This window comes from Quercus suber, unplaced genomic scaffold (genome assembly GCF_002906115.3).
Source record: "Quercus suber isolate HL8 unplaced genomic scaffold, Cork oak 2.0 scaffold_225, whole genome shotgun sequence".
In the NCBI taxonomy this organism is placed as follows: Eukaryota; Viridiplantae; Streptophyta; class Magnoliopsida; order Fagales; family Fagaceae; genus Quercus; species Quercus suber.
The window spans coordinates 58,846-119,793 of NW_027069683.1; the positions used below are offsets into that span (position 1 = coordinate 58,846).

At 37.6% G+C, this 60,948-nt stretch overlaps 4 protein-coding genes across 7 annotated transcripts; 2 read left to right on the top strand and 2 right to left on the bottom strand.

Moving 5' to 3' along the window:
• Nucleotides 1–12,990: 12,990 nt before the first annotated feature.
• On the bottom strand, nt 12,991–18,152 carry LOC112028800 (exocyst complex component SEC15B). 4 transcript variants are annotated; one of them, XM_024061491.2, is made up of 2 exons: nt 15,596–18,152; nt 12,991–13,419 (listed from the first exon to the last, which is right to left on the bottom strand). In XM_024061491.2, the coding sequence occupies exon 1, from the start codon at nt 18,063–18,065 to the stop codon at nt 15,609–15,611; it is 2,457 nt and encodes an 818-aa protein (XP_023917259.1). In that variant the 5' UTR covers nt 18,066–18,152; the 3' UTR covers nt 12,991–13,419; nt 15,596–15,608. The 4 variants fall into 4 exon arrangements, with proteins under 4 accessions (XP_023917259.1, XP_023917258.1, XP_065636176.1 ...); XM_024061490.2 differs by having other exon boundaries at nt 12,991–13,481; XM_065780104.1 differs by lacking the exon at nt 12,991–13,419 and adding an exon at nt 13,499–13,748.
• Nucleotides 18,153–32,594: 14,442 nt separating this feature from the next.
• LOC112028786 (large ribosomal subunit protein eL18y) lies at nt 32,595–36,170 on the top strand. Its single transcript, XM_024061477.2, has 5 exons — nt 32,595–32,710; nt 32,787–32,876; nt 32,993–33,121; nt 33,328–33,510; nt 35,825–36,170. The coding sequence occupies exons 1-5, from the start codon at nt 32,708–32,710 to the stop codon at nt 35,978–35,980; spliced, it is 561 nt and encodes a 186-aa protein (XP_023917245.1). The 5' UTR covers nt 32,595–32,707; the 3' UTR covers nt 35,981–36,170.
• A 5,433-nt stretch (nt 36,171–41,603) lies between these two features.
• LOC112028812 (uncharacterized) lies at nt 41,604–44,265 on the bottom strand. Its single transcript, XM_024061505.2, has 3 exons — nt 43,734–44,265; nt 42,346–42,587; nt 41,604–42,122 (listed from the first exon to the last, which is right to left on the bottom strand). The coding sequence occupies exons 1-3, from the start codon at nt 44,196–44,198 to the stop codon at nt 41,876–41,878; spliced, it is 954 nt and encodes a 317-aa protein (XP_023917273.1). The 5' UTR covers nt 44,199–44,265; the 3' UTR covers nt 41,604–41,875.
• Nucleotides 44,266–55,724: 11,459 nt separating this feature from the next.
• Nucleotides 55,725–60,632, top strand: LOC136070318 (uncharacterized). The gene has a single exon (XM_065780123.1). It carries the CDS (start codon nt 55,725–55,727, stop codon nt 60,630–60,632), a length of 4,908 nt encoding a protein of 1,635 aa, XP_065636195.1.
• The last annotated feature ends 316 nt before the right edge of the window (nt 60,633–60,948 follow it).

The window sequence follows — 60,948 nt, forward strand, 5'->3', positions numbered from 1 at the left end:
CTAGTGGATTGAGTTTGACTTGAAGGGTTGTAGAGAGGTTTTTCATCGAATTTTTCAGTTTTCTCTACGATAACACGTCTCGGTATTATCTTGTGTTTGCATCTCTCTTACTTACTCTTTAAGCTTTCCTTTTATTGTTGATAATGGATGAATATAGCTTAGAGTAGTGAGATCAGTTATTTGCGCTCATTTACTCTTGTTTTACACATAATATAAGTTAGAGTAAAAATTATCTAGCCGTAATTTTTATTTGGGAGTCTGAACAAACTCTTTTGTTTTTATACAAATCTGAGCTTTCAGTTAAGACTTAAGAGTTTCAATTTTCAAAACCTTTGATTAGAAAGCAGTTAATTTTCGAGCAGCCCATTTGCCCCTACTTGCAACCTTATTTTCGAAATATATAGTGGGTTCCAGTTAGCTCAGCTGGTAAAGTCTCTGATGGTTGTATAAGAAATCTGGGGTTCAATCCCTGCCTACACCAAAAACCGATTGGTGTCTTGGTCTAATAATAAAAAGCTATTATCAGGAGCGAATACCATAGATTGAAACTCTCTAAAAAAAAATATTTTTTCAAAATATATAAAATTTGCTTTTACAATCACGTCTCTAGAATAAATAATTAAATATTCTTTAAAGAGAATAAGGTGGAAATAGAAAGGGATAAGTCAATGTTTTGTTGGCACTTAACTGTTGGATTAGTTAGTTAGTTAGTGTTTTTTTTTTTTTTTTAAATTGTCGGATTAGTTACGAAAATTGATTGAATGACCATTCTAAAAACATTATCAAATTTTATGGACTATTCAGCTTATTTTTGTTACTATTCATAATCTTATTGCACTTTTTGGCACTATTTATGGGTCTCATTGTATTATTTCAGCTAACTGTTACCTTTATCTACAGTACTCTCAGCAAAAAAATTTCAATTTCAGTAAAATAAGCAGACTCCAAACAGAGCCTAAAATTTTTGAATGGTAAAAAGTCTTCAATTTAAAGAACTAAAATAAAGAAGAAGTGTTATGTCCATAACATTTTTTACAATATTTTTATAACAAATTTTAAGTGGCAAATTGTTACTAGTTTAAATATGAATCCACTATTAAAATTACTTCCTTTCTTACATGTAATAGCAAGTAACAATGAAATAAAGTGCTATTTAAAATTTGTTATGAAAATATTATGGATATTTCTCAAAATAAAAACAATTTCAAACTTACAATTTCAAACTTAGGAATTGTTTGGAATCCGCTTATTTTGTTGAAATTAAAAACTTTTTGTTGAAATTGAAAACTTTTTGTTGAAAGTATTGTGGATAAAAGCAAAAGTTAGCTGAAATAATACAGTGGGGCCTATAAATAGTACCAAAAAATGCTGTGAAACTCATAATTAGTAACAAAATTAAACTAAATATTAAAATAAAATGGCTTTTTATTTTGGAGGCAAACACATACTTACAAGGTCAATTTTAATTTGCTAAAAAAGAATGTACCATTTGCGCTTTGCGGTTTATAATCAGCAAGTCAAAGGGCTTTACTTACACCAACAATTCAGCCAACTTAGTTAGCTGAGCAGACGTTGGTTGCATGTCACAAACTCATTAATTTAGATGCAACAATTCTAACTTGCGAAGAAAACCGTCATTTCAGATATCAAAGATAATTATATCATAATAATACATAATGTGTACATTAACACAAAACCACATTTGGATTATTGCCCAAATGGTTACTGGTAGTGAAGGTGATTACCGATTCATGCTTTATCTAATTCTCCATTAACCACATGTTACTGCAATATTTATTTATTTTGAAGCTAAAACTAATCAAGCTCACTTGATTAACTAAGAGGAGGACACAAGATTATTGAGCTTAATCTTCCTTCCATTCCCAGCAGTGACACAATCAAAACCACATCCACAAGTTGGGCTCTCAGTGAAATTACTGACTGGAAAATCCGCTGATGCAATCCCCACAGAGAATGCTAGCTCATCATCTTGACGAGTCACTTTCACAATGCTGAGCCAGAAGAATAGCACCTTGACTGTGATACCACTTAAGCTTGAGAGCTTGTCTTTGGCTATTATACCCGTTATGGTGGACTTGTATTTCAACTCATAAGAGTCAATGGTGAAAGTGCAAGTACCATTCAAATACGCTGAGAATTTACCTGTGGAACTGTCGAGTTCATAGCCTAATACGCCTTTGGGAAGAAGACCAACTGGGAAGTCATATTCTTCAAGAACTTCGTATGCAGTCAATGAGTCTTTGAGGGTGGCAGATGGGGTTGACAAAGAGATGAGAAAGAAGAGGATTAGGCAGAGAATAGCCATTGGAGACATTGGGTTTGGTTGGAAGATGGAAAACGTTTTTTTTTTCTTGTGTTGAAACTCAAGGTGTTGGATGGGGTTTTGACTGTTTGGTATGTCTCCAGGCTGGTTGTAGGAGTAGGAGGTTTAGGTTAGGGAGATATATATATAGTTCATGCAAGGGCTAAAGATGGAAAATAAATTTGGATAAATGGAAGGATATTCCTTTTATATACTGTTAAGTGCATTTAATATTTTTTATAACCTATGTTCACTTCATGGTAATTACAATTGGATCAAAACAGTACCAACTGATGATATATAAAAGTGGAATTCAGAACTAAATTCATTATTCAACTTTTAATTTTTTGTAATTTAATTATTATGATTGGAGAGGAGGAGATTTGAATTCTAGATGTTTTTCTTGGATGCCTAAGAGGTATTAATTGAGTTACAAGATGGTAGTTAAATTATAAGACTCTTAACATTATTCAATTATTATCAATTGAATAGTTGCTCTTCTGTATTAATCATTTGAAAGATTGATTATTAGTGAAGGGGTTAGCTGAGCCCTGCTTTATGTGTGAGTCCAAACAGAAAGATGAGCCAGTGACAATAGAAAATTTTTCTTTTTTCAAGCTAAAATATATATAATATATATTTATATGTATTAATTTATAATGTTCTTATGACCTCTTTATTTTATTTAAATAATACTAATAATAATCTTATTCAAAGGTTAATTTTTTTTGGTTTGAAGAATTGAAATATGCTAATAAGCGTATATATATATTTAAGAATTCAATAATTACCATTTCAAGGGTAAATATATTGTCGGAAATGATTTTCATGGAAACAAACAATCATAAAGAAGAATTAAAAAAGGCTTGGAAATTCACCAGTCCAAAATAACATCCATTCCCCATAGATTTGAGTCCGAGGATCATGCAATACTTGGTTCTGTCTAGTACCCAGGTATAATGGCGTGATATGTTTTACCATAGGCTTGGGTCCGAGGACCATGCAATGCCTTAGTTCTGTCTACCACTTCTATTTTTCTGTAAGTATCTAGTTTCCCCATAGGTTTGAGTCCGAGGACCATGCAATACCTTGGTTCTGTCTAGTACCCATGTATAATGGTGTGAATAATTTTACCATAGGCTTAGGTCCGAGGACCATGCAATGCCTTAGTTCTGTCTACCACTTCTATTTTTCTGTAAGTATCTAGTTTCCCCATAGGTTTGAGTCGAGAGACCATGCAATACCTTGGTTCTGTCTAGTATCCAGGTATAATGGTGTGAATATGTATCATAGGCTTGGGTCCGAGGACCATGCAATGCCTTGGTTCTGTCTACCACTTCTATTTTTCTGTAAGTATCTAGTTTCCCATAGGTTTGAGTCTGAGGACCATGCAATACTTGGTTCTGTCTAGTACCCAGGTATAATGGTGTGAATAGTTTTACTATAGGCTTTAGTCCGAGGACCATGCAATGGCTTGGTTCTGTCTACCACTATCTTTTCTGTAAGTAAGGGTTTGTCCTCGGACTGCTTTACTGGAGACGATTCCTCCTTGGGTCGGATTATGATCTTTACACGTGGCGTTGATCACGCCTCCAGCTCGAGCCCCATCTTTTTCATTTATGAAGCGTCCTTTGGCGGTTCGTGTTCCGCGCTTGACGCTTCGGTGCGCGAGACGCACCTTCATTAATGTCCTCGTGAATTAACACGAGTCCAACGGTCTATGGCCCCCTTGGAATTTGGTAGCTTCATTATTAGCCCTGCTGATAACTCTCTTTTCGAATTCTACGTGAATTAATTCTCACCAACCCTCATCCTCTATATAAGACTTTCCGGAGGGATGGTTTCTCCATACTCCATGAACCTCCCAACACAAATAGAAGGAACACACTTTCAGCTCCCCAAGCCCTTTAATAACCCGCCGGAATTGTGACGGGAGTTGGCAGATATGGGGCGGCTTTGGGCGGGTGTGAGGACATCCGTGCCAAGAGCCGTTATGGCCGCAGCCCCACTGGGCTTCCGGTGCGACAGAATCTAAGCGTAACCCGATGGCGCTATATAAGGTGGCCCGAAGGGATGTCGTTGAAGTACCTAATGTCTCTCCTCGGAGCGCACCCCGACGAAGGAGACGTGCGAATTCATGTCATGGGCGGTGCTCGAGTGTTGCCGTCTCCAACGGCCAACGCTCGCGAAGATTGGAGAGAATCAAGGGAACATCACAAGGGAGGGCGTCCCGGAGCCCCTGCATGTGCTCCTCGCTTTGTTCAAGCTCCACCGCTCCGAGAAAGGAGTTGTTGGTGGCTTTGAAGCGAGCCTGTCTCGCCCCCTTCCGCCCTCTTACTGTCAAGTTCTCCCATTCTCTTGGTGCCAATAAGGGAACGGGTTGACACTTCCCTCTAGCTAGTTCTAGGACGGGTCCACCTGGGCCTCTGATTGTAGGATTAGCTTGTAAATTTGTTTGTAAAGCACGCCTGCCTGAGCCTCTGATTGTATTTTGTACTTTTTCTATTTATGAAATAATATCAAAATTTCTCTTTTCACTGTCAAATCTTCCATTTTCTTGCGATTTTTTTTTTTACGTCGCTAACCTACTATAAAACGACCACTTAGAACAATCGCCTAGTGCGCCGGCCAGCGCACTAATCCTTCCCACAGACGGCGCCAATTGTGGGGACTCAATTTGAATTGGATCCAGAGTATGAATGGGTTTTCAGCCCAACAAGCCCAAACAATAAATTTTTAGAGAGTGGATTGAAGGTTTAGGCGCTGGCCGGCGTTCCGGGAGCATGAACTCTCTTCTTTTATTAGAAAATACTTAGAACTATTTACAACTGGGGGATGCTCCTCGGCCATGGGCCGAGGAGCCCTTTTTCTTCTTTCTCTTTCCTCCCCCCCCCCCTCCTTACTTTATTCGCTCTTCTTTATATAGTCTTCATTGTCCTATCTCGTTCTTCCATCTGTTGATCATCTATTTGCCTTTCTTCTGACCGTCTGTCATATCAGAGGCCTTATCAACACTTAAGTGGTTCACACTGATCAACGTCGCCCTGCTAAGGGGTTGTATCCCCATTAATGCGACCAGAGGGGTTAGGTGAATGCACTAAGTGTGGAGGTGACAGCTTGCTCTAGGCTTGTCCCTTCCCAAAATTATCCTTAGTATGCCGAGGACGAAGAGGTCCTCGGCGTGGATCCAAAAAAAAAAAAGAGTCTCTCCCTAATTTAGCCTTGGATGGTCATCCTTCCTCGGCGCGGGCCTTGGGCCTACTACACGATGGGCTGAGGCTATCAGGCCTACGGGCTCCACAACAATTAATCACCTATGATTTGTTATAAAAATATTGTAGACGTAACACCTCTCTATAAAAAATATTGTAGAATTTATTATGTTATCTTGGTATCTCATAAGCCCACTCTATGGGAGCCAACATGGAAAAAAAAAAACTATTAGAGGTCCACTCCATAACTACTTTTATTATTACTATGGTGTTTTTTTTTTTGTTTTTTTTTTTTGAGAAACATTATTACTATGGTGTAATCATGAAGGGTTTCTTTCCAAACTTGTCCTTATTTGGATGAGTTGTTACCTCCCTAAATACTAAGCGTTTGGAGAAACAAGAAGAGAGTATGAGTTCGAGTCATGAGAACAACATATTTTGTATGTAAGTATTTCTAATCATTTTAAAAAATAAATATGTGCTTCTTGTATCCTTTATTTAGTATGTGGACAGAGCAACATTTAAGATGAAGCTAATCAATGTGCAGAAACACTTGTCAAACTAAGAACTTCTCTGCCGTGTGTACTTATATTACTTTTGATAACTCACCAACTATGGTGGATAATTTATTGGCCCTTGATAAGGCTAGAAACTCTTATAACAGATTCATTTCTTCTTAATTTTATTTTTAAGCACTATCCTCTTTCTTAAAAATAAATATATTATGTCCATTATATATAGGTTATTATATATTGGAGAGTTGGAACATTAATATGACATCGCAATAATATTAACAACTGTAATTAGGTATTGCCAAAAGCCTTGTGATTTACTTTGATTTACTGATTTAGTGACAACCCAATTCTCTTGGACCGAAGACTTGAGTTCCAAATTTCCAATCCCTTCTTCTTGTAAGAGGGAAAAAAAAAACCACGGAATTAAAGTGTTTTTTTGTTTTTTGTTTTAGGTTAAAAGGAAAGGAATTTAGTGTTGACGGGAAAGAAAAGTCCTTTGATTTGCGACTACTCTATGCACCTTTTTGGTATCAGTGTCTATCTACACACGAAAAAAAAAAAATTTCATAAGCGTTAAGATAATATATGATGTTTTGCACAACAAAAATAATGTTAATAATAATTTCACGTGAAAATGATATTTTAAAATTCATGATAAAATTTTTCAATATTATAAAAAATATTATAAAATTTATTATGTTATCTTGGTATTTCATAGGCCCACTCTATGGAAGCCGACATGGGAAAAAACTATTAGAGGTCCACTCCGTANAAGCATTGGAATGAGCCATTCATCGGCGGATGCAACGGGGCTGAGTTGCAAGATTCGGAAAGTTAGAGAAGACAAGATTCCAAAAAGTCAGTTGGTAGCAGGAGCTTAGAGGGCTCAAGTACATGGGGTGGACTAAACTTGGAGGGTCTTTTGTTATTCGTGTATTCCAACTTTATTCTCTAGTGGATTGAGTTTGACTTGAAGGGTTGTAGAGAGGTTTTTCATCGAATTTTTCGGTTTTCTCTACGATAACACGTCTCGGTATTATCTTGTGTTTGCATCTCTCTTACTTACTCTTTAAGCTTTCCTTTTATTGTTGATAATGGATGAATATAGCTTAGAGTAGTGAGATCAGTTATTTGCGCTCATTTACTCTTGTTCTACACATAATATAAGTTAGAGTAAAAACTATCTAGCCGTAATTTTTATTTGGGAGTCTGAACAAACTCTTTTGTTTTTATACAAATCTGAGCTTTCAGTTAAGACTTAAGAGTTTCAATTTTCAAAACCTTTGATTAGAAAGCAGTTAATTTTCGAGCAGCCCATTTGCCCCTACTTGCAACCTTATTTTCGAAATATATAGTGGGTTCCAGTTAGCTCAGCTGGTAAAGTCTCTGATGGTTGTATAAGAAATCTGGGGTTCAATCCCTGCCTACACCAAAAACCGATTGGTGTCTTGGTCTAATAATAAAAAGCTATTATCAGGAGCGAATACCATAGATTGAAACTCTCTAAAAAAAAATATTTTTTCAAAATATATAAAATTTGCTTTTACAATCACGTCTCTAGAATAAATAATTAAATATTCTTTAAAGAGAATAAGGTGGAAATAGAAAGGGATAAGTCAATGTTTTGTTGGCACTTAACTGTTGGATTAGTTAGTTAGTTAGTGTTTTTTTTTTTTTTTTAAATTGTCGGATTAGTTACGAAAATTGATTGAATGACCATTCTAAAAACATTATCAAATTTTATGGACTATTCAGCTTATTTTTGTTACTATTTATAACCTTATTGCACTTTTTGGCACTATTTATGGGTCTCATTGTATTATTTCAGCTAACTTTTACCTTTATCTACAGTATTCTCAGCAAAAAAATTTTAATTTCAGTAAAATAAACAGACTCCAAACAGACCCTAAAATTTTTGAATGGTAAAAAGTCTTCAATTTAAAGAACTAAAATAAAGAAGAAGTGTTATGTCCATAACATTTTTTACAATATTTTTATAACAAATTTTAAGTGGCAAATTGTTACTAGTTTAAATATGAATCCACTATTAAAATTACTTCCTTACTTACATGTAATAGCAAGTAACAATGAAATAAAGTGCTATTTAAAATTTGTTATGAAAATATTATGGATATTTCTCAAAATAAAAACAATTTCAAACTTAGGAATTGTTTGGAATCCGCTTATTTTGTTGAAATTAAAAACTTTTTGTTGAAATTGAAAACTTTTTGTTAAAAGTACTGTAGATAAAAGCAAAAGTTAGCTGAAATAATACAGTGGGGCCTATAAATAGTACCAAAAAATGCTGTGAAACACATAATTAGTAACAAAAATAAACTAAATATTAAAATAAAATGGCTTTTTATTTTGGAGGCAAACACATACTTACAAGGTCAATTTTAATTTGCTAAAAAAGAATGTACCATTTGCGCTTTGCGGTTTATAATCAGCAAGTCAAAGGGCTTTACTTACACCAACAATTCAGCCAACTTAGTTAGCTGAGCAGACGTTGGTTGCATGTCACAAACTCATTAATTTAGATGCAACAATTCTAACTTGCGAAGAAAACCGTCATTTCAGATATCAAAGATAATTATATCATAATAATACATAATGTGTACATTAACACAAAACCACATTTGGATTATTGCCCAAATGGTTACTGGTAGTGAAGGTGATTACCGATTCATGCTTTATCTAATTCTCCATTAACCACATGTTACTGCAATATTTATTTATTTTGAAGCTAAAACTAATCAAGCTCACTTAATTAACCAAGAGGAGGACACAAGATTATTGAGCTTAATCTTCCTTCCATTCCCAGCAGTGACACAATCAAAACCACATCCACAAGTTGGGCTCTCAGTGAAATTACTGACTGGAAAATCCGCTGATGCAATCCCCACAGAGAATGCTAGCTCATCATCTTGACGAGTCACTTTCACAATGCTGAGCCAGAAGAATAGCACCTTGACTGTGATACCACTTAAGCTTGAGAGCTTGTCTTTGGCTATTATACCCGTTATGGTGGACTTGTATTTCAACTCATAAGAGTCAATGGTGAAAGTGCAAGTACCATTCAAATACGCTGAGAATTTACCTGTGGAACTGTCGAGTTCATAGCCTAATACGCCTTTGGGAAGAAGACCAACTGGGAAGTCATATTCTTCAAGAACTTCGTATGCAGTCAATGAGTCTTTGAGGGTGGCAGATGGGGTTGACAAAGAGATGAGAAAGAAGAGGATTAGGCAGAGAATAGCCATTGGAGACATTGGGTTTGGTTGGAAGATGGAAAACATTTTTTTTTCTTGTGTTGAAACTCAAGGTGTTAGATGGAGTTTTGACTGTTTGGTATGTCTCCAGGCTGGTTGTAGGAGCAGGAGGTTTAGGTTAGGGAGATATATATATAGTTCATGCAAGGGCTAAAGATGGAAAATAAATTTGGATAAATGGAAAGATATTCCTTTTATATACTGTTAAGTGCATTTAATATTTTTTATAACCTATGTTCACTTCATGGTAATTACAATTGGATCAAAACAGTACCAACTGATGATATATAAAAGTGGAATTCAGAACTAAATTCATTATTCAACTTTTAATTTTTTGTAATTTAATTATTATGATTGGAGAGGAGGAGATTTGAATTCTAGATATTTTTCTTGGATGCCTAAGACGTATTAATTGAGTTACAAGATGGTAGTTAAATTATAAGACTCTTAACATTATTCAACTATTATCAATTGAATAGTTGCTCTTCTGTATTAATCATTTGAAAGATTGATTATTAGTGAAGGGGTTAGCTGAGCCCTACTTTATGTGTGAGTCCAAACAGAAAGATGAGCCAGTGACAATAGAAAAATTTTCTTTTTTCAAGCTAAAATATATATATATATATTTATTGGATTAATTTATAATGTTCTTATGACCTCTTTATTTTATTTAAATAATACTAATAATAATCTTATTCAAAGGTTAATTTTTTTTGGTTTGAAGAATTGAAATATGCTAATAAGCGTATATATATATTTAAGAATTCAATAATTACCATTTCAAGGGTAAATATATTGTCGGAAATGATTTTCATGGAAACAAACAATCATAAAGAAGAATTAAAAAAGGCTTGGAAATTCACCAGTCCAAAATAACATCCACCGAGGAGTATCCTACACTGTAATTTTACCTATTAAACCATGACTATTACATGAGGGAAGATAAAAACAGGTAACATTTTTCTTACAGCCCTGGATAATTATTAATTAGTCTACACAATCACTAATTTACTACCACCAACCTTGAAAACACGTGACACAGGTGTCTTCGTTCAAGCCAAGTCAGGCACCTAAGAGTCAAGCCAATCCCTCAAAAAAAAAAAAAAAAAAAAAAAAAAAAGGAAAAAAAGAAGCTCTAATGACTCATGAGCTCTAAGCCTCTCCTCCTCTTCTTTTTTTTTTTTTTTTAATAGAAGAGTAGGTGCAAATATTTATATGTTGTCCCTTTAATTTGGGCAAATCTTTATAGTTTTGTTAAATATTAACATTGATACAGTAGGTTAAATACGCTAATATAGATATGAAAGTAGAAGCATAAAGTATACAGACAAGAACATTCGACACTAACCATATATTAATTATAGTTAATAAATTTCTAATACAAGTAGGAGCCTTCATTTTTACACATATAAAAATTGTGTTTAAACCTTATACATTGAGATGTATCTTTAACAAGTTTTCACATTTACATAATATTTATTTTTGTTTGCTCTCTCTAATGCTCTCTTATTAACTAAACATATATATAACAAAAAAAACCAGGCCAAAGATTTGTAATTGAGCTTGTACAATCCAATTATTTAAAAATATTATAAAAAAAAAAAAAACATGGGCCGAGGAGCCCTTTTTCTTCTTTCTCTTTCCTCCCCCCCCCCCTCCTTACTTTATTCGCTCTTCTTTATATAGTCTTCATTGTCCTATCTCGTTCTTCCATCTGTTGATCATCTATTTGCCTTTCTTCTGACCGTCTGTCATATCAGAGGCCTTATCAACACTTAAGTGGTTCACACTGATCAACGTCGCCCTGCTAAGGGGTTGTATCCCCATTAATGCGACCAGAGGGGTTAGGTGAATGCACTAAGTGTGGAGGTGACAGCTTGCTCTAGGCTTGTCCCTTCCCAAAATTATCCTTAGTATGCCGAGGACGAAGAGGTCCTCGGCGTGGATCCAAAAAAAAAAAAGAGTCTCTCCCTAATTTAGCCTTGGATGGTCATCCTTCCTCGGCGCGGGCCTTGGGCCTACTACACGATGGGCTGAGGCTATCAGGCCTACGGGCTCCACAACAATTAATCACCTATGATTTGTTATAAAAATATTGTAGACGTAACACCTCTCTATAAAAAATATTGTAGAATTTATTATGTTATCTTGGTATCTCATAAGCCCACTCTATGGGAGCCAACATGGAAAAAAAAAAACTATTAGAGGTCCACTCCATAACTACTTTTATTATTACTATGGTGTTTTTTTTTTTGTTTTTTTTTTTTGAGAAACATTATTACTATGGTGTAATCATGAAGGGTTTCTTTCCAAACTTGTCCTTATTTGGATGAGTTGTTACCTCCCTAAATACTAAGCGTTTGGAGAAACAAGAAGAGAGTATGAGTTCGAGTCATGAGAACAACATATTTTGTATGTAAGTATTTCTAATCATTTTAAAAAATAAATATGTGCTTCTTGTATCCTTTATTTAGTATGTGGACAGAGCAACATTTAAGATGAAGCTAATCAATGTGCAGAAACACTTGTCAAACTAAGAACTTCTCTGCCGTGTGTACTTATATTACTTTTGATAACTCACCAACTATGGTGGATAATTTATTGGCCCTTGATAAGGCTAGAAACTCTTATAACAGATTCATTTCTTCTTAATTTTATTTTTAAGCACTATCCTCTTTCTTAAAAATAAATATATTATGTCCATTATATATAGGTTATTATATATTGGAGAGTTGGAACATTAATATGACATCGCAATAATATTAACAACTGTAATTAGGTATTGCCAAAAGCCTTGTGATTTACTTTGATTTACTGATTTAGTGACAACCCAATTCTCTTGGACCGAAGACTTGAGTTCCAAATTTCCAATCCCTTCTTCTTGTAAGAGGGAAAAAAAAAACCACGGAATTAAAGTGTTTTTTTGTTTTTTGTTTTAGGTTAAAAGGAAAGGAATTTAGTGTTGACGGGAAAGAAAAGTCCTTTGATTTGCGACTACTCTATGCACCTTTTTGGTATCAGTGTCTATCTACACACGAAAAAAAAAAAATTTCATAAGCGTTAAGATAATATATGATGTTTTGCACAACAAAAATAATGTTAATAATAATTTCACGTGAAAATGATATTTTAAAATTCATGATAAAATTTTTCAATATTATAAAAAATATTATAAAATTTATTATGTTATCTTGGTATTTCATAGGCCCACTCTATGGAAGCCGACATGGGAAAAAACTATTAGAGGTCCACTCCGTAACTACTTTTATTATTATTATGGTGTAATCATGAATGATTCAAAACTCTGATCTTTTTTATAGATAGTGCAAAGTATTCGATGGTTTATATAGGTGTCATTTTTGCAATAATTGCGTGCACATGATTTCAACAAACAAAATGTGTACATGTGTAGAGGCGGCCACCCACCCCGCCTTGACATCCCAGTCATTGTGCCCATTCGTATACATACACATTCTCGCTCTACATTTTCTGACTTAATGCGGGCCTTGACCCATTTACAAAGAAGTTGGCAAGTTGCATTGACTTTCCTGATTGTTTCTTTTGTTTCATGATTTTTTTTTTTTACCTAGTTTTAAAAGAAGTAATTGTATTCTCATTTAAACACACGTATTATTCCATAATGGTTGTGTCCAAAGAAAACCCACGAATTAAAATTGAAAATACCTCTCTATAACAAATACAGTTTGTTAAAGAGAAATCACGTGAGACACAAAGTATTAATCCTACATACCACCCTAATCAACTGAATCAACCAGCCACGATTATAGTTCAGTTAGCTACAAAAACAAACCATATGCCCATTTATTAGCAGCTTTTACTCCCTGCTAAATAAGAGGAAAAAGATCTACAAAAGATCTACAATATTGATTTTTATTTTTATATGCAAAAACTAATTATATAACAGCAAGATCTACAAAAGAAATTGTGCACCAAACATACCCAAACTGAGTCCAATCATAGGATGGAAATCTGCAAAGTTTAAGGCTGGCACTGCTGCACAATATCCTGAAGATCCATCCTCCTCTGCCACGGAATTTGATCCATTTTCGGTTTTCCCAAGCGACCAAGCGATTACACTGACATGCAGTAGTATGGGTCACTACTCAGAATTACTCCTCTTTTCAAAGAAAATGCATAGCTGAGAAAAGTGCGAAAAATTTAATGGTTAAACATCCAAGACACTCCTCACCTACTTGCAGCAAGAAGATACAAGGCAAACATTTGAACATTCTTACTACAAGAAATCGAATATTTAACTAAGGCTTCTTAAGGTTCTTGTGCATGAGATGGGGTAATTATAGTGAGCGAGTTCTTTCTTCTTTTACTCAGTCATAAGCTCAGCATGTTTGGCGCGAATAACCCCAATCATTTGAACTTCCATTTGGACCTCCTTTATCCACACGATCTTCCCTTTCCGCACAAGAAATGGAATGAGTAAGAATAGCAGAAAATTTATATATAAATCTACCGAACCCAAGTTTTTAGATGACATGTTAGTTAAATACTCAATGCTGCTTCATCTCAGCTTTTCTGTATGGCACTTTAAATTAAGCTGTCTGTTTCAAGCCTTTCAAAAGCATTTTAAGCTCAAGTTAGACATGATGTCTCTAACTGGCTAACTTCCATGCATTGAGTTGAGGATAGAGATGAAGGAATGAAGAAAGAGGTTCAGACCAGGTGATGATGCCGGAATGCTCAAATGCTTACAAATACAGCATACAAGTATAAATATCATCCTTGTACTTGGGTGTGTGAGAAAGAGAGAGGGAGGGAGGGAGAAGAGTTCAACGATTTCTGGTTATTCTGTGCAGCATGAAAAGAGTAAGTGAAAGCATTGATATATTGAGTTTACCCAATCAAAAATAGGTCACCCTATTCAACTGGTTTACCTAATCAAAGTCATACACAAAATCTTCACGTCTTTTTGAGATCTCCGTCTAAAATAGATCACCCTATTTAACTAGTGCCAAAACACAAAATGGTCTAAATTTCTTTACATAAAGAACACCATCATTTTCTTTGCCATTTTAACATCTCTACATAAAAAATGGTTCACCGTTTTCCATCTAGAGTCTAAATCATCATTCATGAAAAGAAAAGATCCATCTACAGCGTATAAAATTTCACATCATCCAAATTACACTCATCAAACCTAATGAATTCACAACACCATGAATAACAACTCCCCTGATCCTAGACCCGAGTCAAGTCTCCTCTGCCTTGCTCACAAGGAAAGCATACAAGACCAAGTTTGCATGCCCTAAGCTGATTTTCTTTCTTCCTTTTTTAAAAATAAAATAAAATAAAACTCAAGAACTCCCTTAGAAGATTCAAACAGCATTTAATTGATACTCTTACATTTTCTCTCCAAAGTCCAAACTAACATAATGATAAATAAATAAATAAATATATATATATATATATCTGAGACTCAACAGTTTAAATGACATATGGATTGGTTAATATAAACTACATAGATCGCAAGTAAACCTCATTGAACACTTTCATCCTAATGTGCACGTAATTTCGGTGTGAATTAGGAGGAAAAATGGGCTTTTACCCTTATTTTTAAAAATATCTAGCACAATGTCCCTATTTTGAAATTATTATGCACTGTGTCCCTGTTTTGAAACTCGATTTTTAGAAAATCGAGTTTTAAGTAAGTTTCAATCATCTGACGAGTGCTCCTTTCAGCGTGGCAAAAACTTACCTAGAACTCAATAATCATAAAATTGAGTTCTATGGGAAACTCAATTTCTTAAAATTGAGTTCTATAAGAAACTTGATTTTTTTTTAAATTGAGTTTCAAAACAAGAACACGATGCTTAATAATTTCAAAACAAGGACAATTTACTAAATATTTTAAAAAATAGGGGCAAAAGCCCATTTTCCCCTGAATTTTCCCCTGAATTAGGTCACTCTTACACAGCTGACATTGTGATGCTTAGAGAGTCTTGCATTTAAGGATAGAGTTGCATTTGCATTGATAGATCAAAGATATGCCCAAGGAGGTCAATGTAAAATATATAAGCAAATCAAAATATCATGGCCCGAATAAATTCATTACAAAAACCAATATGTAACTATGAAAATGATACATACAGAATAAAATGTGCTAATTTTCCAATAAAATAGAGGAGAGCAAAAGTGGAACTTATCCTTAAGCAAATGAAGTTAGCAATGAACCACTATGAATGAATCCAAATCACAATCAGCACAGGTAAAGGAAAAAGATGGAAGGTTTGTACATACAGCTCTGTTCTGATTAGCTAGCATCCCTAAGTCTTTTTATCAAAGCATCCAGAGACTTCTTTTTTGGGTTTTGCTTGGCTCCCCGTGACCCAAAGGTTCCAAATAGCCGATCTGAAGGATCCCTCAACTTTTCTGAAATAGTCACAACTTTCCTGTGGTCCAAAGCGTTATAACTTCTCTCCCTGATTACTGGATTCAGATAATTATCTGGATGATTGCTCAATAGCAAATTAATCAATTGCCTGGACTCAGAAAGCGCCAATTTCAACTGATTTGCATCCCCGTCCGAGAAAATAGGAGCTTGATTATCCGCAAATGATTCCAACAACCGAACATCAACATCAATCCCGATGATCGCATTCACATTAAACCTCTTAACTGAATCCCCATATAAAGCTCCCACAATCTTCTCGGATATGTGAGAAAGAACTTCTTGTAAAACCCTTTTAAGTACCTGAGCTGGCAATATCTGCTGAGCAGTAGAAACCAGAGTCTCCAAATATATCATCACCTCATTCACATATTCATTCCCACTTTGCGGTGGCTCATCGGCCATCCAATTCACGTTCTCAATCAATGTCATGAACCCATCAACCTTCGCTTTCAACAACCCCGATAGCATATCTTCCGCAGCATCACGGGCTCTACTCAATGGAAACTGTCTCCTACCCCTCTCAGCCATCCTCAGGGGAATCCCTGAAAGCTGTGCAGCATGACGAAAGAAGAAATCACAAGCACGCTCCATGACAGCCATATTCGCCGCCATCTGCATTGCTTGTGAAACCCCATGAACAGCCGTATTGATAAGCTTCAACAAAGCCTCATCTAAAGCCTCACCCAACAACCTATCCAAATACTTCTTAACCATGTCATAAAAGTCTAACTGCCCACCATACGACATGAAACTCACGGAATCCTCAACAAAAGACCTCACAATCCTACAACAATCTGGCACTGTGGACGAAAATGGAGCCACGTAAGGAAATGCAGGAGCAATATCCGACGTTTGAAGCTGAAATGAGAGCACATTCATCGAATACTCGTATTCCTTCTTCATCAACATTTGCTCAAACTTATCAGCCGCAAGTGCCTCGGCTATCTGTTTCCGACAATCTGACAACAACAATTCATGATACTTATCCCTATGTTTACTCAATACATCTAACAAAGCATCAACTGGGTACCCATACCTCCTCAATGTGACACCTAACAAACTCACATAGTCCTTAATCAACAACAAATGATTCGCGGTTTGCATCCTAGAAAATTGGTCCTCTAAAACCCCACACATTTTACTCATAGCAGTTTCCCACAAATTCTCAACCTCCATTTTCGAAATCAAACCTCCACTAGTCCTCAAAACTCGATCTTCAACTATGAAAAACCCGGCTATTTGGGCGAAAAATGTTTGATGAGATTCTAGAAATGGAGTCATAGACGATACCTGAAAATCTGAAGTCAACTGGAGCTTCCGATTCTCGAAGTAGTACTGCTTGAACCGGTCCTCGAGACCTAGGGTTTGGTTTATATGATAAGCTCTATACAGAGGAGTTAAATCGAAACCTCCACTATGACCGTCGTTTCCAAGTCCGTTACTGAGCCCGACGGCGTCGTGTTGGTCGTGTTGATCGTCTTCGTTTTCATCTTCGTCTTGAAGAGCGTAAACACAGTCACGAAGACTAAGCCGACTCTGCTCCTCTGCTTGGCGCTGCTTGATTCGAAGATCCTCTTCGCGCTGACGAGCCGAGGAGGCTTGACCTATGGCTAACTGACCTAAGTTCCGACTCACGACTCGGATCTCGACGAGCCAATCGCCGAACTCTTTGCTCACTAGCCTCTCGATATGCGCGCGAATCTCCGGGATCTTCTTCTCCAGCATTCGCCTGAGCGTAGACGACGGCGTTTTGTCCAACAACTCGGTCTCGATCGAGTCCAAACACTTCAACGCCATGTAGAAGTTGTTCCGAGACAAGTGGTAGTTCGATCGGGAACAGATCTCGATCAAGCGGATACAGGTGGAGATTGAGCCGAGGGCAAGATTGACATTCTGCAACACAGTTCGCGACTCGAGGAACGAGTCGAGCGAGTCGAGAAGCGGTCCGGCGACGGACTGGAGCTTGGAGTTGGAAGTGGAGAGAGAGGATTTGAGCGAATCGACGTCGGACAGTAGAGATTTGAGGTCGTCGACGGCGAGGATGAAGTCTTGGTAGTGAGCTTTGCAGACTTCTTCGATCTCGGACTCTTTCGAGCGAGCGAAGTGGCGGAGGTGGAGGAGGAGAGTCTCGGGCTTGCCCGATGTGAAGGCCTTGCGGATGAAGGGTCCTATGTCCTCGTTGTTGCAGATGGCGGAAGAGAGGAGGAGCTGGTCTAGCTTGTCTGCTGAGTCGGCGCTTCCGTTATTGGTTGCGGTGGTTTTGGTGCCTGGGGCGGTGTTTGGCGCCACTTTCCGGCGTGACTTCGTGGACTGCATCGTAAGTCGTATGGTGGTTGAGACTTGAGAGAGAGAGAGAGAAGGGGGGAGAGTTCTAGCAGTTGGGCTATTTGGAATTTTGGAGAACAGGTTTAGATTAGTCTTTATAATTATGTATCACGGTGTTGAATTGTAACAATTTGGTTAAACCAATTAAATATTGTTTATTCTTCTCAAAAAAAAAATTTTGAATATTATTTTAACAGATTGTAGGTAGAATTGTATCAATTTGGTAAATTCAAAAAAATTTAAAACCAATTTCAATATTTTTGCTACAAATTGAATAAATAAAGTTCATTTTAATAATTAGATTGTAAAGAAAGTTATAAAAACCCATCCATGGTGTCAAGTTGTTTTAGGCTTAATTAAGGGTTTATTTTTTGGGACAAATTATCAAGGAGATTCAAGTTCAACTATCACAGTGAATTTCACAAACAAAAATATTCAGTGATTATTAGACACTACATAGAAATGGTATTAAATTGTTACTCCTATTATGATTTCTTGTTTTATTACTTAGTTTGATAAGATAATTTAAACTTCAAATTTTTGTTGTTGAAAATATAAAAAAGTGTCAAATGTCAAACCAATTGAATTAAAAAAACTTTTAATTATTTTAATAAAGTTTGATAGTATAATTTATTTTGCTTCAAAAAAAAAAAAGTTAGATAAAGTATGGTTATAATTAAAATATAGTAATATAATATATTTTTATTGTGGAGCTAGAAAATCGAGTAGCCATGGCCCACTTCAACCGAGGCCCAGATGGCCCACGCCGAGGACACACGATGGGTCCGAGGATGACCTTATCCCCGGTCGTTCGAGACCTCGGTGCGGAGAAGGGCAAGCTCTGGGCCAACCGTCACCTCGGCATTGAATACGTTCACCTAACCCCTCTGGCCGCATTAATGGGGATGTAACCTCTTGTCAGGGCGACATCGATCAGGGTGAACCACTTGAGCGTGGATATGACCTTTGATGGGATAGGCCGTCAAGAGGAAGGCCAATAGATGATCAACAGGAGGAAGAAGATGGGCATATATAAGAACTGTGAGCAAAATGTATAGGGGGGTCTCCGGAGGGAAGAAAAAGAAGAAACCTCCTCGGCCCTGGCCGAGGAGCATCCCCCAGTTGTAAACTGTTCTAAGTATTTTTTTCAATAAAAGAGAAAAGAGTTCATGCCCCAAAAACGCCGGTCAGCGCCTAAACATTCAACCCACTCTCTACAAATTCATTATTCTGAGTTCGTTGGGTCTTTAACCCATCTCTTTTGAGCTTGGGCGACAAAAACTGACCCTACATTTATCAATCTCAAAAAATTAAAAACCCTAAACCATGCAGGTATACACACACTTTCTATTTATCACTTTTGTTTTTAACTTTGATTCTTACTAATAGAACACTTAAAATTTTCGTAAGATGTGTATTATTTTTTAAGTTTTAATTGACTTATACGGTAAATGTGGACAAAGATAATATTAAACTAAATTTCAAACTCTAATTAATAATTGAAGGAACAAATCAATACTTAATGGTTTTCTCTATTTATTTATTTAATTACTTGTTTTTCATAATACGGATTTATTTTTTTATTATTAAATTGACGAAAAGGAGAAATTGAATGAGGGTATTTGACAGAGGATTTGGGATGGGGATTCGATTATTGATTGTTGGGGGACGGCGGTTGGAGCGGGCGGGGCAGGCGTGTAGTATTTGGGTTGACGAAAAGTGACAAATGTGGAAGAATATTCTGAATCTGAAAGTGAATTTCACTTTTACTCGCATATTGGCCGTGTGTAAAACTGTAACAGTAAATTTTGGAGGAGATCTAGGAAACCTGCGTAAAGTTCTATTAGCCAACTGTAAAGTTGTATTAGCCAACTGTGACTTCGTTAACATTGGGCCTAGATCTTTGCTTGCCTGGTATAGTGGTATATGATTACAAGGATAGTACCGTTTGAACAGTCATTACAGACTTACAGCTTTTTCTTTTTTAATTAATAATTTGAAAAGTAGAAGAGCGGATGAAAATATATAATATTCTCTATTATTTTTTTTAAGAGGTTAAGATACTAATTAATTACACATCAAAAAAAAAAAATACTAATTAATTTTGAGTGTAGGTAAAAATTAAATTTTAGATTTCTTATTTAACTTTTAAAAAATTTTAAAAATTTTACCGGTTGAACTATCTGAAACCCACGTATTTTCTATGATCTAAATATGAGTCATGAGATTAAAATGTTACATAATTGGAGCTATAAATTTGTACATTGTAGAACATGTAATAACCAGCATATTATATATCCCTACAATATTCTCTGTGCTAATACCTTTCACAAATGAGAAATTGTTGAAGAAATCGTTGCAAATGGAACAAGTGGCTGCAAATCTCAAGCCAAAATCATTGCAAAGCTAAAAATCTCATTCTTAATTTATTTTTATTTTTTTTAGTAAAAGATTAGGGACTTTATTGAATAGTAAAGCAACAATACATCAAGGCCCAAAAACTGAAGATCCTCAAAACCAAACTGAAAAACTAACATGGGTCTCAATAAACACAACCAATTTATAAGCTACAAAATTAGCAGCAGCACCATTAACAAATACATATTGACATGAGTGAAACTGGGAATGGAGCAGCCTAATATCTTCAGGTAGATGTCCATAATAAGCTGTAGGATTAAGGCCTCTATGTACAACCTTAATTGAAGCACAATCGTCCCATGCCTCACAATATTAGTTATGCTAAGTTGCAGACAAAAACTCAAAGTATCCACATCAGCAAAAAACATAAGCAACCATTCGGTTTCTAAAGACATACAATCTACCACTACACACCCTTAGTTCGGTGGTCACTCTACAAGTCTTCAGGAGGGAGTTTCACATACGTATACATTTAGATTATGTTATAATAGAAATTCTATCTTGTATAAAAATAAATAAATAAATAAAAGACAGACAATCTACTTAAAGCTCCTACCCTCAATAACTAAGCCATTCTCATCATGAATTAGAAACCCATAAGCTGTATATATTAATAGCTCCACCATTGCTCTTTGTTGCCAAAATTGGCCACCTTGATGATGAGAGAATCGGTTGCCAAACTACTAAAATCATCACCACCTCAATGATGAGAGAATCAAACTGCCTCTGCCACTGCCAAACTTGTCACTGCAGAATGTTCACAAGTCACAACAATCACACAATCACACCTACGTCAATGGGTGAGTTCATGAAAGTGTCGCTCAAAATGGGAAGCTCACTTTAAAATATCTTTCTCCCTAAATGAAGGGTTTTACAATCAAGTTGCTACTTATTTTAATTTAAATAAATAAAAACTTTATAAATACATGCTTCATTGAATGATTGAATTTGCATTTGCATTTAAATCTAAAATTACAAGGCCTTAGTCCTATATGCAATTTAAGAAAACACGTGGCTTTAGGTCCTAGTTACATCTTAATAAATGTAAAAATTATTATATGATAAAGCACTAGTCTACAACTTTTGATATAAGTTTGAAGGCTAAGTTATAAAGTAAGAAAGTGTTAGTCACCCACTTTACCTAACAAAACCAGTCTTCAAGTATGGATTGAAATTGAAATTTGAATCTAGGGCATGAACATTTGAACATGTGAATTTATTTGAATTTGAAAATTAAAAAAAGAACACATTTGGACAAAGCTTTATTAAGAACAAATAGAAAACAAGACAATCGAAGAACAAAATTTATATCATCTATAAGGGGTATGCTCCAACGATCTGGCCCGAACTGTTTAAGAATGGGCTAGGATGAAGGCTCAACACAATTAATTTGTGGAGGTAGGTTAACAAGGCCAACCCTTCTAGCCTTAATAGCTTTACTTAGTAATTTAAAGAAATAAAGTTGGCTAAGACAGTAGTTTAAGTAGAGAATAACAGAAAGAAAGATAAAGATTCTTATTCAAAACCTTCCTTGGGCTGGCCAAGGATAAGCAATTATTTGGGATACACACTTCTCGGTTTTATAGTGATTGTTTGCTCTCTCTATTAATTTTATTTCTCTCTCCCTACTTTTTCTGATCCTTTTTCTTAGAGGAGTTTCCTTCTTTTATATAGCTGCTTGGATTGCATCACAACCCTCCACTTGGATTGATGTTGATTCTTACTTGGATACTTGTCCCATCATTGCCTTACTGGGGGTGGTAGTGTAGGCTGCAAGTTGTGAGAACATTGGTCAAGGGTCATTTCGCCATTAATGCGGTAGATTGAGTTGGTACAGTACATTTAATGTAGAGGTGAGAGGTGAGAGGTGATAGGTGCTTTATCTGGAAGCTTCCTCCTTCCCTTACTTGCACCTTTCTACTTCCTTCTTCGGTCTTTAGCCCTATGGCTTGGTGGTCTATCCCCAGTTTCCTGAGGAGCATTTGCCCCTTAAGCTCCTTGACTGAGTTGCTTTCCTTAATTTATTTGACTAAGTTATCCTAACTGGGCCAGGCCTAATATGATGAATGGTTAGGCCCTATTGTCCCTCGGGCGGGTTCTGCCCAATAAGCCTCTTTCTTCGGTCTTCCCCCTTCCGTATCATTAATCCTATCATGTTTGATTCTAATTATCATACAACCAATGCAACAAAACATGCTAAACACAAAACAAGAGCAACAACATACAAATAATAAAAGAACAAGCATATTACATGCATATAATAATTAACCACATAAGTAAAAACGCTTCTATAACTCTTGAAAACTTGGCTATAGGTCAATTCGACCTATAGCCACATTTTCAGCCATAGCTTAAAACTCGTAACTATAGGTCTAAGGGGTCTATAGCCAAGTTTTTACAAATGCGGCTATAGGACATACTTTAGCCGCGTTTTATAAACGTGGCTATAGAGTATAGCTACAGCCACATCTTAAAAACGCGGCTACAATCCTTTTGTTTTGTTTTTTTTTTTTCTTGGCCAGATGACAAATGCATTGGATATAGATTTCCACACTAATTTAATTTACAATAATTATTTTAGATTTCAAATTTCACATAAATCTACAACAATTTACTTTTAGGGTATGTTTGGTTGATGTGAAAACAGGGAGGATGAAAAATAAGGATAGGAAAATAAGGTAGAAAATGGCATTTTTCACTGTTTGGTTTAGGAGAGAAAACAAGAGAGACAAAAAATAGGGAGAAAAATAATTCCTCCGGGCCTACTTTTTTTATCCTCCCAATTTGGGAGGAAAAAGAAGAGAAAAAAGTGCTGAATAATATAATTTACACAAATACTCCCACTTTAAGTTGCATTTTTTTTTTCCTTCTCTCTTCCTTGGGTAGCAATGTTGCCCCCCTCCTCTTTTTTTTTTTTTTTTTGGGCTACAACGTTGCCAGTAACGTTGCCCCTTTTTTTAGCTTCTCTCTCTCTCTCTCTCTCTTTTGGGGGGGGGGTTGGGGGAAATCACGTTGCCAATTGCCACATTTTTTCTTTTTTTTTTCTTGGGCATTAACATTGCCTCCTTTTTTTACTAATTTTTTTTCTTTTGATTTTTTAAGGCTTGGTCATGATAGTTTATTTTTATTTTTAATGGATGTGATTTATTTTTTAACACGTTTTTTTTTTTATAAAAATTTTGGGTGATTGCTCTTTTTTGTGTGGTTATTTGTCACTTTTTTTTTTTTTTTTTAATTGGGCATTATCCTTAGGGTATATGAGTAAATTTATTCAAACTCATTTTTTCCATCCCTCCATTTTTCCACTCTCAACCAAACAAAAAGGAGAGAAAATAAATTTTTTTTCTATCATCCCACTTTTTCACCTCTCCAACCATACAAGCCCTTAGATTTCTCATTTTCCCTTTCAAAATCACAAACCCAAATACAGAAATCACAAACTCAAATACAGAAATCACAAGAAATTGTACATAAAAATCACAAACCCATACAAAAATCCTATATACATAACCCAAATACATTAAAAAAAAAAAAAAAAAAAAAAAACTTCCTTTACAACAAGATTTGCCACAAGTTCAAATATATACAAAATAAATCCCCCAAATTCAAACCTGAGACCATTACATCAAGTTCAAATATCTACAAAATAAATTCCACAAATGAATATACACAATAATACCGCTTTCAGGCACCAAGTAATGAACCCCCAAAAAAAAAGGAGAGATCTTGGTGGTGGCAGATCTTGGCGGAAGTGGCAGATCTTGGCTGAGCTACACTGGGAGAAGACAGATTGGAGCTCAGAGAAGACAAAGAAAGAGAGAAACAAACATGTGACCTAGGTTGCACTAACACGGCACCAACACGACTCTGACACGGCATGGACCAATGTTTTAAATATAGTTCCATTCTGGCCGAGCCGAAATGTGAATATTTGAAATTTTTCATACCTTGAGAGTGAAATCTTGGGGAAGATGGGATATTGGAGAAAAAAAATAATATAAAAAATTGATAAAAAGGAAACTATGAGCCTAGATCTGCAACGGGAAATGCAGGCTTGAGAATTGAGAAGAACGAATCGAAGGTGATCACAACTGGTGGGAGTTACGGTGCTGCAAAAGGAAGAAGGAAACACTCAAAAGGAAGAAGTAAAAATAAAGAGTGAATGAATGTGCGGTGGGAGTTTGTAGAGAGAGAAGAAAATTTAAATAAAATAAAGATTGTTTGGAATTGATGAGAAGTTGATGTGACAATTCTTTTAAAGGCTTCGATGAGTGAGGCAACAAGGTGCTTAGTGACGTTGATTAACTAGGAAGATGATCACGTGTGCTTAGATTTGTTGCTTCTTCTATAACTCTAAAGGAATTATTATAGGATCTTAAAGACAAAGTAAAATAATAATAATAATAATAATAATAATAATCACTCACACTCAATCTAGAAAGATCAAAGTATGACAAACATTTATGACTTTTTATAGGACGCTAAGGGACGAGGTGCCTTGAATGGTGAGTGCCTCCCTCAATTTATAAAGGGGGCACAATGCTTTAGAACCCCAAGAGCAGTTTTGTCACATAAATAGAAGAATTTGATTCAAAATTGAAAAGACATGGTAGGAGCTATTAAGAGAAAACTGGAAAAAAATCTAACTATGGTGGTTAGACCTAGTTCTAGCTCAAATTTCTTTTGAAGTATGAATCTTTAACTACTAGCTCGATTAAAGAAGTTTCTTTTCGCTAGTAAAAGGTGGCTCCTCTCCATCTTCTCCTAGGTCATAGAATAGTCGTCCCTTCTCTTGAAGGTGTTTTTGTACCTTGAGGTAACAAGTTTACCTTTAAGGTTTTGTGATTTTTCCTTTCTTTCGGGGGTGGGGGAACATGCTTTCTTGTTTTTTGTTTTTTGTTTTTTTTTTTTTTTTTGGTTTTTGTTTTTTGTTTTGTTTTTTGCCCCCTTTTTTCTATGCTTTCTTGTTTTTTGTTTTTTGTTTTTTTTTTTTTTTTGGTTTTTGTTTTTTGTTTTGTTTTTTGCCCCCTTTTTTCTAGTTTTAGATCAATGGAGGAGTTAGCAAAATCTTGGAGTTGTCTTACCCTTTCGAACGTGGAAGGTTCTCATGTTAGCATTACTGAGGAAGAAGCAGTTTTAGATTTTGTCTTTGCTGCAAAGTTTCTCACCAAGCAGGCTTTAAATGTGGAGGCTATTGCCAAAACATTCACACCTATATAGAGAATGAGAAACGAATTTAAGGCAACTAAAGAAAGTGATCATGTTGTGCTCTTTACATTTGATAACCAAACTGACATGGAGCGAGTCCTTAATACGGAACCATGGAGCTTTGATAAGCACCTTATGGTTTTACATCGGTATGATAAAGAGGTTGATGTACTGGATATTGATTTTAAAGTGTTACTTTTTGGATTCAGGTACATGACTTACCAGTCCGTTTTCAAACAAGGGCTGTAGTTGAAAAAATTTGTGGCGCTGCTGTTTTGATGGACAAGAACATGGATGAAGGGGAAATTATAGGCAATGGTTTTATTCTAGTATGGGTTAGGGTGGACATTTCAAAACCTTTGTGTAGAGGCCGAGTAATTTCTTTGGAGAATGGCAAGGAGCTTTGGGTCTCTTACAAGTACGAGCAGCTGTCAAACTTGTGTTACTGGTGCGGCAACCTCACACACGATGACCAAGACTGCGAGTTGTGGATTGAGAGTGAGTGCACGTTACCATCTGAGGCTCAATCATATGGTGCATTGATCAGAGCACCACCTTTCGTGTAAACAAAAAGAAAATTAGTTTTTGTTCCTGGATTCTATAAAACAAAATCTACCGGTCCAACTACAACGTCCACCCCAAAAGCCGTCTGCAAAACCACAGGTGGTGATATGAAGAGGAGGTCCGGCACTGGAGATTATCAGATCAGGCCAGGGTAGTGAGACACCAAATTAGGAAGGAATTAAATTCCCTGATTTTCAGGAGGCAAATTCGATGGAATCAAGTCCTTTCCATATGGATCACAACGATTTGGGTGAAGTCAATGCTATTAATGCGGGTCAAAATAGGGGGAGTTTATCTGCTGAGCTGTTTGAAGAGAAATTAGAGGAAATAAATCGTGATTTGAGGAAATTTGATGCGGCAATAGAATTTCATTCAGAATCAAACTCTCCCATGGGTAAGGAAAATAATTTGGAATCATTTCTAAAGTCCACTCAATCAGGTGCAACATCACATGGCTGTTCCTGTGTACCACTTTCTGTTCTACTCGATACTTCAAACATTAACACAGGGAATTCTGCTACTTGGAAATGTCAGGCTAGGTCCATCACAGGCACATATGTCATTATGGCAGATGCAGTGGGATCAAAGAGGAGTGCTCATCTTAATGGGGGTCAGTAGGAGTTACAAAAAAAGAAGAAGACTGTTTCTTGGGTTGGCAAAGGTGACAATGTGATATTAGCGGAGGTTGGTTCTTAGCCCTGCCAAAACCAATGAGTCTTTTATGTTGGAACTATCGAAGGCTTGGGAACCAACGTACAGAAAATTAGCTTGTAGAATTAGTATGGACAAAAGATCCCTCCATTGTGTTTTTAGCTGAGACATGGACGAATGAAGCTAGGCTAATTTTAATTCAAGATCGTTTGAAGTTTAAGCATAAATTTATTGCACCTAGGAGAAACAAATCAGGGCATTTGGTGATGTATTGGAAAGAGGAGTTTGACTTAATAGTAGAGACTTTTTCAATGAACCATATTGATGCCACAATTTGCAAAAACAAGGAAGAGGAGTGGAGATTCACAAATTTTTATGGAGAACTGGATACACAACTCAGACATGAAGCTTGGGTGCATTTGAGAAATTTGAGAACCCGAAGTCAAGCACCTTGGTTATGTGCGGGAGATTTTAATGAAGTTACAAAGCAATTGGAGAAATTGGGTGGAAGAACTCAACCTCATAATCAGATGCAAGCATTTAGAGATATCTTAGATGAATGTGGATTTATGGATCTTGGTTTTGTGGGATCAAAGTTCACTTGGCATAAGCATTTTGATAACTTCACAGTATGGGAGAGATTGGATAGGGTAGTGGCAACCAATGAGTGGTTTTCTTTGTTTCTGGATACACAAGTTCATCATATTGATGTTACTACTTCGGACCATGAGCCTTTGTTAATTAAGCCAGATGGGATGGAATGTAAGCAACAAAGGCCTTTTTGGTTTGAGTAGATGTGGACGAGTGAATCGAGGTGTAGGGCAACAATTAAAGCGGAATGGCAGCAGGTAGGGGTTAATTCGAGGGGTGAGAAAGTGATAAAAAAAATTGACAACTATGGAAAAAGATTGACCAAGTGGAACAAGACATGTTTCCAAAATGTGAGAAGAGAGCTAGAACAAAAAAGAAAAAAACTTGCCCAGGTCGAGAGACTAGCATGCAGTGGGGGGGTCGGTGACTTTGATGAAAAAATTGGAGAAAGAAATAAACAAACTCCTCAATAAAGAAGCACAGATGTGGGGGCAGCGAGCAAAGATGCAGTGGCTGAAAGATAGGGATAGGAATACGAGGTTTTTTCATAGCAAAGCTTCATAGAGAAGGAGGAAAAATTATATTAAGGGGCTGTTTAATAATAATGGCCAATGGTGCACTAATCCTAGTCGAGTGGAGGACATTGTTCTAGAGTTTTATCAAGCTCTTTTCACTTCCTAAAGGCTGGATAACTTTGATGAGATTTTGGCACAAGTACCTCAAGTTGTAACAGCCGACATGAACAATGATTTGTTGGCTGAATTTAAAGCAGATGAAGTAGAGACTGCCTTTAAGCAGATGGCTCCTTTGAAATCACCCAGACCGGATGGAATGCCACCCATTTTTTACCAACATTATTGGTCCTTGGTGGGTAGCAATGTGGTTGATGAGATTCTATATTTCTGAAATTCGGGTAATCTCCCTCCATCTTTGTGTCATTCATATATAACTTTGAGCCCTAAAGTTAATAATCCTGAATATATTTCACAATATCATCCTATTAGTCTTAGCAATGTATTATATAGAATCTTTTCAAAAGTGTTGGCTAACAGGTTGAAGAAAGTTCTACCCCACTTAGTGTCGGAACAACAAAGTGCTTTTGTGAAGGACAGGTTGATTTCTGATAATATTATGGTGGCTTTCGAAACCCTCCACTGTATTAGAAACCATAGTTTAGGGGAGATGTGGTATATGACACTTAAATTAGACATGAGTAAGGCGTATGATAGAGTGGAGTGGCTGTATATGGAGAAACTGATGAAGAAGATGGGCTTTGGAGACACTTGGATAAATCTAATGATGCAATGTATTTCCAAAACTACTTATTCTATCTTGATTAATGCGGAGCCATATGGTCACATCACACCCATGAGGGGGCTGTGCTAAGGAGATCCTTTGTCTCCATACTTATTCTTATTATGCACGGAAGGCTTCCATGGATTATTGAGAAAAAACGGAGGAGAATGGAGACATAAGGGGTGTTATTATTTGTCGAAGTGCTCCAAAACTAACACACCTTCTTTTTGCATAATGACAGCCTTATTTTTTGCAGGGAAAAAATAAATGAGTGTGAAAAGCTTTTGGAGATCTTAGCCACTTGTGAACGAGCATCCAAGCAACAAATAAATAGAGATAAAACAACTCTATTTTTTAGTAAGTCGACTTCCCAACAAATGCAATCTTCAATTCAAGAGACCCTTGGAGTACCTGTGGTCAAACAATACGAGAAGTATTTGGGATTACCAAGTTTCATAGGGTGAAAAAAGAAGGACAACTTTGAAAATATCAAGCAAAGAGTGTGGAAAAAGCTTCAAGGGTGGGAAGGCAAACTCCTATCACAAGCGGGGAGATAAATTTTAGTTAAAGTAGTGGCTCAAGCACTACCTACATACAGTATGTCATATTTCAAACTACTAGTTACTCTTTGCCATGACATTGAAGCTTTCATTCGAAGATTCTTTTGGGGGCAACAGGGAGATAGTCAAAAGGTGCATTGGGAAGGTGGGAAGAACTATGTAAGCCAAAGGAGCAAGGAGGGATGGGTTTCAAGGATTTGTCACGCTTCAATGATGCATTGCTCGCTAAACAAACTTGGCGACTCCTACATGGTAAGTCCACATTGTTTTACTAGATTTTTAAAGCGAGTTTTTTAACCACATTGTTTGATAATGGAAGCCACTTGTCCAAGCTTAGCATCATATGCATGGAAGAGCATTATAAAGGGGAGAGATGTGATTAAGCATGGAGCTATTTAGAGAATTGGAGATGAGAAGTCAGTTTATATTTGGGGGGATAGGTGCTGCCCTAAAAACATTCACCACTGCTTTTATCTCCACAGGTAGGTGGGCTGGTTGAAGCTAAAGTCAATAGTTTGATAGATGAAAATAGAAGATGCTGGAGGATGGAATTAATAGATGAAACATTGCTGGACTTTGAGGCAGAGATGGTGAAAAGCATTCCCCTTTGCCTTATTGAGCAACCCAATGAATTTGGCCTCATAGTGCTAATGGTGCTTACATGATCAAGATGGGATATCGGTTCCTGCAGACAGAGTACCAAAACCAACAACCGGGATAGTCCGAACCTCTGATGCTCAAGCCACTGTGGAAAGGGATATGAAGGCTTGATGTACCAAGCAAAGTGAAGAATTTAATTTGGCGAGCTTCAAAAAACTCCCTCCCCACAAAGCAAAACTTTGTTAGACGAAAGGTTCTTAGCGAGGACTACTGTGATCATTGTCAAATGCAACATGAAGACACTTTCCATGCCCTTTATCTCTGCCCGAAATTAGAAGAAATTTGGCTCCTAGTACAAGCATGGAATCAACACAGCCTACGGCAAACGACGAGTTTTATTGACCTCATGGGATGTATTTTGGTAGAGAGTAAGGACCCAGACCTGTTTGCTATGGTAGTGTGGGTTGTATGGAAGAGAAGAAATGACATGAGGGTGGGGAAAGGTTGCGAACTCTCCTAAATCTTGTGTAGCAAACTTGTAGCAAGTTAAGAGACTTTTTGCTGCATACTAATGCAGATGTGGTACTCATTGGAAGACCTCCAACTCAGTGGCAGCCCCAGCACACCAACAGTACCAAATTAACTTTGATGGGGCACTTTTCAAGGGAGAGAATCAGGTCGGAATAGGGGTGGTAATATGAGGCAACGAGGGGCAGGTGATGGTGTCCTTGGAGCAGCGAATCCCCTTGCCTAAGACAGCCATAGAAGTTAAGGTGTTGGCAGCAAGGCATGCAATAGTGTTGGCTTTGGAAAATGGCCTCAATAAAGGAGTTTTGGAGGGTGATTCACTGATCCTCATGAACGCTCTAAAATCAAATTCTCACAGCCTTTCACAATTTGGTCACATTGTCAATGATATACAGTACTTAGCCTCTCAGTTCTCCATTATTTCTTATTCTCATGTAAGGAGACATTGTAATACTGTAGCTCACTTGCTTGTGAGGCGAGCAATTTCTTTTTCTTCATTACAAGTCTGGATGGAAGATGTACCACCGGAGATTGCAGATGTACTTTAGGCTGATTTTCATAGCCACAGTTAATAAAAGTTTGTGATGTGGATTCTCAACCAAAAAAAAAAAAAAAAAAAGTTTGAGTTGTAAATGACCTGATTTGAGAGAGATCTCATGATTTTATTGTTTGATAGCCCGAAGTTATTTATTTCAATATTAAATTCAAATTATTGTTTTATTTAACAATTATTCATTAACATTTAAACATTCAAGTCTAGCTATCAAAACTTAATTTTGTGATATCTTTTGATCGGACAATCTAATTGGGCCATGACATTGTTTTGATTGTTAAATTCTCTAGATTGATTTGATCAAAATTAATAAAAAAAATCTATGATTCAAATTACATTTTTTCCCTTGGGAAGTAAATTTACAATTTTGTGCCAAGATGAGATTAAACAAATATCGTAAAATGTTTATAGCAATGAACAAATTTCAATCATGAATATTGTCAAAATTTGGTTTCATAATAAAATGAATCATTATTTTCAAAAAGATTAATTGACTTTATACAATAATGATGCCAAAAATCATCAGTGAGCTGCGCAATCTTCATGTGCTCTAGACAGAACCTGTGAAACAGAAACAAAGAAGACCTTGCAGAGAGTACTAGTGTGGTATCGGCCAAATACCCTCCGAAGGTTAAGTTAGAGAGAATTTCTACAACTAGAATGTTAGAGCTGAGAAAATTACGCATACCTTGATTTGTGAGGGATTTGTGGTTTTATAGTGGTATAGAAACTGACCCCCATTTCTTGATGGAGAAGGTATTTCCTTGTAGAGAAGATCAGTGCTCATATATCGTGTGATTTTTTCCTTGTAGAGATTCTGAGCATGAGATGCAAGACATTTTCATATGAGGTTTCTTGGAGACCACTTAGGCCATGTGGGTGCCACGTGGCTTTACTGCTCGTCTCCATTGTGTTTGTCTGTCTTATTGGAATCCATCCACTACAAAAAATCCATCCGTCCTACTTTAGTCCGTCTACTTCAAAGAATCCTCCTGTCTTTGCCCTTCTATCTGAGACATAATTCCTTCTACCAATTCTTTGACTGTTAGGCTATCTAGATTGTTTCTTGTGGCAACACCGTCACCTATGACTAACTCTGTTGATTGGATCCGTCTACGTTGGGGTTTATCCCTATCATACAATAAAAGAGAAATTGTTGTTAAATTTAATACACAATCAACTTGGTTTTTCAAAAGAATGTAAGGGGATTGGTTTAAATCATATTGAAGAACAATAATTTTTATTTATATTTTTGTTAACATTGAGTAAATGTTAGTTTTATTTTTTATACATTAATTAAGCATAATAAAAAAATATATTCTTCATTTTAAAATTTTATTCACTGTGTGTGTGGATTCTCAAAAAAAAAAAAAAAAAAAGGAATTTTATTCACTGTGTGGAGTTACTACCCCAGGTTAGGGATAAGGAAAACCTCACTGACAAACACTACTACTTCAAATCGAGCACAAGATCCTGATCCTTCAAATCAGTCCACAAATTAAACCACGTGTACGGCTAAAGATCAGACTCCATCATGGACCTGAGCACATAGAAACCTCTCTTTTGAAGAACCAAAACCCTAGCTCCCTCTCTAAAAAGCAAACTCCCTTCACATTTTTGGTCAGTCGCGCCGAGCTTCAGCACCAAAACCCTCATCTCCAGCCATGGTTCGTATCTCTTCACAAAACACATATCACCATTTTCTTCCTTTACTCATTTTCACGTTTCTTCTGTGTTTTTCAGGGTATCGATTTGGTCGCCGGTGGTAAGAGGAAGAAGAAGATCAGGACTGCCCCCAAATCAAATGATATTTACCTCAAGCTCCTCGTGAAGGTCCACTCTCCTCTCTCTCTCTCTCTCTCTCTCTGTATTTCTATATATGTATGTATGTTTGTGGTTATGGAGGATTTGATGTGTGGTTGACACGTGTACGGTGGATCTGTGATCAGCTGTACCGTTTTCTGGTGCGGAGGACCGGGAGTAAATTCAATGCGGTGATACTGAAGAGGCTTTTCATGAGCAAGGTCAACAAGCCACCTCTATCTCTCTCCAAGTTGATTCGTTACATGGAGGGCAAGGTAACCTTTTTATAGGTTCTGTTTGGTTGCTAAGAAAAACCGAGGAGACTCTCTTAATTGGTTTTCAATTTTGCTGTATTTGAATGAGGACTGAACTGGGTTTGCGTTTTTGTGATGTAAAATTTAGTGTTGTGTTGATTGGAATTGTTTCTGCGTTTGGGATTTTTATGGGTTTTTGGTTTGGTTTGGTTTGGTTTGGTTTATAGGAGGGTAAGATTGCTGTGGTTGTTGGGACCGTGACCGATGACATTAGGGTGTATGAGGTCCCAGCAGTGAAGGTTACAGCCCTGAGGTTCACAGAGACTGCAAGAGCTAGGATCGAGAAGGCCGGAGGAGAATGCTTGACATTTGATCAGCTGGCTCTAAGAGCTCCTCTTGGCCAGAACACGGTATGCGGTTTGGGATTTATTGTTGTGCCATCTTAACTAGTTTTGCTGTCTGTGCTTTGTTGGTAGTTGATAATTGGATTTCATTGGTTTTTTTTTTGTCAAAAGTTCCATGATGTTGATATTTTTGTGAGATAAAAAATGCAAGTAGATTAATAAGCTGTCAGCATGGATGGTTGGAATGTGGTTTATTAGAGATTAGAAAATGGAACCAGCAATCTTTGTTTTGGTTTATATAATTTATAGTGCCTGTTGGAGTTGTATCGACTTTACTTAGTGATTACTTCAGTTCATTTTTTTTAAACTGCTGTGTGATTTATGCTGTTGATTGTTGAAACTTTTGCACTAGTCTATGTGTTATAATAAGAAAAGATTTAGAAGATTCTAATTCTCAGCTATTAAGAAATGGCTTGTTTCTTGATGTTTCGTTTGAAGCTGTTAAAGCCCTTGATGCCTTAAACACAAAGTTTTTGTGGTTGGTTTATTGTAAAGTTGCCTAGTGGATGTGGTCCATGGGGCACAAGCAATGTACTAGAGATGAGACTATTTAAAACTAAACAAGTAAAAAGAACAGTGAGCTCTATTAAAAAAAAAAAAAGACCAGATTAGCGAGGGCATTATTGTAATTTTCTTTATTTGAACACCTTATATGCACCCTGGTGCTTCTCTAGCAGTAATGCTGCTCATCGCTGATAACCTCTGTCATTTACAGTAAGCTACCTTAAAAGAAACCATTAAACCAACTAATTTGTATCGTAGTTCCAGAAATGTTTGCAGCATTTCTTATTTATTCATGTGTATATGGCTTGTCCTTGGATATTCCCATGCTGCCTATATCAAGATTCCTTCAATATTGGTAAGTTCCAAAGGGAGTATTGTATCTTCACATTTCTGATTTTCGGGGATGTTTGCAGGTTCTGCAGATTCCTTTATTGAAGAACTAAAAAGCACAAGCACTCCAAACCCCTGTCTTGCCTGTGTTTGACATCCTACATGCGTGTCCTTAGTGTGTTGGGAGGAAAAATATTTTTATTTTTAATTATTTTGAAAATTTTCCTTTAGATTTAGTTATGTTTTAAAGATTTTGTTGGTTATTTCTTTTGAAAACTTAAAATAAACCTAAATATATATTAATTAATTGATTGTCGTTTCCCTACCACTGTGTCACGTCCTAATTTTTCAAATTTTTATGTGTCATCATGTCTTGTGTTCATGCATCTTAGCTGAAGAATCTACCTGTCACTTGTTTCATGTGTCTGTGTTTGACATGTGTGTCCTTAGTGTTGGGAGGGAAAATATTTGTATTTTTATTTATTTTGAAAATTTTCCATTGGATTTATTTAGGTTTTAAAGATTTTGGTAGTTATTTCTTTTGAAAACTTAAAATAAACCTAAATATATATTAATTAATTGATTGTCGTAATGTCGTTTCCCCATCACTGTGTCTTGTCCTAATTTTTCAAGTTTTTGTGTCGTTGTGTCTCGTATCTATGCATCTTAGCTGAAGAATCTACCTTTCACCTGTTTCACGTGTAATTTCTGTAGGTCCTCCTTAAATTTTGTTGTCCCTTTGTAGTTCTAGGGTTGATGTCAAATGTTTATGGTGTTTAATAACTTTGTATTGGGTTGTTTGCACTTTTGAGGAAGTTTTGGACAGGAACATGAAAGATGCAGTTATTTAGTTATTTTTTCATTTGTAACTTGAAAGATGCAATTTTCCGTAGAATACAATTTCTTGTTCTTCTATATATATGACAGCTGGATGGTCCCATTTGGTTTTGGTTTCTAGAATTTGTGTCGGGGCTGAATAGATCCCTATTGACTCATTTGCCCATGCATAGGATTGCTGGGAAAGTTTAATAATGTTAAAACGTTAAATCTGAATTGAAACGATAATCTTATTGTATGAAATGGGGCTGCACAGGGATCTCTTTTTTGTTGACAATTCTAAACATCTCTGATCTGCAGTTGAATGCTGAAAAATATTTCGAGTATACTTATATTTTTGTGCTTGTTGTATGGTTTGGCTAGTTTAAGCTGAAAGAAAAAGGATCGTTGGAGGACATGATGGGTCTGTAAAAAATTTGTGAACTTGTCTTTTTGGATGAAAAGTTGGGTGGGTTCTAATGGAAGTTCATAGAACTTAATTAGCATAATCTTAAACAAATATAAATATATAATGGATATGCTTATCAAAATTTATCCAATCTTATGGCTTACATTCACTGATTTCATCCTTTTCAAATCAATGGCTACATTTCCTTTTTGGTTATGTGAAAATAATGGTTTGGAAAATGATCAATGTAATATGATGCAGGTTCTCCTTAGAGGTCATAAGAAGCGTGAAGCTGTGAAGCACTTTGGACCTGCTCCTGGTGTGCCACACAGCCACACAAAACCCTATGTACGTGCTAAAGGAAGGAAATTTGAGAGGGCTAGAGGAAAAAGGAACAGCAAGGGCTTCAGAGTTTGAGTTGTTAAACACATGCGTAAACACAATTTTACTTACCAAATCTGTTCAACTGGTGTTGCAATTGTGGTTCCCTTTTTATGTCTTTTTCATCCTCTCTATGGATCAGTTATCTCTCGAGTTTTCTTTCGCCTTTCCCTTTTTTCATATGGATATCTTTTCTATTTAGAATTAAAATCATTTGGATTTGAAATTTTTGTTGGGTACTTTTTAAGTATAGTGGTTCTAAAACATGATTCTTGAATAGTTTTAATCTGAGATTATTCTAAATTATCTACTAGTCATGCAATCAAACACAATTTTGGAATTATTTGGTCTGTGGAGCTGATGTTGCCTTAAATAATTGAGTGGACTCTGGTAAACACTTTTCTTTAAATTAAGAATAGCCCATTTCAGTTCTCCCTTAGAAACAGTTTCTTTTCCTAGGGCCGGAGGTATCTTTTTAAACAGTACTAGGTCAACAAGTGTATTTTGATAAATATATGAAACTGTAGAGCTTTCGAGGTATTTGATTGTTGCTTTGTTAGTTATGGATGTAAGCATCTCTTTGTAAAAGACATGGACTGGGAGACTGAAACAGCCATTGTGATCTATCTTGGTGTTATCTATTTATATTCTTTTAGGTTAACAGGTGCTTTGGGATATAAACGAAACAGCTGACATTTTGATGTGTTTGGTTTGTTGGCTTCTTGCTGATGTTGGTAGTGATTACAAAGCATCCCATAATGGCCCAATGAGATATATCTTTGTTATTCCTTGGTCTGTTTAAGGGGGAAGTAGAGGGGTAGTGATTACAAAGCATCCCATAATGGCCCAATGAGATATATCTTTGTTATTCCTTGGTCTGTTTAAGGGGGGAGTAGAGGGAAATAGAACTGACCTTAAATTATCTTATTTTTAACTGAAATAGAATTGACCTTAAATTATCTTATTTTTAACTAACTCTACTCTACTCTCTTTCTCTCCTCTCAATCCAAATGAGCCCTTATAATCACAAATGATTGAGACTTGAGACCTGAAAATGGCGTTTCTAGATAACTAGAAATCAGTAGCTCATATTGTCCTACTTCAAACGTGTGCGTGCCTAAGCACACCCTTGACAGCAAAGTAACTTGTTTGGATTTGTTTTTAATTTTTATTTCCATTACTCAAAACTCACCAAAATGAGTTATGAGTGAGTGAAAATGAAAAAAAAAAAAAAAATGGTGTTTTTGAGTTATGAAAATGGTTATGGTGACATTTTTGTAATTCCACTCATCAATTGGGGCCCACGGTCAATGTGCCTGCCACTTTACTCCCCCAACGGCTCTCTCTTAATCCATACCAGTCCTCATCGTCATTCATGACCCACCTTTTATTTTCTTCCTCTTCTCTTCCCAACCCTCTTCCCAAGCCATTCCTTTCCTCTCTTTGGGGGTGCCAAATGGGCGGGTTGGGTCATAAATGGATTGGGTGTGTAATTACCTATTTATCTATTTATGACCCGTTTATATATAAATTAAATTACCCATTACCAATCTAACCTATTTAATTAGTAACCCACCCATTTAACCTAATATGGCTCAAATACCTTTAAAACTACTTGAATACCCTCTTGACCTCCAAAATTACCAAAATACCCTTAAATACCTAAAATGATACAAATACCTCTACACTTCCAAAATTACCAATATACCCTTGAACATCCAAAATTATCTCAAAATCTCTAAAATGCGCAAAATACCCATGAAACCTCGAAAATGACCAAAATACCCCCAATATCTCTAAAATCACCATATGTGCTTAAAACCCACTAAAATGACCAAAATACCTCTAAAATCTCTAAAGTTACCAAAATATCCCATAAAAACAATAAAAAGACCAAAATACCCCCAAAACCTAAAAAAATGACCAAAATAGTCTCAAAACCCAAAAAATGACCAAAATACTTCCAAAACTCAAAAATGACCAAAGTACTCCAAAAACTCAAAAAATAACCAAAATACTCCCGAACCCCAAAAAATGACCAAAATAGCCCCGAAACCTAAAAATGACCAAAATACTTTCAAAACCTAACAAATGACCAAAATAACCTCAAAACCCAAAAATGACCAAAATACTCCCGAAATCTAAAAAATGACCAAAATACCTCCGAAACCTAAAAATGACCAAAATACCCCCCGAAATCCAAAAATGACCAAAATACCCCCTAAACCCAAAAATGACCAAAATACCCCCGAAACCTAAAAAATGACCAAAATACCCTCGAAACCCAAAAAATGACCAAAATACCTTCGAAACCCAAGAATGACCAAAATACCCCCGAAACTCAAAAAATGACCAAAATACCCCCGAAATCCAAAAAATGACTAAAATATCCGCGAAATCCAAGAATGAAAAAAAAAATCAAAATACCCCCGAAACCCAAGAAATGACCAAAATACCCTCAAAACCTAAAAATGACCAAAAATACCTCCCAAAACCTAAAAAATTACCAAAATACCCCAAAACCTAAAAATTACCAAAATACTTCTGAACCCTAGAAATTTACCGAAATAACCAAAAAATTTAAAAATTATTGAAATAACCCTAAAACTAAAAGATGACATAAATCCCTCGTAACCTAAAAAATGACTAAAATACCCTTAGAATCTAAAAGATGATCAAAATAACTCCAAAACCTAAAAAATTATCAAAATTCCCTCGAAACCTAAAAAATTACTGAAATTCCCTCGAAACCTATAAAATGATTGAAAGACTCTTAGAACTTTTAATTTGTCAAAAATATCCTTGAAACATCCAAAATACCCTAAACCTCTATTTTGGTAATTTTAGATGTTTCTGGTGTATTTTGGTCATCTTACATGTTTAGCGGTATTTTGGACATAATTTGGGTTTCAGGGGTTTTTATTGATCATTTTTTTAAGGTTTTGGGGTTATTTTGGTCTTTTTTTAGGTTTTGGGGGTATTTTGATAATTTTTTAGGTTTCAAGGTATTTTGGTAATTTTTTTAGGTTTCGGGGGTATTTCAATTATTTTTTAGGTTTTGGAGGTATTTCGATCATTTTTTTGGTTTAGGGAGTATTTTGGTAATTGTTAGGTTTTGGGGGTATTTGATCATTTTTTTTTAAAGGTTTTTGGGGTATTTTGGTCATTGTTTTAGGTTTTGGCATTATTTTAGTCATTTTTTAGGTCTTGAGGTATTTCGATCATTTTTTAGGTTTTAGGGTATTTTGGTAATTTTTTAGGTTTTAGGGGTATTTCAGTTATTTTTTAGGTTTAGGGGGGATTTTGGTAAATTTTTAGGTTTAGGGTGTATTTTGGTAATTCTTAGGCTTCGAGTGAATTTCGGCCATTTTTTTAGGTTTTTGGGGTATTTTGGTCATTTTTTAAATTTCAGGGGGGGTATTTTAGTCCTTTTTTAGGTTTCAAGATATTTCAGTCATTTTTTAAATTTAGGGGGTATTTTGGTAATTTTATGGGTTTCAGATGTACTTTATTCGTTTTTTAGGTTACGGGGTAATTTGGTAATTTTTTTCAAGTTTCGAGGGTATTTTAGTCATTTTATATGTTTCAGAGGTATTTTGGTTATTTTTTGGGTTTCGGAGGTATTTTAGTCATTTTATAGGTTTTAGAGGTATTTTGGTAATTTTTTGGGTTTCAGGGGTATTTTGGTCATTTTTTGGGTTTTGAGAGTATTTTGGTCATTTTTAGGTTTCGGGGGTATTTTGATCATTTTTTTTTGTCATTTTTAGGTTTTTGGGATATTTTGGTAATTTTTAGGCTTTGGAGGTATTTTGGTCATTTGTTGGGTTTTGGGGGTATTTTGGTAATTTTTAGGTTTTGGGGGTATTTTGGTCATTTTTAGGTTTCGGGGGTATTTTGGTCTTTTTTTGGTAATTTTTAGGTTTTTGGGATATTTTGGTCATTTTTGGGTTTTTGGGGTATGTTGGTAATTTTTAAATTTTGGGGATATTTTGTTCTTTTTTAGGTTTTGGGAGTATTTTGGTCATTTGTTGGGTTTTCGGGGTATTTTGGTCATTTTCTTTAGGTTTTTGGGATATTTTGATAATTTTTTTTAGGTTTTTGGGGTATTTTGGTCATTTTTTGGGTTTTGGAGGTATTTTGGTAATTTTTTGGATTTTGGGAGTATTTTGGTCATTTATTAGGTTTTAAGAGTATTTTGGTCATTTTCTAAAAATTTAGATTTTATGTTATTTATTTAAATTTTAGATGGATTTAGTGGGTATTAGTGGGTTTATCCATTTAGACTCATCTAATTAAATAATCAAATGGGTCGTTAGTAATAGGTGAGTTCATGAATACAGGTAAAAATTGCCACTCTTATCTCTCCATACCCTCTAGTACATGAATTCAACAAACCTAGTACATGAATAACAAAAGTTTTTACATTAATCACACAACAAAAAATGGCATTCAAATACAAAATTTCAATTTACAAACTCTAAAAAAGATCATAGCAAACACGAACAAAAGAATCCAACATCAACTATCACTACCACATGCGCTTTACAAATTCGCTACCCACAAATAATGTTTATAAGATTATATATTCAACAAGGAAACAATGTTTATGGGTTTTTCGATTTTGGGGTTATTTGATTTTTACAAACAAAATCAGAATAAGAATCAATTCAGGGAGAGAGATAATCCAAGGACACCTAGATTAAATAGTTGAATCCAAAGAGACTCAGATCAGATCGAAGGGGGAGCTCAACTGGGTTGTGCACCAAATCCAAATCCTTTGAAACCAACCAAAAAAAGACAAAACACAAAAGGCCAGCCGTGGGTTGGAACTTCGATGAGGTTTGATGAGAAAACACAAAGAGAGGGAGAGGCCCAGTCAAATTGTAGTGGCCGGTGAGGAGAGGGGGCGGCTAACCTTGGTGGTTGGCCATGAATGAAGCTTTGAAGGAGTTTCTTGGGTCTGGCTAGAGAGAGAGAGAGAGAGAGTTTGAGAGATTAGGGAAAGAGCAAAGAAATGAGAAGTAGTAGTTCGGCTATAGAGAGAGAGTTTGAAAGATTAAAGAAAAAGAAGTGAAAGGAGAAGAAGAGACTCTAAACTCAGTCAGTCCATGGTTCCTACATAAAGTGAAAATATTTGAGTTTTTAGAAAGAAAACTCTATTGGATTTATGAGCCAAACAGAGATGAGCCTTGGGGGTTTTCAAGTTAAAAAAATGATTTATATGATGATGAGTGATGGGATATGGCTCACTCTCAAATCAAACAGGGATTATTTTAATAGAATGTGATCATATTATTTTAACAAATTACATTTAAAACTACATATAGATACAAGTAGACTGCTTATATTACCTTAAGATCTCAAGATTACATTACTGATAATCAAAAAACTAATGCTAGAGCTTTTGTTTTGAATTTAGCCTAAAAACAGCACGTGATCATATTATGTGAAGACATTGCTTGCTAAAAATGGCACATGATCATATTATTTTAACAAGTAACATGATTTATTTAAAACTAAATGCAACTACATGTGGACTACTTATATTACTTAAAGATCTCAAGATTACATTACTACTAATCAAAAACTAATGCCAGAGCTTTTGTTCTGAATTTAGCCTAAAAAACGCAAAGCTTAATGTTGGTATTCGAGATAAAGATATTTAATTGCATTCTTTTATTAAATCTGTTTATGTGCCTTACATCACATGAAACATAGATCTCACCATGTGTAGAAGATGTTATTGACTGCAATATTACATGCTTATTTAATTTTCAAGCCACAAGTAAACAGAAGCACATGACGTGGCCCAAACTTAAGAAGACTAATATCAATCAGACACATAATTAGCACGCCTAAGCAGGGTGAAGTATCAGTTGCACACAGATACATACAAGAATTTAGCGTGCTAAATAATATGGCCAATGACAATTAGAACTTCTTGATAAATTCATGGATGTGTGCATTGACCTCCTCTGGCCTTTCTTGATTGATAAAGTGAGCTGCTCCTTCAATTACAACTGCATCTTGCAAATTTGGCACCAATTTCTTGAAACCACCACTGTGAATATATTCCTTTACACCTGGGATGCTATACGTGAGGTCCAGGTCGCCCACAATGAACTTTACAGGCACTTTGATCTGCAGTCCGGTCCATGGTCCTGTGAGCTCCCAGGATCTACAAGAAGAGAAAATTGTTAATGTTTTTATTGTTTCAAGCAAATAGATTCTCTCGTAGATGCTAATCTCAATATCAAAATTGTTGCCCAGAAATTTTTTTGGTTTTGTTCAAAAGTCAGTGGAGATAAAAAGTCTTACTCATGTGACTTATATACTACCCATATATATTGTACATAATATACTGCTTTCAAAATCAAATAAAAAAGAAGCATGAAACATACAGCTTTATAGCTCGATAATAATTCAATCCTCCAGTGAAGCCTGTCTTGTTAAATATGTTGGCATAATAGTTAATATTTTCTTCTGACAACCAAGAGGGCAAGGTCTCTGGAGTTTTAAGTAGACCACTTAATCCAGTTTCTTTAGCAATGCAAGGAGGACTTGGATCGTTATTTGAAAGAAGATTCTTAAATAGTAGTGCAGTATCTATGCTAGCAAAATCCTTTTCGGCCTCTCCAGGTTCCTGCAGGAGAGAATTAAATAACTTCATGTAAGAATCAAGATGGGTTACATATAGAAAATTGAAAAAAAAAAAAAAATCTCTTAGAATCATGGCAATGACTTATGATTAGTATACTTTTAATAGAATTTAAAGACAAAAAAATAAAGATAATTACGTGAGAAAATACACAATTCAATTCTAATTTTGAGATAAATTACCAATTGTCTCAAAATTTTAATCTCTTAGAGAATGTCAAAATGATGAATTTATTAAACAATTAACCAAAAAGTCAAAAAGAAAAAAAAAATTCAATTAACCAATATTCTCAGACAGTATATCAATTTTCTAGTGTGATGATTAAGATTAAATCGATATTAAACCAATTTTTTAAGAGAGTTTTGACAATTTTTATTAAGTACAGTAAATATAAAAAAAAAAAGTCAAGATTTTTAGGATGCAAAAAGTGTATTTTATACACAAATTAAAAAACCGGTACGATCAAATAATCAGTAAAGAAAGTGGTTACCAATTTTATAATCCGATCGGTGTTGAATTGATGATGTCATATATAATTTAATTAATAATTTTTAAATTATAAAAATATAATGTGTTGTCAATTAGTTGTGTATATTTAACTTTGATAATGTTAATAATTTTTTATAATTTTATTAATGTTAATAATTTTAAGCACAACTTATATAATGAATATTATTTAAATATTAAAAGCAATCTGCTATGTTTGTTTACAAATATTGTTAAAACTCTAAAGAAGCATCACACATACTAGACTCTCTTAAAAAAAAATGTTCTACCAAAAAAAGGAAAAGAAAAAAAAGAAAAAAAGAAAAAAAAAAAGGGACCCATCCCACTTAAGATCACTTCTCCCAGCCATTTCCTACTCTTCCAGCCACTATTGTCCAACTCCCACTCCATCAGAATCCAATTTGACAATTCCTTATCACCTTTCATTCGTCTCTCTCTCTCTCTCTACTTTGTCGCTCTCTCTGCAACAAACAGTTCAAAGTTCAAACCAAAATACCTTCCTCCACCCTTCTCATTCACTACAGATCTAAGATTTCCCAAAATGAGGAAGAGAAATCCTTCAATCCCCTCGTCCACTTGGACAAAGTAACTGCTGCATCAATGAGAGAATAACAAGTGAATTACCTGAAACCTGCAAACGTAGTAATCATCACCAAACACAGCCCTAAATCCATCCACAGGATGTATCGTTGGGTTCCTAGGAAACCACACCACACTCATGTTGACCAGTGCTTTGATTCGGTCAGGCCTGAACAAGCAGAAATTCCAGGCTACTATAGCTCCCCAGTCATGGCCAACCAAGAAGACCTGGTCGATACCCAGATGGTCAATAAGGCCAACAAGGTCACCGACGATGTGAAACACGGTGTAGGAGGCGGCGGAGGGCGGAGCATCAGTGTCACCATATCCACGGAGGTCAGGGGCAATGCAACGGTAGCCATGGGAAGAGAGGGAGAGAAGCTGGTGGCGCCATGAGTACCAAAGTTCAGGGAAGCCATGGAGGAAGAGAATCACTGGACCTGTCCCTATTGACGCGACGTGCATGTTAATGCCATTTGTGGTTATGGTTGTGTGTTCTATCTTTTCCATCGATTGTCCACTCTCTAATCTCTATGTGAGGCAGAGAGTGTAGCCGTAGGTTGGGTGTTCTTTTTTTTTTTTTAGCTTTGAGTTGGTGCCTCACTAGAAAATGAGAAGGTGGATTTTATGGAGGCTTCAGTTCAGGCTATTTATCTAACTGATCTGCTTCCGGTTTGACTTTTTAAAAAGATTATAAGACAATAAAATAATGCCGATGCATTATGAACGCATAAGTTGAATTGGAAAGGTTGGGATGTGGCGATTATAGGACAAATAATAATGCCAATGCATTAAGAATGCATAAGTTTTATCGAATACGTTGAGATACGGACTGGACAGTCTGTATCTCAATATCTCAATGTGTCCAGTGTATTAATGTACTGGACACAACTGAGTCTTTACATTGTTGATATGTTGTTCCTAATTCATTCTTATAATTTTTTTTTTGGGTGCTAAATAACCATTTTATTAAACAAAAACAAAAAGAACACAAAAAAGGTTAGAGCTTGTCACCATCTCTGTTAATCACCTGAGCCAACAAGCTAGAAAGACCCTATAAGTAAACCAGAAAGATTGTCCAATTTATCAGAGCTGCCCATTTGGCCCAAAGGGCAGGGCAGGAGAATTAGCCTCCCTATATACAAAAGAAAAAGATTGTCCTAACTTGATAAGAAAGTATGCATCCCGGCACACTCGGAACTCAACTTGAAAGCTAAGTCTGGACTACAACTAGACCAGTTAATTATTGGCAACTTAGAAACAGGAGCAAAACTAATTGATTTTCAACTGATATAGACAAAAAATGTTGGGGAATATATCAAACCAAGCCAAGCAAGCACGCCCTGGGTCAGCAACAGGGGTGTAGTAAGGAATTGGATTATAAATTTGGGCGTATTAAATAATATAGGGCTGCTATGATTGGTTTATCGTAAAGTTGCCTATAGGTGTTATAAAAAAAAGAAAAAAAAAGCAAAGTTGCCTAGGGGATGTCAACCAATGGGCACAATCAATGAACAAGAGATGAGCTTATTTAAAACTAGACGAGTAAAAAAACAGTGTGCTCCCTGCTCAGTGCTCTATAAAAAAAGAAAAAGAAAAAAAGAAAGACCAGATTAGCAAGCAAAGCCCTGGATTCCTCCACAGGATTTAAAGCCGGGTTCCTAGGAAACCACACCACACTCATGTTGACCAGTGCTTTGATTCGGTCAGGCCTGAACAAGCAAAATTCCAGGCTACCATAGCTCCCCAGTCATGGCCAACCAAGAAGACCTGGTCGATACCCAGATGGTCAATAAGGCCAACAAGGTCACCGACGATGTGTAACACGGTATAGGAGGCGGCGGAGCATCAGTGTCACCATATCCACGAAGGTCAGTGGCGCTGCATCGGTAGCCAAGGGAAGAGAGGGATAGAAGCTGACAGGGCCCAATAAACTTGCAGGCCTAAGTGATATATTTAAGTAGAGTTTTTTTTTTTGGGTATTACTTAAATAATATTTAACTAGTGTTTAATATCATTATTTTTTTATAATAAAATTTATTTTTTATTTTGTAATATGCTTTTATTATTATTATTTTTTAAAATACTAAAATTATAACAAATTTCACTTAGAAACGATATAAGTAATAATAAATGTAATTAATGACACTTTAAGAAGATAATTGTAGTGACACAATTTACGGCCCAAACCTAATATGTATGAGATTATAGATTAATGAGCCAAAAACAATAAATTTGTAAAGAATGGATTAAAGAACTATGCCTTAGTGAATCTAACAATAGCTAGGGATAGGTTTAAAAACCATCGTGTAAGAGCAAAACACGTAAGATTAAGTGAACGTATTGTTCGAGGAGGTAAATATTCTTATACATCAATGGAACTAATTACAAGTGTGATTCTTAATTTTTACCTCCTTCAGCATGAGGGGTCTGTTACATTATATAGCTCCCTCCGGACCATCTTGATCTTATACTTGTTGGTTATTTGAGCCCTCACTTGAGTGCGTGTCCCATCAGACACCTATTTTGGCTCTCTGTGAGTTGTGGTAGCCAATGCAGCACTGTTTAGAGGTCTTCTCCACATAAATGCGGTTAGAAAAGTAGCTGTAGTGCATTCAATACGGGGGTAGTAGCATTTTCTTAGATATTTTCGGACTCTCTTCCTTCTTGTGTATTCTTGAGGCAGACCTCTAGCATTGGGTTTTCAGGGAGGTTATTTTTGTTGTTAGGATGCGAGTCTGGGTTGTGTATGCTATGGCTGAGGAGGAATTTCTCCTCAGACCACCTTCTTCTTCTTCTTTCTTACTTATGAGACTTTAAACTGAAATTACCCTTAACCACTATTCCCTCCTCCGACATGATAACGTCCTCGGATAAGGCCCAAGGCCCAATAAATGATTCTGAGCCCATGTTCCCCACAATAATAAATAAGTATTTGGATGAATGATGTTAGAGATATTATAAATTTTATAATATGAGGCTTACAAAGATGTATCACCCATCACAAAAAGTATTTTAAAAATGCATTTAATAAGTTATTGACGTCATAAATTATATTAATTGTCACATCAATTTGTAAAAATTTTTGAAGTACAACTTATAGTATATATTTTTTGTATTTTCCTATATATATATATTATTTCTTGTGATTAATGACATATATATTTATAAGACTCATGTATTTAAAGTTATATTATCTCTATCATTACTTAATTATTTGGAACTTCTTAAAAGTAGAAAAAAAAATCTGTATCTCCAAAAAAATATATTAATTTTTACCCCAAAATTTAAGAGTCTTTTTCTAGTGGGGCCATTGGTGATGGCCTAAGTGGCCTAAGCCTAGGGCCGGCCCTGGAAGCTGGTAGCGCCATCAGTACCATAGTTCAGGGAAGCCATGGATGAAGAGACTGGACCTGCCCCTATGGACGCGACGTGCATGTTAATGCCATTTGAAGTTATGGTTGTGCGCTCTATCTTTTCCATCGATTTGTCCACTCTCTAGTCTCTATGCGAGGCTGATAATGTGGGTTAGATGTTCCTTTTTTTTTTCGTTTGTGTTGGTGCCTCACTAGAAAATGAGAAGGTTTTTTTTTTTTTTTTTTTTTTTTTTTTGTGGAGGCTTCAGTTGAGGCTATTTGTCTAACTGATGTTGTTCCAGTTTGACTTCTTAAAAAGATTGTAACTTGATAAGAGAGTTTGCATCCTGTTCCTGTCACACTCGGAACTCAGCTTGGAAGCTCAGTCTGGACTACAACTAGACCAATTAATTATTGGTAACTTAGAAACAGGAGCAAAACAAATTGATTCTTAAGTCTTAACAGATATAGGCAACCAAAGAATGCCAACCAAGCACGCACTGGATCAGCAACAGGGTTGTAGCAAGGAATTGGATTACAAATTTGGGCGTATTAAATAATATAGGGCTGCTATATGTGCAATAATATACCCGGACTATCCATATAATTGACTAAAACTGGTCCCTGTATATAAGGAAATTTTAAAGAAGTTTGGGAGCTTCGACGTAGCTTGCCCAACCTCCTTTTGACTTTTGGATAGAGGTTTTACCACGAGTGATGCCCGGCCCCGATCTCAACACATTTTTCATAATTCTTAAGTTGACAAATTTTTATTATTATTTTATATATTAATAATAACTTACAACCTTGATAATTGTAAAATAATTTTTAAATATTGTAGGGCTAAAATATGATTCTTGAATAGTTTTAATATGATAAGAGCATCCACATCAGGTGTGGTAAATGTGCCAAATGCCAAATATTTGGCACATTTACCACACCAAACACAAAAAACACCAAATATGAGATGTGCCAAATCTCATAATTTTTGCAACATGTGAACAGTACTGTTGCAAATTTGCAACGGTACTGTTCACATATGGTATATGGGATAATAATTTTTTATTCTCTTCTCTCTCTCCTCTCTCTTCCCTTTATTGTTTTCTGTTCTCTCTCACCGCCTCTGTTCTCTCTCAAGTCTCACCGATTCCCTCTTTTCTCTTCACATTTGGTGAGATTTTTTTTTTGTTCTTTAATTTCAGATCAGTTTGACGGTGGCCATTATCACCGGAGGCGCAAGCGGCATGGGTTCCCTCTCACCGATTCCCCCTTTTCTCTTCACCGGAGGCGCAAGCGGCATGGGCGAGAATCGCGAGTTCGCCGCTCACGGTGGCCACGGCTCGCGAGTTCGTCGTTCACGGCGCACAAGCCATCGTCATCGCCGACGTCCAAGACAAGAAGGGCCATCGTCATCGTCGTNGCGATGTGCATGTTAATGCCATTTGTGGTTATGGTTGTGTGTTCTATCTTTTCCATCGATTGTCCACTCTCTAATCTCTATGTGAGGCAGAGAGTGTAGCCGTAGGTTGGGTGTTCTTTTTTTTTTTTAGCTTTGAGTTGGTGCCTCACTAGAAAATGAGAAGGTGGATTTTATGGAGGCTTCAGTTCAGGCTATTTATCTAACTGATCTGCTTCCGGTTTGACTTTTTAAAAAGATTATAAGACAATAAAATAATGCCGATGCATTATGAACGCATAAGTTGAATTGGAAAGGTTGGGATGTGGCGATTATAGGACAAATAATAATGCCAATGCATTAAGAATGCATAAGTTTTATCGAATACGTTGAGATACGGACTGGACAGTCTGTATCTCAATATCTCAATGTGTCCAGTGTATTAATGTACTGGACACAACTGAGTCTTTACATTGTTGATATGTTGTTCCTAATTCATTCTTATAATTTTTTTTTTGGGTGCTAAATAACCATTTTATTAAACAAAAACAAAAAGAACACAAAAAAGGTTAGAGCTTGTCACCATCTCTGTTAATCACCTGAGCCAACAAGCTAGAAAGACCCTATAAGTAAACCAGAAAGATTGTCCAATTTATCAGAGCTGCCCATTTGGCCCAAAGGGCAGGGCAGGAGAATTAGCCTCCCTATATACAAAAGAAAAAGATTGTCCTAACTTGATAAGAAAGTATGCATCCCGGCACACTCGGAACTCAACTTGAAAGCTAAGTCTGGACTACAACTAGACCAGTTAATTATTGGCAACTTAGAAACAGGAGCAAAACTAATTGATTTTCAACTGATATAGACAAAAAATGTTGGGGAATATATCAAACCAAGCCAAGCAAGCACGCCCTGGGTCAGCAACAGGGGTGTAGTAAGGAATTGGATTATAAATTTGGGCGTATTAAATAATATAGGGCTGCTATGATTGGTTTATCGTAAAGTTGCCTATAGGTGTTATAAAAAAAAGAAAAAAAAAGCAAAGTTGCCTAGGGGATGTCAACCAATGGGCACAATCAATGAACAAGAGATGAGCTTATTTAAAACTAGACGAGTAAAAAAACAGTGTGCTCCCTGCTCAGTGCTCTATAAAAAAAAGAAAAAGAAAAAAAGAAAGACCAGATTAGCAAGCAAAGCCCTGGATTCCTCCACAGGATTTAAAGCCGGGTTCCTAGGAAACCACACCACACTCATGTTGACCAGTGCTTTGATTCGGTCAGGCCTGAACAAGCAAAAATTCCAGGCTACCATAGCTCCCCAGTCATGGCCAACCAAGAAGACCTGGTCGATACCCAGATGGTCAATAAGGCCAACAAGGTCACCGACGATGTGTAACACGGTATAGGAGGCGGCGGAGCATCAGTGTCACCATATCCACGAAGGTCAGTGGCGCTGCATCGGTAGCCAAGGGAAGAGAGGGATAGAAGCTGACAGGGCCCAATAAACTTGCAGGCCTAAGTGATATATTTAAGTAGAGTTTTTTTTTTTGGGTTATTACTTAAATAATATTTAACTAGTGTTTAATATCATTATTTTTTTATAATAAAATTTTATTCTTTTTATTTTGTAATATGCTTTTATTATTATTATTTTTTAAAATACTAAAATTATAACAAATTTCACTTAGAAACGATATAAGTAATAATAAATGTAATTAATGACACTTTAAGAAGATAATTGTAGTGACACAATTTACGGCCCAAACCTAATATGTATGAGATTATAGATTAATGAGCCAAAAACAATAAATTTGTAAAGAATGGATTAAAGAACTATGCCTTAGTGAATCTAACAATAGCTAGGGATAGGTTTAAAAACCATCGTGTAAGAGCAAAACACGTAAGATTAAGTGAACGTATTGTTCGAGGAGGTAAATATTCTTATACATCAATGGAACTAATTACAAGTGTGATTCTTAATTTTTACCTCCTTCGCATGAGGGGTCTGTTACATTATATAGCTCCCTCCGGACCATCTTGATCTTATACTTGTTGGTTATTTGAGCCCTCACTTGAGTGCGTGTCCCATCAGACACCTATTTTGGCTCTCTGTGAGTTGTGGTAGCCAATGCAGCACTGTTTAGAGGTCTTCTCCACATAAATGCGGTTAGAAAAGTAGCTGTAGTGCATTCAATACGGGGGTAGTAGCATTTTCTTAGATATTTTCGGACTCTCTTCCTTCTTGTGTATTCTTGAGGCAGACCTCTAGCATTGGGGTTTTCAGGGAGGTTATTTTTGTTGTTAGGATGCGAGTCTGGGTTGTGTATGCTATGGCTGAGGAGGAATTTCTCCTCAGACCACCTTCTTCTTCTTCTTTCTTACTTATGAGACTTTAAACTGAAATTACCCTTAACCACTATTCCCTCCTCCGACATGATAACGTCCTCGGATAAGGCCCAAGGCCCAATAAATGATTCTGAGCCCATGTTCCCCACAATAATAAATAAGTATTTGGATGAATGATGTTAGAGATATTATAAATTTTATAATATGAGGCTTACAAAGATGTATCACCCATCACAAAAAGTATTTTAAAAATGCATTTAATAAGTTATTGACGTCATAAATTATATTAATTGTCACATCAATTTGTAAAAATTTTTGAAGTACAACTTATAGTATATATTTTTTGTATTTTCCTATATATATATATTATTTCTTGTGATTAATGACATATATATTTATAAGACTCATGTATTTAAAGTTATATTATCTCTATCATTACTTAATTATTTGGAACTTCTTAAAAGTAGAAAAAAAAATCTGTATCTCCAAAAAAATATATTAATTTTTACCCCAAAATTTAAGAGTCTTTTTCTAGTGGGGCCATTGGTGATGGCCTAAGTGGCCTAAGCCTAGGGCCGGCCCTGGAAGCTGGTAGCGCCATCAGTACCATAGTTCAGGGAAGCCATGGATGAAGAGACTGGACCTGCCCCTATGGACGCGACGTGCATGTTAATGCCATTTGAAGTTATGGTTGTGCGCTCTATCTTTTCCATCGATTTGTCCACTCTCTAGTCTCTATGCGAGGCTGATAATGTGGGTTAGATGTTCCTTTTTTTTTTCGTTTGTGTTGGTGCCTCACTAGAAAATGAGAAGGTTTTTTTTTTTTTTTTTTTTTTTTTTTTGTGGAGGCTTCAGTTGAGGCTATTTGTCTAACTGATGTTGTTCCAGTTTGACTTCTTAAAAAGATTGTAACTTGATAAGAGAGTTTGCATCCTGTTCCTGTCACACTCGGAACTCAGCTTGGAAGCTCAGTCTGGACTACAACTAGACCAATTAATTATTGGTAACTTAGAAACAGGAGCAAAACAAATTGATTCTTAAGTCTTAACAGATATAGGCAACCAAAGAATGCCAACCAAGCACGCACTGGATCAGCAACAGGGTTGTAGCAAGGAATTGGATTACAAATTTGGGCGTATTAAATAATATAGGGCTGCTATATGTGCAATAATATACCCGGACTATCCATATAATTGACTAAAACTGGTCCCTGTATATAAGGAAATTTTAAAGAAGTTTGGGAGCTTCGACGTAGCTTGCCCAACCTCCTTTTGACTTTTGGATAGAGGTTTTACCACGAGTGATGCCCGGCCCCGATCTCAACACATTTTTCATAATTCTTAAGTTGACAAATTTTTATTATTATTTTATATATTAATAATAACTTACAACCTTGATAATTGTAAAATAATTTTTAAATATTGTAGGGCTAAAATATGATTCTTGAATAGTTTTAATATGATAAGAGCATCCACATCAGGTGTGGTAAATGTGCCAAATGCCAAATATTTGGCACATTTACCACACCAAACACAAAAAACACCAAATATGAGATGTGCCAAATCTCATAATTTTTGCAACATGTGAACAGTACTGTTGCAAATTTGCAACGGTACTGTTCACATATGGTATATGGGATAATAATTTTTTATTCTCTTCTCTCTCTCCTCTCTCTTCCCTTTATTGTTTTCTGTTCTCTCTCACCGCCTCTGTTCTCTCTCAAGTCTCACCGATTCCCTCTTTTCTCTTCACATTTGGTGAGATTTTTTTTTGTTCTTTAATTTCAGATCAGTTTGACGGTGGCCATTATCACCGGAGGCGCAAGCGGCATGGGTTCCCTCTCACCGATTCCCCCTTTTCTCTTCACCGGAGGCGCAAGCGGCATGGGCGAGAATCGCGAGTTCGCCGCTCACGGTGGCCACGGCTCGCGAGTTCGTCGTTCACGGCGCACAAGCCATCGTCATCGCCGACGTCCAAGACGAGAAGGGCCATCGTCATCGTCGTCATCATCGCTTTGTAATCGGCGTGGGTTGTGGGTTGTGGCTGATTTTGCGACTTCGGATTCTGATCGGCGTGGGTCTCTGGGTTGTGGTGGGTTTGTGTGTGTGTTTTGCTTGGTGTTTTGCTCGCCGGCGTGATGGGTTTGCCTCTCCGTCGTTCTTCTTTCTTCTCACCGATCTGGGTTTGTGGGTTGTGGCTGTCTTCTTCTTCTTCTTCTTCTTTTTTTTTTTTTTTTTTTTTTTTTTTTTTTTTTTTTTTTTTTTTTTTTTTTTTTTTTTTTTTTTTTTTTTTTTTTTTTTTTTTTTTTTTTTTCGTGTGGTGGATTTTGGTTGCCACAGTGGAGGTTGATGCTGGTAGTGCTGAGGCGGAGGTTGCTATGACTGTTGCTGCTGTTGGATTGTGTGGAGGATGTTTTTATATTATTTTAAAGTATTGTATATATTATTTTAAATGAAGTGGTAAAAATATAGAACATCTGATAAATGACGTGTTGTAAAATGATGTGGCAAAATAATAAAGTAGGCTTTTAATGTGGTAAAATGGCATAATTTTTAGAACATCTGATACGGATGCTCTAATGGTCTAAATTTCTTTTGAGTGGTGCAATCAACACATTTTGTAATTACTTGATATGTGGGTAGCTGATTTTGCCTATATAATTAAGTGGAATCTGATAAGCAATTTTCTTTAAATTCAGAATTGCTCATGCCAGTTGTACCTCAAAAACAATTTCTTTGCTAAGGGCCGGTGGGTATCGTTTTATACAGTGGTAGGTCAATTAGTGTATTTTGATAAATATGAAACCGTAGAGCGTTCGAGGTATTTGATTGTTGCTTTGTAAAAGACATGGACTGAAGAGGCCACTGAAACAGCCAATTGTGATCTATCTCTCGGTGTTATCTATTTATATTTTACTAGATTGGAGTCGTGTGTTTGTTTGTTTTGAAGATAAATTTGTCTTAATTATCCATAATCCCAATAAAAGGACATGCCTCAGATTTAAGCATTCTTTACTTTTTTCACCAGTCCGGCGGCACCTTGCCCGTTTCAAATAAATGGCAAGGCTTTGTCACTTGTCAGTGAACAATAATGTTTCTAATCAAACCCAAATTCAGACCCACCATACTGTAAAGTTTAAAATATAAAATTTTCTTATATAATATAAAATAATTATTTTTAATCAACATTTTTGAGTTACAATGCTAACTAGTCAAATTTTTTTTTTTGATAAGAAAGGATGAAATCTACATGTGAGTAGAGCGTAAATAGAGGCATCTTAAATTTTCACAGAAACCCAGAAAATATAACAAAGGAATTGTATATTCATAGCAAAACGCAGATTAAGAGAAGAGAGGAGAAGAGAAGAGAAGAGAAAGATTCACAGCAAAACCAAGAACAAAAAGGTGATAATCCTTTAGGATGAATTCAACGGGCCTCAATGGGTCCAGGTAAAGCATCAACCCGTAATCCTTCCACTGCCAGGGGCGGGAGGTAGTCGCTGCTCTGTGAAACCAGCCTCACGCAGTTCCCTCCACTCTAGAAACCATGAGACCCAGAACCTTCGTTCAGGTCACATGGCTCAACCGGTGGCTTGGAACGGGCAGGTCAATTAGTAGCCATCATGCACCCGACCTGCTGAGTTTAACCACAGTTCCATCACCTTTCTACCCCTGCTCAGGTTACAAGCCCACGCTACTAGGCTCGGCGATTCAACAAATAATTTGTGCCTATTATAAAGTACAGTTTTTTCTCTTTATTGAGCGATGTGGGACTGAGGTTTGTAATCATTTTTGGGTGCAAACTTCTCTCAATTAATACCTCCCTCCATTTAAGTGATTAGTTTTGAGAAGTTCTAATCCTTGATAGGTGGAGATATACATCAATTCTTTGTTTAATTTCGCTTTAATTCAACAAAGTTTTTTGATATGGAAGAATTATAACAGGTGCCATGAACTTAACCCGTCAGCTTCTGTTCTGGCTGACGGGTCAAGACATGACGTAAGGTAAATGTGATGAAATGCACGCCGACTAAATCAAGGTGAAACTGACGGGCTGAAGTCCCCAAAGTCCAACTGACGGCCTTTTTGAAGACCTTAGGTTACTGAGCGAAGCTTGAAGGCCGACGGGAAGTACAGGCTGACGTCTTAAAAGGCTGACGGTTCTATGAAGATTATAACTTGGTCATCACGCATGGGTTTTAGAAATTGCTTGTACTCCACGCCCAGTATCAGAGTCCTATAAGGAAAGGATTCCGCAATCTACGCGCATAAGGATTCCTACAAGGAAAAGACTTCTACTCCAAGGAAAGAAGATCCCCCCACTACTACTATAAAAACCCCAATACCCTCATGAGCCGAGGTACGCATAATCAACCCCTCTCTAGCACTCTAGAGTTGTAAGAAGTTCTAACTTGACCTTCGGAGGGTATTTGGCCGGCACCACACCGGTGCTCTCTGCGAGGTCCTTTTCTTTTTTATTGTGCAGGTGTTGTTTTTGAGCGTACACGCGTCGTGCAACTCACTGGTGAGATTTTCAGCATCATCAGTTGGCGCCGTCTGTGGGAAACGCTTTTAAGTGACTAAGCCACACTCGTTTCCCGGACTAAAAGGGTTGCATGGTACTCACTCGCTCAATGGCAACTACTAATGACGTACAAGGAGAGGAACCGCCCACGACTGCCCTTGAGAGGCAAGTTCAGACTCTCGGTGCCGCCGTGGAGCGTCTCACCAAACGGAACCTCGACTTGGAAGAACAACTGCGCCAGAAGGACACAGCACCAAATGGCCAGCCAGAAGATCAGGAAGGGACTAGCGCTCCAAACAGGAATCAGGAGAGACCCGAGGGCAGCCACGCCCCAAGCAGGCCGGAAAGGCAGCATGTGAGCATGCCATCCCTCGTGGATGCGACTCCACCACATATTGCCGCCGAGATGCAAGCAATGAGGGAACAGATGGAGGTCATGATGAACGCCCTCAAGGGGAGAGTCTCTAGCGATCTCGACGATCTAGTCAACCGTACCGATTCACCCTTCACTATGGCCGTGAACTCTTTCCCCCTGCCCCACAAGTTTCGCATGCCGAATATAGAAAGCTATGACGGGGTAAAGGATCCTTTGGATCACCTGGAGACTTTCAAGACCCTGATGCATCTTCAGGGAGTGGCAGATGAGATTATGTGCCGGGCCTTCCCCACAACACTCAAAGGCCCCGCAAGGATATGGTTTAGCCGACTGACGCCCAACTCTATCAGCACCTTTAAGGAGCTAAGCGCCCAATTCACTACACACTTCATTGGCGGACACAGGTATAAAAAGTCCACGGCATGCTTAATGAGTATCAAGCAAAGAGAGGACGAGACGTTACGATCCTACATAACGCGCTTTAATAAAGAAGCGCTATCGGTTGACGAAGCCGACGACAAAATACTTGTAGCAGCCTTCACCAATGGGCTGCGGAAGGGCAAGTTTTTGTTCTCTCTATACAAGAACGACCCAAAGACCATGTCGGAAGTGCTCTACAGGGCTACTAAGTATATGAATGCTGAGGACGCGTTGCAGGCCAGAGAAGAGAAGCCAAGAAAAAGGGAAAGGCAGGAGGATGCGCGACCAGACCAAGGAAGAAAGAGGCCCAGAACAGGAGACCGAAGAGACGAAAAGCGTTCCAAGCCTCCGGGGGGAAGATTCACAAGCTTCACCCCGCTTACCGCCCCAATAGATCAAGTCCTAATGCAGATTAAGGACGAGGGGGCGCTGACCTTCCCTGGAAAACTAAAGGGGGATCCTAACAGGCGCTCCAAAGATAAGTACTGCCGCTTTCATCGAGACCACGGCCATGACACCGCCGATTGTTACGATCTGAAACAGCAAATCGAGGCCCTTATAAGGCAAGGGAAATTGCAGAAGTTCGTAAGCAAGGAAAGAGCGGATCCAGCACTCCCAGAACACCCTCCCCGACGGGACAATGACCGTCCAAGACCTCCCATTGGTGACATACGGATGATTGTAGGAGGGGTCGCCGCCAGACCTTCAAAAAAGGCTCGAAAGACATACCTCCGGATGATCCAAAACGTCCAGTTGGCGGGTCCAGAGCAAAATGTAGCCCGTAGGGAAAGCCCCGTTATCGGTTTCTCGGAAGAAGACGCGCGACGCCTTCACCACCCGCACGACGACGCGCTTGTTGTCAGCCTACGGGTAGGGGACTACAACTTGCATCGGGTATTGGTCGACAATGGCAGCTCGGCGGACATCTTGTACTACCCAGCGTATCAGCAGATGAAAATCAGCAAGGAACAACTAGTCCCGACGAACGCCCCACTTGTCGGTTTTGGGGGTGCAAAGGTATTTCCGCTAGGCGCGGTCACATTAGCTGTAACAGCAGGCGACTACCCCCAGCAGATCACAAGAGATGTAACATTCCTCGTAGTCGACCATTCGTCCGCCTATAATGCTATCCTAGGGCGACCCACCCTCAATGCATGGAGAGCGGCAACTTCAACATATCATTTGAAGATTAAGTTCCCAACAGAACACGGGGTCGGAGAGCTACATGGAAATCAGATCGCCGCACGCGAATGCTACGTAGCCATGATGGAAATGGATGACCACCTCCATACCATGAACATAGAAGAACGCCGGAGTACAACAGAGCCAGCCGAAAGGCTTGAGGAGATACCTTTGAATGACTTCGTACCTAACCAGACAACAAGGATTGGGACCCTCGCGAGTCCCGCAACTCGACGAACGCTTGCAACATTTCTCAAGGAAAATCGGGACGTATTTGCCTGGAGTCACGAGGATATGCCCGGAATAGATCCTTCCGTCATGGCGCATAGGCTGAACGTGTCACCATCCTTTCCGCCCGTTCGGCAGAAAAAGCGGGTCTTCGCCCCGGAACGAGATCAAGCAGTAGCCGAAGAAGTCCGCAAGCTGCGAGAGGCAAATTTTATTAGAGAAGTCTACTACCCCGATTGGCTAGCAAACGTAGTGATGGTCAAGAAAGCTTCCGGGAAATGGAGAATGTGTGTAGACTTCACCGATCTAAACAAAGCATGCCCAAAGGACAGCTACCCCCTCCCGAGAGTCGACACTCTAGTAGACTCCACGGCTCAACATCAGCTGTTAAGCTTCATGGACGCTTTCTCCGGCTACAACCAAATTAAAATGCACGATGAAGATCAAGAAAAAACGTCCTTTGTAACTAGCCAAGGCCTGTTCTGCTACAAGGTAATGCCGTTTGGTTTAAAAAACGCAGGAGCAACTTACCAAAGGCTTATGAACAAGATGTTCGCACAGCAGATCGGGAGGAACGTCCAGGTATATGTCGACGACATGTTGGTCAAAAGTCGGAGGGAAGAAGATCATTTAGAAGACCTCAGGGAAACATTCGACACCCTTCGCTCTTACAATATGAAGCTTAATCCGGAAAAATGTGCCTTTGGGGTGACGGCAGGAAAATTCTTAGGATTCATGGTATCCCAGAGAGGCATCGAGGCCAACCCGGACAAGATCCAGGCTATAATGGAGATGGCACCACCTAAAAATGTAAAAGAGGTGCAAAGCCTCAACGGCAAGATAGCGGCGCTAAACAGGTTCGTCTCCAGAGCAACAGACAAGTGCTTACCATTCTTCCGCACGTTAAAAAGGTCTTTCGAGTGGACCGATGAATGCCAGCGAGCGTTTGAAGAATTAAAAGCTTACCTTTCTTCCCCACCATTGTTGAGTCCCTCACAACCAGGAGAAGAACTGTTTCTATATCTTGCTGTCTCTTCGGCCGCAGTCAGCGCCGCCTTGATCAGAGAAGAAGGGAAAATACAGAAACCCGTGTACTACATTAGTCGGGCGTTGCACGGGGCTGAAGAAAGATATCCACCCATGGAGAAACTTGCTTTCGCGCTAGTTACAGCGGCACGAAAACTGAAGCCGTACTTTCAAGCTCACACAATTATTGTCTTAACCGACAGGCCGTTACGACGAGCAATGGGTAGCCCGGACGCTGCCGGACGCCTGACACTATGGGCAGTAGAACTGAGCGAGTTCGACATCCAATATCGCCCGCGCACTGCTATCAAGGGACAGGCTGTGGCAGATTTCATAGCAGAATTCACAAACTGCGAAGATAAGGGGGCAGAGGAATCCCCGCAGTGGAGCATGCATGTGGACGGATCCTCCAACAGACAGGCCGGCGGAGCTGGCATCGTACTACAGTCACCCGAAGGAGACACGGTAGAGTGTATGGTCCGCCTCGCATTCCCCACTACCAACAACGAGGCGGAGTATGAAGCTCTGATAGCAGGGCTCGACCTTGCGAAAGCAGCAGGAGCCGAGAAAGTAATCGTTTACTGTGACTCCCAAGTCATAGTTAACCAGATAAGCGGGGAATACGAATGCAAAGGCGAAAGAATGAAGAAGTATCTAGAACAAGCAAGGAGGAGAATGAACGAGCTGAAGGTCAAAATTACGCAGATCCCCCGGGGTGAAAACGAGCAAGCCGACCGCTTGGCCAAAGCCGCCTCCGCCGAACACATGGTCGCCATTAGTAGTACACTCTCCTTCACGCAGCTCTCTCCACTCATCAGTGCGGTCGACATACAGGAGCTCGATCCCCAGCATGATTGGACCACGCCGTTAACCTCCTTTCTGAAAAACGGCATACTACCGAGTGATAAGGGGGCAGCAAGGAAACTGAAGGTTCGAGCGGCAAGGTTCGTCCTGATCAGAGACGTTTTATACAAAAGAGGTTTCTCCCGCCCCTACCTACGATGCTTAGGTCCTGAAGAAGCGGATTACGTCATGAGAGAAGTACACGAAGGAATTTGTGGAAACCACTCAGGTTCAAGGTCGCTAGTACACAAGTTAGTACGAGCTGGGTACTTTTGGCCGACAATGCAAAAGGATGCCGAGGCTTATGTGAAGGCTTGCGACAAATGCCAAAGGTTTAGCAACATCATCAGGCAGCCACCCGAAGAATTAACCCCAATGACGGCACCATGGCCGTTCGCTCAGTGGGGGTTGGACATCATGGGACCATTCCCCACGGCAATACGACAACTGAAGTTCCTAGTTGTCGGTATTGACTACTTCACCAAGTGGGTAGAAGCTGAAGCATTGGCCACCATCACAGAAAAAAACGTACGGAGCTTCGTCTGGCGATGCATCATATGCAGGTTTGGCATTCCAAGAATCTTAGTCTCGGACAACGGGAAGCAATTCGACAACGACTCCTTCAGGGACTTCTGCTCGCAGTTAGGGATACGGAACCACTACTCCTCTCCCGCCCACCCCCAAGCCAACGGGCAGGTCGAAGTTACAAACCGGTCCTTGCTAAAAATTCTCAAGACCCGGCTTGAGGGGGCAAAGGGCATATGGGCGGAAGAGTTGCCGAGCATACTATGGGCCTACAGGACAACAGCAAGGACACCAACAGGAGAGACACCATTCCGACTAACGTACGGAAACGAAGCAGTCATCCCAGCTGAAGTTGGCCTTACAAGCTACAGGGTGCACAACTACGACGAAAAAAGGAATGATGAGGCCATACGTCTGCAACTTGATCTGGTGGACGAAGTTAGGATGGCAGCAGAGCAAAGGCTTGCACGGTACCAGGACCGCATGGCCAAACATTACAACTCCCGGGTCAAACACAGAGACTTCCAGGTAGGGGACCTCGTTCTAAGAAAGGTGATGGGCGCAGCAAGGGACCCCACCCAAGGGAAGCTCGGCCCTAATTGGGAAGGACCTTACCGAGTTACGGCACGGCAAAGGAAGGGAACCTACCATCTAGAGACACTGGACGGACGGGAGCTACCACATCCATGGAATGCTGAACACCTACGGAAATACTACCAGTAGGGGCGACGTCCACATAAAGCAAAAATTGCTTTTTGGTATGACGCCAAGACCTACGGATTACCTTCTCAAATATTTGCTACAATAAGCCCAAAGGGCAGTTTTTCTTTTTCTACTTAAGTATTTGCTACAATAAGCCCAAAACGGGCAGATTTTGTTTTTGAATTACTTATAGATGCATGGCAATAAGAGGAATTTACTTAGAACTACTGATGTGTTTCTACTTACAAATATGAGGATAATAAAGATTGACAAATTGACCATCCACAAAGTGGACGGGATCCAAAGGCTGACGGTCCATCCACAAAGTGGACGGGAT

Coding starts and splice junctions, on each gene's coding strand:
- LOC112028800 (XM_024061491.2), bottom strand. CDS start 18,065: ATGCAGTCCACGAAGTCACGCCGGAAAGTGGCGCCAAACACCGCCCCA.
- LOC112028786 (XM_024061477.2), top strand. Junction 32,877..32,992: donor ACCTCAAGCTCCTCGTGAAG/GTCCACTCTCCT, acceptor ATCTGTGATCAG/CTGTACCGTTTTCTGGTGCG. Junction 33,511..35,824: donor CTCCTCTTGGCCAGAACACG/GTATGCGGTTTG, acceptor AATATGATGCAG/GTTCTCCTTAGAGGTCATAA.
- LOC112028812 (XM_024061505.2), bottom strand. CDS start 44,198: ATGGAAAAGATAGAACACACAACCATAACCACAAATGGCATTAACATG. Junction 42,588..43,733: donor ACTACGTTTGCAGGTTTCAG/GTAATTCACTTG, acceptor TCTCTCCTGCAG/GAACCTGGAGAGGCCGAAAA. Junction 42,123..42,345: donor TATTATCGAGCTATAAAGCT/GTATGTTTCATG, acceptor CTCTTCTTGTAG/ATCCTGGGAGCTCACAGGAC.
- LOC136070318 (XM_065780123.1), top strand. CDS start 55,725: ATGAGGGAACAGATGGAGGTCATGATGAACGCCCTCAAGGGGAGAGTC.